The 72,025-nt window shown below is 44.6% G+C and overlaps 1 protein-coding gene across 2 annotated transcripts; it reads left to right on the top strand.

Moving 5' to 3' along the window:
- The first annotated feature begins 11,605 nt into the window (after positions 1-11,605).
- On the top strand, positions 11,606-60,106 carry LOC118779147 (filamin-A-like). 2 transcript variants are annotated; one of them, XM_036531077.1, is made up of 48 exons: positions 11,606-11,830; positions 15,732-16,226; positions 28,333-28,584; positions 28,762-28,859; positions 29,543-29,690; positions 30,137-30,255; positions 31,251-31,328; positions 31,899-32,061; positions 32,247-32,447; positions 33,811-33,948; positions 34,240-34,366; positions 35,024-35,160; positions 35,406-35,602; positions 35,809-35,922; positions 36,026-36,169; positions 37,771-37,894; positions 38,060-38,220; positions 38,560-38,650; positions 39,006-39,175; positions 39,359-39,476; positions 39,703-39,965; positions 40,273-40,591; positions 40,785-40,958; positions 41,123-41,285; positions 41,381-41,541; positions 41,714-41,881; positions 42,090-42,213; positions 43,444-43,600; positions 43,897-44,086; positions 45,076-45,099; positions 46,376-46,623; positions 47,330-47,416; positions 48,388-48,487; positions 48,604-48,744; positions 49,282-49,410; positions 49,719-49,892; positions 50,360-50,521; positions 50,698-50,901; positions 51,069-51,221; positions 52,672-52,794; positions 53,011-53,277; positions 53,399-53,536; positions 53,763-53,878; positions 57,870-58,002; positions 58,417-58,593; positions 58,684-58,902; positions 59,192-59,395; positions 59,835-60,106. In XM_036531077.1, exons 2-48 carry the CDS (start codon positions 15,842-15,844, stop codon positions 60,017-60,019), a joined length of 7,668 nt encoding a protein of 2,555 aa, XP_036386970.1. In that variant the 5' UTR covers positions 11,606-11,830; positions 15,732-15,841; the 3' UTR covers positions 60,020-60,106. The 2 variants fall into 2 exon arrangements, with proteins under 2 accessions (XP_036386970.1, XP_036386971.1); XM_036531078.1 differs by lacking the exons at positions 45,076-45,099; positions 47,330-47,416.
- Positions 60,107-72,025: the final 11,919 nt, after the last annotated feature.

Below are 72,025 nucleotides of genomic sequence, written 5' to 3'. Positions count from 1 at the left end.
ATTCATTTCAACAGCTATAAACATGTTTCTCCTAGACTGAGTGTGTTAGCTGATAGTGTACATACTGTGTGATTAGACTGGCTAGCTACTCCCATGAAACAACACCCTGTGACTAACAGCTGTTAGGACCTTGTCATGCAATATTTTAGGATTGTGGATGCCTGAATTCCTTTGACTTCTGCAAAGAATGTGAGCCCACATTAGATCAACTAGATGAAATTACATTAGAGCCGTATGCTGCAATACACTACCAATTCTCACACTACACTGTCTCTCTCTCTCTCACACACACACACATACTCACACCAGTAATGGTATACAAAACCAAATTGAATAACACAGTCTAATAAATAGAATGATCGTTGAGATTTTAGCCCCACAGTTATAAAACCACAGAGGACAACTGCTTGCATTTAGCATTTTAAAAAATCACATTACTTTAAATTGGCTCTGGTTTATTCATGACATTCCTAATTCGTGTTAGGACCTGAACTGCTACAGTGCACTGACTGTAATGCTAATCCAGTAGGTCTCCAGGTCAGGGATGTGGAGCAGGGCTTGTTTATTTTAGATGCTATCAGCTGCATGGAATTAGATACTGTTTTTCTTGTGGCTTTTGGCTAAAAGAGGAAAGATGTTATCACCGCTGTCATAAATGGTGGCCTCCAAGACAACTTACACCAGACCTCAGTCTCTATTATGTCACTGCCATTTTTTGGCACAGAAAGCACACATCCTCCTTGTTTCTCTGTGGACCGAATGTCACAGTTTACACCTCTCCCCCTCAGTTGTTCTAGGAAATCCTTTATGCTTGCATATGTATGTTCTCTCATGAATGTCAAATGAGTGCGTCTGCTGTGTTGGAGTAAATGTTTAGCAGCAGATAAATGAGACACTTGCTCATGAGCAAAGTGACCCATCCTTTAAGAATGTGTTGCGTTTTTGGCTTTGGTCACATGACAGAACAGACTCCACCTCTGCAAGCTGTTCCAGTACCTGGCCAATCCTCACGTGACTGGGGAAGGCAGATGGGAAGACATAATAATGTTGTTTACAGTACACCGACACTCTATTCTTGCCAGCTCCCAGCCCTCATTTGGGCCTCCCAGGTCATTCCCCAGCAGACAGCTACAGTGCCCCCCATTTGTCAGGAGGCTACAGCACCTGGTAAGATTCACAGTGTACAGCTTTTCTGTATGTTGCCTTAGCCTGAGAGATTTCCAAAGTAAAAAGACCATATCCAATACGTGTATGTAAAGAATATATGACAGCATGCTTTCAACAGTATGGCAAGAAACATTTCCATCCAAGGCTCTTGAATAAATTTGGTTTTTCAATAATGTTGGCTTTGCTGTTTTTTCTAGGTTAAATGAATGAGAGAATAATATCTTTTCACACATAGATCATAACATTAGAGGGAATATTCCAGATTCTAAAATACTGTATGTCCTTCAGATGGAGATCAGGTAAGATAAAGGACTATCTGGACCATCATTGCATTTCTGTACCAGTTTATGTTATGTTCAGTGTGTCAGAGTCTAATGAAGGTTTCCTAGACCCATAAAGGTGGTAAAGTAGTACGCTTCTATCTGTGGGGAGGGGAAGTAGGCCCCTCTCTTCATGTAGCAAAAGGAGTTGGTGCACATCGGTGTGATGAAGATGACTGGCTTTGTCAGGGAGTGTTGGCTACATCAACACTGAGGCAGAGTGAGAGAAAGCTGTAACATTGGAGAGAATCTCTAAAAATAGGAGCCAGGGTGCATGGTAGGTCCTTCAGAAGAGACAGTAATCTTGTGTGTTTTTGGTTCACTTCTTCTTTGTTGTCTTTGCCATGTTTGTGCAATAAACGACAAACTCGCATGGCTATAGTTTTTGCTTCTTTACTCAGAAACTGCTGTCAGTACAACTGCTGTCAGCTGCAAAGCATGGTACCATAAAGTTCTGGTGCCTCCACATTTGCATAGCATTACTGCATTGCCTTATGGGAACTTGAGCCTTTGATAACACACACGACAACACATCTCCCCCTTGGAAAAATAAAACACCCACCAGTAGTGCTAAGTCGTTTTACAACTTTTTTTTAGTCTTTATGCACCTCCAAACAGGTCATCTAAATCTACTAAATCTGCAACAAACAAACTGTTACATATATATATACATCCATGCCATATTTTAAACAGCTACTATGGCAGTAATTTGCTTTCAGCAAATTTTGTTCAATTGTTCAAATTCTGTTCAATAAGTCACCCTCAGCCTGTTCAGTTCTGGTATCCTCAGGCTGTTGTGACATGCTATCTGATGAAGCATCGTGGCTGCAGGTTGGTGCTTGTGGCCTGAGATCCAAATGGTGTAACTTGCTCAGTGCGAATCTGGTAAGAATGTGGGGCCACTTCTTGCTGAACACAGCTATGCGCGGTCCAGTTGCCGGTGACACGGTCTTGAATCCAGACTTGATCTCCAGGCTCCAGTTTCAGTAAGGTTTTTGTCCTCTTGTCGTGTTGTTGTTTCTGCCCTTACTTTTCTTTCTCTTAGGCTATTTTGACTTTGTATGTTCCCTTATGTGTCAACAGCTGTTCATGCATGGGTAGGTTTGTTTGTATACATCGTCCCATCAACATCTGAGCTGGTGACAAGTCATTCTGCAGTGGCATGCTCCTGTAGATCATGAGGCTTCGATGGAAATCCTCTTGTCCATCTTGTGCTTTCTTCAACAGATTCTTAACTACTTTGACTGCACTCTCCACCAGACCATTTGACCTAGGATAGTGTGAGCTTCAGGTTATGTGCTGAAAACCCCATTCTTTTGCAAAGGATGCAAAATCACTGTTTGCAAAATGTTGACCATTGTCTGAGATCAGCTCACATGGAACTCTGTGTCTGGCGAAAACTGTCTTCAGGTAGGTGATCATTGCTCTAGTGCAGCGGTCCCCAACCTTTTTTGCACCACAGACCGGTTTCATATAGACAATATTTTCCCGGACCGACCAGGTGTCCGGGGAGGGTTTTTCGTAACATTTCAGTTTAAGTAGGTCTAACGTGATGATATTATTAAAAAACATGTAGTGCATATTTAATAATATAAAAATATAAAAGTGCATATTTGATGACCATATATTAAAAACATTGCAATCCGAAGTGTGTTCCTTATTTCCAGTCTACTCCGTGAATTTCGTTTTTGTTGCCATCATTGCGGAAAACCCCAGTTCCCAGAGATAGGATGTTGGAAATGGAAGCAACGTTTTCAGTGCTTTTGTGCTTTTCTCAGAATATTCAGATCTTTTTATCATGTCAGCTAGCTAGCTAGTACAATGTTGGCAACACAGCTCAAGCAGACTGTATAGAACTCGCAGCGCGCGCGTTACTCAAGTTCAAAATCTGTAAACTGTTGTGGGCCTGAGAGATATTAGAGTGGTGCAAAAAGGACCAATAGACTGCACCTTAATGTAATTACTGCATGAATAGCCTATACTTGTATATAAATATTATTTTAATATTATTTTATTTTACCAATAAAAAAAAATTAAAAATAAATTTATCCTTTCTGTGCAGCCCGGTAGCGAATGTGCAAAGTCCGTCTCATATCGGAGTGAGTCCATGTGTGAATAGAGCAGGTAATTTGCCGGAGAGTTCACAGCGAGCGAGTGGGCGTGTTGATGACGTTTCTATAATACAACTGGCGCGAAACTGGAAGAATACAAACATCTGCTTCGTACTCTTTCCTGCTTGTCTGTATATTTCTTTCCACTCTTTCATTGATGTGTCGGATACGTCCAAATACATGTTATTATGAGTCCAACGATCGTTAAAGACATAGTTAGCTATAGCTATACTGCCAAAACTTGTCTCTTACGATGATTAATAACGTTGGTTAGCAGTTTATTATCTGGTTAGTAGCTAGCTAAGCTGTAGCTAATAGTGATAGGTATAGTGAGATAGGTGAACTGGTGACACTCCCCCCCCCCCCCCCCCCCCCGGGGTTCGGCAAGCATGTGAACAGCTGGTTAATTGCAATGTTTAACCACAATAGTGTGAAATACAGTTTTACTGCCACTGTTTCTTTTTAAAGTAATAATTCCTTAGGCTATATCTCGATGCAGAGTTGCAGTTAAAAGATACAAACACCATTTTAAAAACTAGCAACCTTACTTAGCAGAAGCATTGCGAAAACGAAGGCTGCTTCTGAAATCGCTCACTTGTTCACTCAGTCTTACAATAAATTAATAATTGTCTGGATATAGTTTTATGTTTGCAAGTTTATTTGAACATTTGTATGAACATCTTTGTGTCTTTGTGTCATCTTTGTGCCAGCTAGCTAGCTAAATGACTAGCTAGTTGCTACTTACATTAACCTGCTAGCTAGATAATACAGCTACCTATCTAGCTATCACTAGCTAACATAAAGAACTACTATAGCACCCAGCTTCATCTGTTCAAATTAGTTGAAACTAACGTTAGCTAGCTAGCTGGCAGTTAAGTCCAACGATCAAGTGTAAAATGTATATATATGCACTATATAGTGAATAGGGAGCGATTTCGGACACAGCCTAAGAACAGCAGAGCAAGCGCTCAACAGTTGAGTAGGCCTATTGAATATTTTAAGATTTTATTGAACATCTTGAATGTTGTTTTCATTTATGACCATGGGCAAAAGTTCCTTGCTTTAAGTGTTCTTTAAGTAATGAATGGAAAGCAAAGTTATATTTGTCTCCTTTTTTTCGCTGATCCGAAAAATGATCCGATCCGTGACTCAGAAACCATGATACGATCCGAACTGTGAGTTTTGTTATCCGCTGCACCCCTAATAATTCATAATAAATTATGTGTACCAGTAGCACCATTTGGATGGCTATGTGTGATATTTTTTATAGGCTACCCAAAAGTAAAATAGCTATGTTCGCCATCTCCTCCTCTGTGCCACATTATGTTCCCATACCACCGAAAGGTAAGACATTGAAACGAAAAACCTGACAATACTTCAACTCTAGAATACTTTTTCGTGAACTAGTCAATACTTTTCACTTGTGAGAATGCAAGTGGCGTCTAACTGGAAAATACCACGAGGAAATCTAAATCTGGACCTTTCTAAACTCACAATGATTTCACGCAACAATGTAACATACTACAAATGTAATCTTTAATGGTCGCATACTGGGTACTACACTGAAAAATAGCATGAAGTATACAGTATATACTTGTGTAGTATGCAGTAGACGGTTTCGAATACAGCCACTGCGATTTCTGCAGCGTACTTTTTGTGTCATGTCCTGTCTCCTGCACGCTCTACTCAGGTGCCGCCCCTCGCCTAAACCAACTGGAATATTTCCAATGTGTGAGAACGCGTCTGTCACGGACAATCTCCTGTTATGTGCTACATGTGAAAGGGCAATTCCAGACATTTGTCCGGAATTCATGTGCGAAAACAGCCTATGTTGCTAGCATCCTCATTCGTTTCTCCTTTCTTGTCAATTGCTGACTCTTTGGCATTGCAGTCAAGCTGCAGGTTTGGTACCCTGTAGACCCAGGTTCGAGGACAGGTGGGGTGACTACTCTCACCGTTCGCTACATATGGTTATGTCATCCATCATGGTCTTGACCCCTGGAATGTGTTCAAAGATTGTGTGGATGGTTTTATGATAGATGTCCGGGGCAGACAGGATTCCATATGGAAGACAGAGGAAGCAGTATCTCCCCTCTGGCATATTGAAAGTGCATAATCTTGAACTGGCATCATCGAGCTTCATCTGCCAAAAAGCGTCAAACTTACTGAACCACTTGGCACCAGCAAACTTAGGCAAGATCTCCTCCTGTGTAAGCAATTTGAAGTGTTCTCTTCTGATGGCTCTATTAAGATCTCTTGGGTCAAAGCATATCCTCGGTGACCCATTCTTCTTCTGCACTATCACCAGAGAACTCCCCCACTCTGTCAGCTCTTCCACTTTCTTGGTTACATTCATTTTCTCCATGCGGGTCAGTTCATCTTTTAGTTTCTCTCTCAGTGTAAACAGAACCTTTCTGCAGGCGTGGACTACAGGTGGTACTGTCTCATCTATTTGTATTTTGTGCACTCCGGGTAAGCATCCTAGTCCTTCAAAAACATCAGTGTACTCTTCCATCAGTGAACTGTGACCTCTCTTTGTCTGTGAAGTCACCACAAAAACTCGTTTCACCAGGTTCAGCCTTTCACATGACTGAAGACCCAGTATTGGTTGCACTTTTACATCAACAATGAGTAGCTGTGTCTTTAGCCTCTGACCCTTGTGCTCAAAGGTCACCCTGCAGCTCCCTTTGACTGGACAGTATATCCTGTCAGTTTTATCTAAGTTTACTCCTTACAGTAAGTTTCTTATACTCGTCAAAGGATAGAAGGTTCACCTGCATGACTGTATTGAACCTGAATGGAATTATTGTTTCATTCACACTCACTGGTAAAATCCACTCAGCCCTTTGAACTCTTCTTGCCTGCACTGAATCCACAAAGAATTCCTTTTGTTGCTCGTCTACTGCATACACCTTTTTCTTTACAGTCCCAGCCTTACAGCATTTTGCATAATGATTTTTCTTCCCACAATTATTGCAGTACTTGCCATATGCAGGACATGGTCTTGGCATGTGTCTGCCTCCACAACTACCACATTTGCTTTCAGAGCTTTTCTCTTTGCTCTGCTTCTGTTTTTTGGAATGCTTTGTGGTGCGTTCCTCCATGTTCACAGTCCACCATTGCACCCTCTCTATGCAACTCCTTGGCTTTAAGATATTTTAGTTTGATAGACAGCAGTAATTAATGACATAGTAATTATAAAATCTAGTATATAATGTCCGGTTCTTGGCACACAGTTGGCTTGATGGGCAGGGCAGCGAGGTAGCAGGACTGGAAATCAGGATGTGACGCTTGGGCTACAGCTCCAGGCAGGAGCCCAGAGCAGGGATAGGAAACAAATAGAAAACAGTGATTAGTGGATGTTAAGTGTGGGAATGGAAACAAAAGGCATAAAGGCAAGGGGGGAACAGAGGGGGGAAGAGGGATGCATGTGCGTAATAAGGAAAAGGCCCGGCAGATAAGTACTATGGCAGCATACCTAGGGGACGAGAGGCAAGGGGCCAGCACAATCATGAGGGTGACCCTAAGGCAGTCAACACCAGACCACAGCTGGATCAGCTGAACACAGAGTAACCAGACCATGGTGTAGTGACAGCAATGACCACTTAATCCATGAGAGACTCTACGATCAATGTCAGCACTGTGCCGTGTTCCTCAACTAAAGGATATGAAATAAAGATACGTTTTTAGCCTAGACTTGAAGGCGGAGAGAGAGTCTGCTCCCCAAACTTCAGTGGGTAGATTTTTCCACAAAAGAGGGGCTCGATACGAAAAGGCTCTACCGCCAATAGTACTTTTACCCACTCTTGGAATAATGAGAAGTCCCGCGCTTTGGGAACGTAGAGTTCGTTTTGGAGTATATGAGTGGAGAAGGTCCTTAAGATAGGGAGGGGCAAGCCCATTTAAAGCTTTAAATGTAAGGAGAAGTATTTTGAAATCAATGTGGTATTTGATAGGTAGCCAATGGACAGAGGCTAATACTGGGGTGATGTGCTCACAGCGCTTTGTTCTGTTTTGAATACGAGCAGCTGCATTTTGAACCAACTGAAGGGGCTTTAGGGAGGCATATGCACATCCTGACAAGAAGGCATTACAGTAGTCTAATTTGGATGTAACAAAAGCATGGATTAGCTTTTCAGCGTCGTGTATTGATAGAATTTTCCTGATTTTAAGGTTTTTCATTGTTTCCCCCTGCTCCACTAGCAGCTAAATATATATTGAACCTCTGCTTGAAACATTTCCAGGTATCAGCAACATTTCCACTGAACTGCATAGGTGTAGGAGGAGTTAACTTATCCATAGCAGGAATTATTGGTACCAGAATCTTATCGCTAGCTTCCGCTAGTTTTCGACATCACCTGCTGCTAGCAACTGTCGGTCGGTCTCTCAACCTTGCGGTAACCGTTCTCTCCAAAGTGTCCTCCCTCACGCCATCTTCTGACATCATGTTATGTTTGTGCAATAAATGACAAACTCGCATGGCTATAGTTTTTGTGTTTTTACTCAGGAACTGCTGTCAGTACAACACACAGCTGCAAAGCATGGTACCATAACTTTCTGGTGCTTCTGCATTTGCGTAGCATTACGTGCCCTACTGCATTGCTTTATGGGAGCGTGAGTCTTTCATAACACACACATAACAACACAGTATTAGCCTGCTCAATGTTATTTTCTAGGTTGTGTACCTGTGAGGGTTAGCCACTGGAGACTCTCTCATATCTTTATGCTGGATTGCAGACCAGAGAGGTTCACGCCCTCCCACCTAGCCAGAATGCACTGCAGCGTGTGACAGGGGCAAGCGTGGGTTAATATCAGTCGATGACACTCTGGCCATTCTTGCCATCAACTCCGTTGGCTGCCCTGCCAAGGTTCCCCGAGTCACAGTGAGGGGACAGAGGACCACCACATAGTTCTTAGATATCAGCTCTATGTCAGCACCTGCCCCACAGTGTGCTCTTCTGCTTTATGTGTCAATACTATGTTTAACTTCTCCACACAAAATCAACTTCATTGTTTTTTGCTCTTTTCTAATGATTTGTGCACCAAAAGCTAAAGCCCAAGCCCAGTATGGGAGCAGCAGAGGTGAGTGATAACAGTGAGTATATCATTCTCAAGCTTTAAATTGGGAGGTCTTGGCTTTCAAATTTCTCAGGGAGGTGGAATTTTAACTGAAATTTCGTATGGCCTCAGTTTCGGGGGCCGTGAAGTCAATTTGGTATGAAGAACAAGGAAGATGTCCAAAAATGCTGCCATCTGTGGATGAAGCTGGAGGGACACGCCCACTCCATGCAACCTCACTGGCACCCAATCAAAAAGTGCATTCTCTCTGTGGTGGAGGTGGAGCTCTCCCATTCTCCGTCAGATCCAAGCACCTTCAAAGCTCCTTATCAATGTTGCTTGCTCGCAGTAAGCAGCAGTGGTGCACCTCTGAAGAATACATTGTAAAAATGCAAAACATCCCATGACTCTTCTGTGACATGCCAGTACTATGGAGTGTGCCGTGCTGCGCTTGTGTCCATCAGCACCCTTTTCTGGCCCAGTGCCCACCTGCGGGGCACTCCAGCAGTGCACTCTGGGATATGGGCTATCATGCCTAGCTGCCTGTGTGGCAAGCACCTCTCTCAGCAGACCTCCGGGTGATGGTGATGAATCAGAGCACAGTGCTTTGCACAGACAGAGAGACCGGGTGTGATAAGCTATGATTAAGAGTTTAGCAACAACCTTACAGCGACAGGAGCAGATGGCCCTCAAATGCTCAGGCTTGCACGCTCCAGTTTTAATCTGAGTAAAGTGAACGAATCTGAGTCAATCTGGGGTTAACTTCCAGAACACTGCTGGGTCCATGGGTTTAAAATCTACCTGGTTACCTAAACTGTACCTCCCAACTGCTGACTCTTAAAGAATGGGCCAGAGAGATCCCCTTGGCTGAATCAGGATGGTGATTGATGATGAATCTAATGACACAAGTCCTTAGCACACAAAAGACCTTTGTCTTGTAAGGCCAGGGCTGAGCTGAGAGAAGTGCACATAATACACAGCGGAATGACAGAGCAATGAAAACATGAATGGCAGTTTGATTTCCAAGAGTTACAGTGCACTGCTCTTTCACATACCCATAGCCGCAGTTGCTCAAAGTGACTGGAAATCTCAAAACTGTATAAATACAGCGTTTCATATGGGTTTGCCCAAAAGATTTAGATCACTTGTATTAATGATTTGTTAGAATTCCAATTTGAAAAAAATAGATAGATAATAGTTAATAATAGTTAAATAGTTAATAAATAGATAATAGGGTAATAGGGTAGACATACAGTGGAGATTAAAAGGTAACTTTGTTTATACACCTTCAAATTACTATTGATTACAGGTGTTTGAATTCTAAAAGCAGGATCTCCTGGGGTGGGGGTGAGTTTGGATTATTTTATCTTTAATGATGTATTGTGTAGTCTGTCATTATCAATCACATCTTCTTTTCCCTGCCACTGCTACACAGGTCTCCATTAGTGTAAAACCTATGAGGAAACTGGACATTTCGAAGCTGACCTTGGCGAACAGTATGAATATATGTAATGATATATGTAGTGGAATATTTTTTAGACTATGATATGTGTCAGGGCAGAGCCACTGGACTTACCAGAGAGGAAGGGTGGAGTATCTCACTGTGTTTCCTCACTCACACATGAGCAGCAAGCACAACCACAATGTCACAGTTAGACACATACACACACACACAAATGTATAAATATATATATATACATTTAATCGATTTATGGTTTGATTGAAAGACACTAAAATCTCAGACTCAGAGTAATAACATAGCCCTGTATCACTGATCCTCCAATCTGCTGTTGTCTTTCTGGATGACTGTCCATGCACTGAAGCAACACACCTCACAGTCAGGCATGCTATACCTTCCATCCAAGTCTCAGCCCTGGACTAAAGCTTGGCAAACTCAGTTGCCAGTTGCTTTCTTTGCTCCTGCACTCAAACATGTCAGTATATAAACTCTCGAATTTACCACACTGTCATAAGATGAGGAAGTCGTTTCACTCTGTTGCTTTACCATATAACTCACTGTAGCACGGTTTCTTTCCAGCCTCCCCTAAATACACAGCTCTTGACCCACTTGCTTACTTTGAGGACACCACTGCGACTTCCCTTCAAGCCCGCTCACACCACTGAAGCCTCAGTCAACAATGTATTCTGCTTTTTCCAGAATGCTTCAAGTGTCTCTGCCTTCACCCCACCTGCAGTGTGCTGTGCTCCTTTTTTCGAAACCATCCCATGAGGAGGTGTGGCTAACCCTATAGGCTATGGACAAGTGCCAAACGAAATCATAAATGCTTCATAGGAACTTGCAAAAAAATGCGAAGTGCCACTCCGTAGCACCCACCTTTGTCTGTCCTGCTGTTTGTAGTTTTACTGGCTCTCTGTAGAGCTGCAGGTAGGGAGGGAAACTAGGACGCAATGTAGAGGGAGCGCATATTTTATATTTCTATCACAGTGCAGCTTTCCTCTGTTGCATTGAAGAAAGTGGAAAGAACATCTTGCTGATGCAAGGTCACTGTGACCCAGTCTTGGTGTGAGTCCCTTTATCTTGCGGGCTCAAACCAAATAATGCTTGACTGAGTTTACAGAGAAAAGACAGATAGTTAAAATGACCGCGGTTTGATGTTCTTCGTCTAAACCAAACGAAGGATGGCAGGAAGGGAGACATGAAGGGTATAATTAAAAGGTCTTAGCTCAGAAACCAGCCGAAATACAAAGGTAAAAAAATCAAAGTCTGTCGACATCCCATAGGGCAAGATTTTGGAGTTGCACAGTTGCACATGCGAGCTGAGAGCAGTGACATCATACCTTTAAAATCCGAAGGCGCGGTCACCGCTATAACGTCAGCCCGTTCAACTAAAACATACTAGCTCAAGAAGAAAAAAATGACCCCCCCCCCCCCCCCCCCCCCCCATTTTTTTTTGATATTTTACCAATTAAGGCTTTTGCCATAGACAGGCAAAGGGGAAGGAGAGAGAAATACGAAGGGGTGTCTCTCTTGTTCTTTCTCGAGTTCAGCGAAGACTCATTTACCCAAGAGAGACGCGTCAGGGAGGGAGGTACAGTGTGATAGTACATTTTTTCTGTCTTTGCTTCACTCGCACCCGAGTGGGAGACAGAAGGAGAGAGACAAGAATAATTTAGATTCAACCGCCAAAACAGAGACACTTCATAAAACAAAAAGTAAGTTTGAAGTCTGCTTTATCGTTTTTCAACATGCTTGTAACATTTTTGAACAGTTCTTCTAAACTTGTAAGACGTGTTAAATCTGTGTCATAGAGGAATACTTGCGATGGGTAACGTTACTTGATTTAATTTTTACTCTTTAGGTGTCAACAAATACAGCTGTGCGCTTTAAACCCAACACCAGTATCAAAATGATTATACTCCATGTATAATGCTTGGATGCTCCAAGGGCACGTTAGAAAGTGAAATTTATGCGGAGTGTGGTTGATACCGATTTTCGAATATGGTTTTGTAACGTTACAGTGTTACTGTTCTCTGCCGGTTTTATGGAAGACGCGTGTGGTGTCATATTAGGCTATAGCTAGCTTTAGTTTTGCATCCGCTCGGGGATTAACGGGTAGGTTGTGGTGTGTTGGAAAAGTATATTCTACATGGTGCGATTTACACGCATGGAAAAAGGTGCACTCTTTGTAAGACGTCATGGGGAGAGTTTTGCTTTGCTAGATGCAGGTAATGAAGTTAGATGCAGGTAACACAGTTGGTGCTTACAACTGTCACTGTTAACGGCATACCCGAAGTAGATATATTATTATATGAAAACACTGAAAAAAATGACTTCGGATAACGATTGCACAGAAAGACGTATGAAAGCTTCTCCATCGTTTTCTAGTAACTTGTGCATTGCATTCATCAGTTTGTGGTCTTCCTATGTGTGATTACATTAATTTTAAGTGTATAAGTTCCGTGTTAAGTGTTTTAACTGTGAGTGTAGTTTGATGGTTTTGTTTCGACTGGAGAAACTATATACAATCATATGACTCTCGACAGGGTTTTAAACGACTCACTTGTGTAATCTAATTAAGGCCTCCTCACCAAATAAGGCAAAGTATTGAAAAGATCAGCTTTGTGCCTGGACGCTGATGAGAGAGATGGTTGCGCCCCCCTACGCTCGCTCTCAAGTCTGCGCCTTTGGCAGAACAGGCCAAATGATGCTATATTAATTTCTTTTGGAAAACAGGTTTATTTGACTCAGACTCTGTTTCGAGTGGTACAAGTCCTCCGGGTGTTAATGTGTACACAGGGGATCATAAAAGCGGAATTCATCAATTGTCTCCTCCGCTATCGCTAACCAACAGAAAATCAATAACCAGAACGACTTTCATGATGTGTAACCAGAGCAACATATGCACTAAATACAGCTGTAATTTGCACAGGCGCAGCGCAAAGGAATGTAGCTGCAATCTAAGCCATTCACTCGAGCTGGAGATGCGTATCTGCTCTTGCGGTTAAACCCGCAGGAGTAAACGACGAGCTGTTTGTTCCTTTCTTGCGAACGAGTCAAGGCGTGGTTAATGCGATAAAAAGTAGCTTCCGCAAGGCATTGCGATTTTAGTAGTCCAGGACAAACAAAAACGATTTGAAAGTAAACCCTTGGCACCGTAATATCGGAACGTTATGCATTCGTATTGTTTTTAATGATACTAATTGTTAGTTATTTTTTCTGTCACTTCACTGTGGTCATCGCACGCACATAATGTCAGTGAGGAATCAGTTAAAATGGGATTAGTCAGGATTAATCCTTGGCACTTTGTATGGGCATGCTTGAACATTAAGGCTGGTTGTAGACATACGACAGTGATTGTGATTAGTAAAAATACAAACATATGCATGCACATACGGTCTTCATGATCCTTTTGACGTACTCTGTTCAACCTCTGATGTTTCAAAGGTTAGTCTAAACTCAAGTCACTGTACAGATGGTTCTTTGGACCACACAAAAAAGAGGTTTAGGGGGCGCCAAATCCCAGAATAAATAGTTTTGTTGGCAGGGTTATTGGAGTTAGCATGTTAGGTGTGGTGGAGTACGTCACAGCCATTTAAGAAGATCAGAGTAGCAGGGATCTGCATGCCAGGACCCATCCAGTCTGTCCTTCTGAATTAATCAACACTTATACTCTTGCATCTTCAGTTTTGTATTTCCCTACAAGTGTTTTTAAAGCACATTTATATATGCCCTGGTCACCATTTCTGAATAAATCACGTAACAAACCTTTCTGTGTGCATTGCTGGGACAGAATAAAGATTAGACGTATCATAACTAGAAGTACTAATTGAACAAAACAGACAGTTGAATTAAGTTAGTGGGTCACTGCCAGCATAGCTATAGAGCAGTGCTCAGTCTGACTGAGTCTGGCACTGCTAAAACATCCCCAGTCCAAGTGCTATATCCCGGGAAAAAAAAAAAAGAAATTACCTGTTAAGGGTAAATCAGGACAGATGTACATGAGTGAGGGTGAACAGGAATAGGGAAGCATTGTGAGGATGCATTTGGGCAGCCCCCTGGCCCCTCCCTCTGTCTCTGGAGGTCAGAGGTGAAATGGCTGCTCATTAGACATCAGCATTCCACAAATTCCCTCAGAATAACAGCAACATAAAAGAGGAAAACCAAAACATTCTTCATGGATCACGTCCCTACCAGAGGTTTATGGCAGAGTTACCTTATTTAGTAAAAGGCTGTACAAAGCTACTTTCTCCAGTCAAATTGTTAGCCATTTTGTGACCCCCCCCCACCCCCACCCCCCCACCATCTTGTTGGTGAAAGGAAAGTCTACAGTAGTAGTACCTCGCCCACAGAGTGACAGCAACTCCCAAAGGGTTGCCTTTGATACCACTGTGAGATAAAGAGACAGATGCAATCTTTCAACCTAGAAGGTCTTCGTTGAAATGTTCTGTTTACATCACAGTGCGTTAAAAGGAGTGCCTCTGGGCATGGCAGCTATGTGGGGATTGTATCCTTTCTACTGGCTACATCTATGTATACATATCCTTTTTGGTTCTGTCAATATATGTTGACCATATGTTAGCAAAGAAATGTTTCTAGACACTTAGCACGATCACACACTTTTTTCATCTTTTTTGTGCTTTCTGTTTTCCATACACCAGAATGGGTGGTTTAGGCATATTCAGCCCAAAAAAGCATTAACCACAGCGTAGCTAAACCCAAATGCTTTTGGCTGGGAGTGGGTTATTATTATCATTTACTGGCTTCGCAAAGAAATATGGAATAGAAGGTGAAAGAGATGTCTGTGTTCTGGGTGTCTTCCCCTTCTCCCTGTGTTCTAGCTAGTAAAAACTGTGGACAGGGCTACGCACTGATATAAAACCTGATGATTTGGGAATCCTGCCATGTGCTTTGGCCGTCAGCGTGTATCCAAATGAATAGCTCTATGTTAGTTTGATCTAGCTAAGCTGGTACATGTCAAGGCAAACACAATGCCTTTGCATTCAATTTGATTTTGCTGAACATTCTCAGACATGCACACATATTTGTACAAGCTGTAATATTCAAGATTTATCTAGTTTGGAAACCCATATTTAATAGAGAACAGGTCCTCATTTACACTCTGTTTTTGCAAGGAGGCTTTTTAATTGGCTGATTGGTTTATTTGGTAGGTCCAATAATTGGTTTAGAATAGATGGTTTGTATTGACCCTGATGAAACATTGGAGTAGGTGTGGAGGTGCTATTTGGGCTTGGAATTTAATTTATTGTGTGTGTACAAATGAAGCCTATTGGACAGGTCTGCCTGCTTTTCATAAGACTAGCTTGTGTGTTTTCTTAATGTTATATTAGGTCATTATAAACCTTTCATTGTAGGCTCAAATGTTGTCACCAGTTTAATCAGAAATATTTTCAAATTTGTTTAAACAAAAACACAGCCAATCTTAGAGTCTTCCCTTCAGTTCCAGACAAATTCAAATCGAAGCCACTAATTGTGCTTGAATTCGTTATTGAAGCAGTCTTCACCTTACAGAAATTGAGTTCAAATCAGTTTTTTTCTTAGTATAATATTATTACACACTAACAACCTTTGTTTTTCTTTTTTTTTCACAATCAGAAGAAAACGCTACAACCAGGAAGAAGCCGCTGTGAGAAATTGTAAAATTCTAGTGACCCCACCCAAAAAGCTAGACAGCGAACGAGTGAGAGAGAGCAGAGTCAATAAAAATGAGCAGTCCACACCCACGCCTCCACCAGTCGAGCGCTGCCGCGAGTGTTCCAGTTTCCAACGCTGCTCTCGCCCCGGACAAGGACGCAGACATGCCCGCTACGGAGAAGGATCTAGCGGAGGACGCACCGTGGAAGAAGATTCAGCAAAACACCTTCACACGTTGGTGCAACGAACACCTGAAATGTGTCAACAAGCGCATTGCCAATTTGCAAACCGACCTCAGCGACGGGCTGCGTCTGATCGGACTGCTGGAAGTGCTCAGCCAGAAGAAGATGTTCCGCAAGTACAACCAGCGCCCCACGTTCCGTCAGATGCAGCTGGAAAACGTCTCAGTGGCGCTTGAGTTCCTGGACAAAGAGAATATCAAACTAGTGTCCATAGGTTAGTTTTCTTTGTCTTCGTAATCATTGTTTTCACTGACGTTGTGATTGGTAAAGCTCTGTAGCCTGTGATCTAAGATCAATTGCATTAACAAAGAAAATAATCCTACTTAATTTTAAATCCATTTCCGTTCCACAATAATGTAGTTACCCTGGACTCTCTTTCAAACGATTTAAAATTTGGGGAGAGGGTGTACGTGTAAAAGCGAACGCAGTTTGAAAGAATATGAGTTGTTAGACTTCTTACATGTCTCAGCAGATGCCTAAAAGGAGTTACCCTGTGGGCAACCAACAATCTAACCGGGGGGGGGGGGGGGTGAATTTGTAATTTACGGTTGCGTACAAAATCAGTCAGTACTTTTGTACAAAGCCAAAATTAATTCATATTACAACTTATGTCGAGCTGCAGTAACTTTTTTGGTTTATTAAGATGAGGATGGAAAAGTCCATCGGATTGCTTTATGGGACTAAAGCTAAAGTTTACAGCGAGAAATACTTAATCCAAAGTTAACGAGTGATGTTTTTTGTGTTTTGGAGGTAGAAGCGTCGTATCGCCATGTCTCTATGTAGCGGATTCCGAGCCCAGTGTTTCGTAAAGTGGACAGAGCAGCCGCTATTTTGATCAGTTTAAGCTCCGTGCTGTGAAGTTAGGGGTAACAATAGTTTGGAAAGAAAAGGCCTAGATTTTTTGTGTATTCGGTGTCGAGTGTGTTCGGGGATGCGGGGTAGACAGCCTATGAGCGAGGGGAGAACGGCGGTGGGTGGGGAAATGGCTCAAATCTGTCAATGGAACATACGGCGAGCCAACGAAGTAAAACCTTTTTCTGCCTGACTTTGCCAATGTTTAACCATTGCCGTAAAAAATACCGAGTCCGAGATATCTTTCTTTCTTAGCCGTTTATTTGTATTACGTAAAACACACACCCAAAAGTCTGAAAACAAGAGTTTGCAATTTGTATTGTAGCCTACTCTATATATAGAAGGAATAGCCCCCTAACGGTGAACAGTTTTGTCAATTTTTATTTGGCGAAGTGCTGGGACCCTGTAACCCCCCTGTAGCCGAGCATTGCATTTAGGCGCATTGCCAAAGCGACGTGAAGTACATGAACTTAAAATTTCTCTTTCCATATGCGAAAAGGCCGAGCTGGCTTAAACGATTTCCAAAGCTCTAGGAGAAGCAGAAACCGCAGAACCTGGGGAGGGATTTCATGAAATATGAGCGCAATGACAACAAACCGTGACTAAAAAGCCTAATACAACACAGTCCTGTTTTCAGCGAGGACGGGCCTATTAATTTTATGACGAGAAGTGATTTCGAGTCTCACTACCAGAAAAACACAGCTTGTAGGCATAAGAAATCACAAAGACTTCAGGTCTCTTTTTGTGATTGAGAAGTTCTTAAGTGATACTATACAGACAATGTTGTACAGGAAGATGGGAGGGAATGTGTTTGGTAAGCACATTGACCTGAAGGCATGTGTAATTCATATTCATCACATCACTGACAATCTAAGTTTGAAGCCAAGGTGTTATGCAATCAGACAACTACTGTGGCTGTCTGAGAGTTGTGTGTATGTGCATATGTGTTTCTGTGCATGTAAGGTGGGACATCTCTTAAGTTTAATATGTTTTTATTGTACATGCCCAGTAGCCAAGGGGAGGACTACACTGCACCACCCCTTGGCCAGAATAACAGAATATATATCAAAGAGTGATACCAAGTAAATGTAAAAGATCTTGATAAGAAAAGTTTAAGATGTCACAGCCTTAGGTTAAACAATGCAAACAGTGGAGGACTAGCCTTAAATGAAACAGCACTCAAGGCAGTGGCTCTTTGCTTATGCAGGTACTTTATAGGATCTTTAATGGAAATCATGATTTGGTGGGTCAGATCCGACCCCTGGTGCCTTGTGGGTTATATGTGAGAGACAAGGGGCTGGTAAGGTTGAGGTGCTATTCTGAAGACTCCAATAGTGAACTGAGGGCTGTGGCAGAGACTAAACATTTTGTTGACCTTCAGGGTGCTCTCATTTTAAACATTGACCTAACCCCACCTGTTCATTGTCATACAGAGAGTTATGACAGGTGGGGCTTAGCTTCTTTTTGGAGCTCAGAATTAAGTTGGTGGAGTGGAGGGAGTGTGGGGTGTGACACGCTCATGCTGGAGCCCTGTCCTACTGCAGCCCTGGGGTGAGCCTTGTCAGAGCATGCTCAGCAGTGCGTAGCAGGCCAGGGCTAGCCTCCCCCTCCTCTGCACCACACCCTTCCCTCTTCACTGGCTGTCCGGTGTCAGCGCACAAACACAGCCACTTCCTGTATCAGGCATGACTCGCCTGCCTGGCTCACAAGCAGCCCTCCCTCCCCCCCACCCACTGAAATGCAGCATGAGGGGCATTACAGGTCCCATGCTGGGCAGAGTCTAATATTGTTGATTATGTATGGTTTTTCGCTTGTGTTGTATTGTACCTCATTTGTAATTCACTTTGGATAAAAGCATCCGCCAGATGAATAAATGTAATGTAATGCACCCCCACGGTATGCCGTTCTCTGCCATGTACGTGCTTGAGGATTGGGGGGCTAAAGGTAACATGGTCAGGGCAAGAGGCTACATGCTCATGAAACCTTGGGAGTGTGGTCCAAAGAGCAGTGTCCAGCACCCAGAAGGGCTGTCTCTTGATTCTGTTGTTGATATGAGTTATGAATTCACCTGTGAGTGAGTGGCATCACATGCCAGGTTGATGGTTGTGTTGACCCCAGAATGCTTTGCTTGAGAATATAAGCCAGACCCCTGTGCCACACTGGACAGTTGCATTGCAACTTAATGCTGTATGGGCTCTGTGTTAACTGCCCATTTTAGATCTTGGAAAGAGGTCTGCAGTGTGACCTCTTTTGGATGCCTGAAGTGTTGGAAGGAACACAGGTCCGAGCAGCCATATTTTGTTAGGGGAGTGTATGTTGGCCTCCATTTTGAGTTCTGTCACAGACAATATTGTTTGTGAATGTGAAATTGCAACGTTTCTGGGTGCCTTGACCTAAACTGTGGCAGCTTTGCTAATCACCGGTGTGAGACTGGCAGACTTCTCACTAATCTCTTTCCTGCCAGCCTGTGGCATGTTTGTGCTTTGCCCCATCCTTCTGGTGCTGAAAGTTGACGTGTGAGAGGGGACAGCGGGATTGTGTTTTGGGCTTTTGGGTTGGAAGGCTCATCGGTCTTTGTGCACCTCTGGTTCAGGCCCTTACCTTCTTTGTCCCCTTCACCTCACACTCAGGTTAGCTGCTTAGGATCTCTGTAATCATTTCTGGACACCAGCACTGACAGAGCAGGGTGCTTTTCAGTCCACCCACCTGTCTGTCTGCATTTAGTATCAAGTAAGCTCCTGTCTTCAGTGAAGAAACCACTTCCTTTTCCCTGCTTGTCATCCAGTCTTTATTTAAGCTTTTTATTCATCCCACCCCTCGATAGATAGATGGCTAGCGCATTATAAGTTACCTCATTGGACCTGGCTGTGAGGGTAACACTTGGTTGTGGAGGTTTTGAATATCAGGTTTTGAAGGTTTTGAATATTTCTGTGTCGTGACTTGTTGGTAATTGTCTGTGTTGCAACTCGTCAGTGATCATGACTGTGTTACGACTTGTTCGTAATCATGTCCATGTTGTAGCAGGTTCTGGAGGGCATGTGGCTGATCACTGTATCAGCTCATGATTTCACATTGGTCAAATCAATTATTCCACAAAGAACTATAAAGGAGTTGTCCCAGAGGGCTGTACAGAGATCTGTATTGCATAGAGTCAGAGTGGGTTGCAGTGGCTGTGACATGCATGGGAGTGGATGATTAGGGTGAGAGGATTACGTGAAGCGCAGTAGAGCAGGCCCTCAGTGCTGGTCGCGCATTGAGCTGCCTTGTGTACATATGGAGTAGAGCAGGCCCCTCCCCTGCAGCTGTGTGCTGTGGAGGTAGAGCTTGTGGTTGCTGGGTATTTGAGGGATTTTATCAACTTATCAATATTATTAGCACAAATGAAGCCTCCAGTTTATAATACTGTCTTAGAGTTTGTAGAGTAAAAATGGGAAGCCTTTTGCTGCTACCTCCATAGGGCAGAGGTCTACTCTGTCAGAAAGCTCTCAAATGTGACTGCATTTTGTTTTCAGCTTCTCCATGGTGACGACTAATACTGAGGAGGAACTCAAAGTGGAGGGCAATGTCCTTCATGTCTGTTCACATTACTGCCTTTTTATCAGCTCCTACCATAGATGAGCCGACAGCCATGTAACTTGGCGCTCACCTTGCCTTCACCTGCGGTCCTGCAGGTTTCATCCCTCACTGTTTAGATGCCATGTGATTGTCCTCTCTGTTCCCACATCAGAAACATGCATCTCAGTCAGTTTCAGGGCAGATGTGGATACTCTGGCAATTTCTACACTTCCAGGGTAGGAACAGACAAGCAAAAGGTCTGATGTCATGTCAAGTGGGTGATTGCGCAGAGGGAGAAGAGGTCATCACTGACTGCAATAGAGTGCATCTTTGTGCTTAAGCCTGCTGTGGAGGACATGCATACTGCCAGCTTCTCAATCCCGAAGCTTTACAACAATTAGACAGAAATATGGCTGCCACAGCAAAAGAAATTGCAGCTCTGTGGGAGTGTGTATTTTTCTAACAGCATGCCTGCAGATGTCCCTGTGCATGTACTGTGCTTACTCTACCAGCTGCCTGCTTGTTCCTGTCACACCTGTGATTTAATGACATTTGCTGTCCTTTGACTTGATCTCTGCCAGGCAATGCTAGCAGCGTTGGTTACAGTGTCAGGCAGCCTCATGCCTCTCGCTGGAGTGTCTGGGATATCCCCGCTGAGGGCAGGTGGGGAGGAAGGGCTGTTCCTTTGCACTCAGAAATCTGGGAGGTGGGGTCAAGGGCAGGGGACAGTCTGAATGAACGACACCATGTGAGGACATCTGCTGGGACAGGCTTATTAGAACACTTTTGTGCTCTTTACCTGCTGGGGAGGGGATTTACACCTAGGTATAGTTGAAAATACATGCTGTTCTGAGGAATGTCCATAGGTGTTCTATGTGGCTTTGCTGCTGTTTGTATTAGAATGTAAGGAAGTTTAGACCCGAATCTTGTCTCTGTCTCTCACTCTGTAGCTCTAACATGAACTGCAGCTGAAATAGAACATATAATATATTAATATAATGACAATAATATACTCATGTAATATATTAATTAGGTAATACACTTAAGTCCATCTCATTCTCTAATCAATATACTTTTTAGAACAGTATTTCAGAAGAAAAAAGGCTGCAATGCCACCTCACTTTAACTGTCATTTGCAAAAGTTACAGCTTCCTGAATTTTGGGAAGTAAACTAAAGGTACCTTGAGCTCAGTCATGTAGCTTACGTTCAAGGGACAGGAACCCCAGAACTAAGAAAGCAATGCTAGAGGTGTGCCTCCTTACGAATTTCCAGCTTTGCGCTTGTTATGTGTGTGCTGATGAACTGTGGTGGAGTGATCTACATTCAACAGAGTTACAGAAGCTGAGACACTGCTGTTGTACCCTTGGGCAAGGCACTCAACCCACAATTGCCTCAGTAAGTATCCAGCTGTATAAATGGATAACATTGTAACCTGTGTACAATGTTACAAGTTGCTCTACATGGGAGTGTTTGCTAAATGACAGTAATGAAAAATGTAATGTAATGATCCTTTCATGCAGATGTGTCCTCCATGCTGCCATTCAGAATCCATCAGAGATTCTATTGGGTTTGATTCGTGCCTTAGTGGTTGGATTAGCCTTGGTGGCTGTTTTTTTTTTTTTTTCTTTAAATAATGATAGTGTCGCAGCTGTGCCAGCCATCTTGAGTCTGGCATTTTGGTGCTCTTTCTCTTTCTGAGAAGAGCAGCCTAACTGAAATCATGTGGTTGAAGCTCATGGCACGCAATGACTTCTATATTTCCTGTTGTGGTAACAATTTTTTTTTTTTTTTTTTGAAATCCATATCATGAAGTGTGCCTGTCTCATCCAGAAGGCTTTGATACTCACACCCGGAATGGACCAGTGGGCATGGAGGTGCAGCTGAGTGCTTACACCTGTCTCTTCTGAGGACCATCATGCTCAATGTTGTCATTACGCCCACCCTGTGGAGAAGAAGAGCTAGTTTCTCATTTGCAGTGGTTTTGAACACATTTGGGCTGAGAGACGGGTTCAGACTACACTCATTGAGAGGGGGGAGGGGGGGGTGGGACAAAGACAAAGGAGACAAAGAGTTATCAATACATGGAATAGGTTGCCAGGTCATGTAGTTGAGGCAGAGACCCTTGCTGTGTTCAAGGCCAGACTTGATGCAGTATTGGATACTCTGTCATTGCAATGACGAGCTTAGTTGGGCCGAATGGCCTGTTGTCATAATATGTTATGTTCTGTCTCCCACATCAGATCAAATTAAAAGGTTTTTTTTCTTGTTTAAAGAATTATGACAACATGATGTATAACGTAGGGTACAGATGTATAATATATTGGTGTGTTGTATTATGTGTGCTCTGTTGCATTATGGATGTGTAATATATTGGACTCAGTAAGTGGAATGGGAGTGATGTTCGCACCCTGAATGTACAGATTCAGAGTGTTTTTTGAGATTTTTTTGCACAGGAAGGCGTATCCTCCAACCTCCTGTCAGAAAGGGAGCTGGCTGTGCAGAATAGGTAAATTTGACTGAAACATGCCAGGCTGAGGCGTGGATGAATCCAGGCCAGCTGACACACTGTTCTCCATCTCTGCAGGCAGAAACCCGTGTGGAAATCCTTTTGTGTCAGCTGCAATGGATTGAAGTCATGTGGAATTTATCCAAGAGCCCCACAAAGAACAGCTCTGAGTAATTAGAGTAATTCTACATCCTATAGAACTGAAGGGCACAACTGCAGTAAGGCTACATCCTATGTAACCAAAGAAGCCAATGACACTAATGCTACACTACATAACTGAAGGAGCCAATGGCAGGAATGCTATATCCATGTAACTGAAGTGGCCAGCTACAGTAATGCTATGCCCGACATTGCTGAAGAAGCTGAAAGAGCCCTCTATTATGTAGTCCTGCAGCAGACTTTGTGGTATCTTTTTCCTTTCTTTGACTTGTAGAGAGGGTCTCTTGCCTTCTGGTGAATGGTGATGCTCCACTGCTGCCAGTATGGGGCTTTGAAAAATTCACACACAGCAGATTTTCCTTGAGTCGTTTTCTCTCCGCCCTCCTCGCCCCCCCCCCCCCCCCCCCCCCCCCCCCCCGCTGTAATCAGAAACCTCAGAGCGGAGAAGTGGGGAGCCAGCCAGAATCTGGCGTGCTTCTGCCCTTTTAAGGCTAAAAAAGCAGGGGGAATGTTTCCAGCCAGTGTGGAGCGGGAGGGAGGGAGGGAGGGCGGGAGAGGCAGGAGCCTTTGGAATGGAGGAGAGGAAGTTTGGAACATTGCGCTTGCCCATGTGTTTAAGGCTGTGTATTCAGAAAGTTCTCCTGTGTCTCAGCCTCTGTAACTCTGTCGCACAGTGTTTCTCACAGCATGATGTCCCAATGCCGAAAGCAATTTGGAAAGGAGCTTTCTGCAAAAGAGGGGACTGGTCAGTGGTTTGGGAATATTCCAGCTCTTGTTTAGCTCTTCATCTGTTGGAACAATATTATAGAATTTTTTCCTTAATTTCAATTAAGTGCTGGTTGGCATATCCAAACACTGGGCGCTGTATTGCTTTTGTAAGAATGGTAGCAGGACACAGCACGCACGCAGGTGCAGGTATTTGAAGGGCTGCATTACTACAGACTTCCCATAGCCTGCCTGACTGGACCAACGCGCAATGTTAGCATTACATTAACGTAATGTAAGGGGACTGGCACTTTGGTGTGAAGGGAAGTCCTCATCTGGAGGATAAACAGGCTCAGTGGGGATAGAGTGGGGGGCTTTATACCCCCAGGCCGTGGACTCTTGAACCATTGAGTGACTTTTTTTTTTTGGGGGGGGCGGGGGGGTGGGGGGGTGAGCCCAGACATGGGTCCGTGATTAGCTGTAACAGGAATGTGAGCAATTTCCTCTGAGTCCCTCACTTGGAGATATAAGGAATGGGACCACTGAGCCGGGTGGACCATTCCGGATTCTGGTTCCCCTAAAGTGTGTTTTATGATCTTTCCCTGTTCTTGCGTCTGTGGGAATGGGGGGTGAGAAATGAGGTTTTTAGGTAATTGGGGAATAACCACACACTGGTGTATGGCACTGGTCACGTACATTTGCCATGGTCCCCCAGCTTCCAGCATGAAGGGATGGAAATGACACGAATATGATTTCCAAAGGTAACCCAGAAGCTGACACAGTGTAGGCAGTCATTCACAGCCACAACAATCAGGGTGTGAAATGATACATGATGATTAGTCACGAAATAGTAAGTTGCTTTGGATAAAGCATCTGCCAAATGAACAAATGTAATGTAATATAATGAAATAGTCCTGTGTGGGAATAGTTGTTTGGGAGTAGTCATGTCCACGCTTAGTTGCATTTGAGAATAGTGGTGTCTGGGGTTAATCACGTTTGCATGTTTTGTGACACTGCATATTGTCACCTTTGTGACTGACGTGCCATATAGCTCTGTGCCAATGCCACTGCAGTGGAAAAGTTCCACATGGGCTCACTGAGTGGATTGCAGCTGCCTAATCAATGCAGGACAAATGCTGAACGTCAGGCTTTGGTGACCAGCAGGGATTAGAAATACCATTACTCCTGCAGAAGGGTGCAGTGAATGAATTGCTTGCAATTCCACAGACAGGAAATTTGATCTGCTGCATGAACAACCATGTCAGTCAGGTATTTTGAGGGTGAGAGGCATCACAGCAGATAGCAGACAGCTTGACCCTTTTTTGTGGGTTTGTCCCAGGAATGAATCAGAGGGTTTTCAGTAGTGTGTCAGGAATTGCTCAGCCTGTTTGTGGAAGAGGGGATAAGTCAGCAGTTATGTGCAGCTCATCCTGCACCCCTAACCCCCCCCAGCCCCCCTTGCTGTTGGGACTCATGTTTGCGGAATTTGTCTTTAAGCTGTGGTTAAGCGAGTTGAACTGTTTATTTCCAAAAAAGGACTGACTCTGTTCCTCTGCGTTAGGCTGCATGCTTGGTGTCCAGGCAGAACGCTGTTGGATTCCTCAGGCGTTTCCTGTTTCATGCTGTTTCATTGTTGTCACCAGCTGCCCCAGGGGTTTCCGAAGAATCCATATTTTGAAAAGTTAGAGAAGGCGCTCAGTCTTTGCTGACTCTGTGTCAATTTTAATGGGAGTTGAGCAACAGGAGTAGCCATGATAAAATGGAGTAGTCTTTCCTGGCACAAACCCTAATTGCTTTCTGATAGAGCTTTGGTGATTTGAAGCTCCAGCCATGGCTGTAGTGGATTTGCAGTGTGCCCCAGGGCAAGGGCCACAACCCATGGATGTAGCAGGACAAGCTGCTGGCTATGATATGGGAGGAGCATTCCTCAGGCAAGACCCAGCCTGAGGTGCTGTTCACTCCTCACTGCCACTCCAGAGGGAGACCTAGAGAATGCAGTGGCCAGTCAGCCTCTACCATGCTCTTACCCCACTGGCTCTCCGATTTCTGCCTGTGTGTGTGTTTCTAGCCTTGGTTTTGTGGTCATACATAGCCAGCTAAATGACACACAGGCTCAACACCCCCTGCATCTGTCTACTTCCCTAAAAGTCTGACTCATACAAAAGCCATGGAGACCACATCACAGAGCCGGGCTCCAACATGACGGGATTAGGGTGTGGTCTGCCGAGCAGGACTCCGCACGTGTTTTGTTCTCTTGGTTTTTATGCCCCACCCCACTGTCTTGATTCAAGTCCTTTTATGGATCTCCATATCACGCACATCTGCTCCACTGTAGTCAGCATGGAGGTAAGTCTGGAGGGAAACGCAAGTGAGCCAAGTCCTCCTCTGCTGTGTATGCTCCTGTTATGGAGCTGCCCAAGTGGCCTAGGCTTTGCCTCCCAAACCAAACCCAACAGTCATCTTTGGTTCAGATCACAGAGGAGAATGTGTTCCCATTCTGTGCATGCATTTCCCTCAGGGCAGAAGGTATTGTTCAAGTCCTTGCTGACATAATTTCCAAACACTTACACTTACATACGCTTGGGCAGCTTGTGTCATAGTTTGTGAGTTTTTACCAAACAAGTTGTTGTGCCTTCAGGCTAGCACAGGAGGTGTCTGTTAGCTCCTTGTTTAAGCCACATGTCTCACAGGTGAAAGGCAGGGCCGGGGGAAGACAATCCAGCGCTCTGGGCAAAATAGGAATATGCTGCCCCCTACATTCAAATTTTTAAGAGAAAAAATACCAATTTATCACATACTGACCCCTATTTTTGACTTAAGGCAGGTGTAATGAATTAATACCATTGACTCACCATTTAAGAGGACCTTTCTTGCTTTGGCTGCTGCGAACTCTTCAATTATGTTGGAGTAATCCAATTTGCGACAGATTTGGTGCTCAATTGAAATTTCAGCCAGTCCATTCAAACAATCTTGTGACATTGTTGATCGCAGATAGTTCTTTGAGACGTGAAAAACTCCTCTCTCCCGCAGTTACTGGCACAGTTAACAGTAAATGCAGGACAGCGCAAAGATTTGGGTACAAATCCAAAACATTTTCCCAGTAGATGTACCTAAGCATGTCAGTGGGTGAATCACACACATTGCTGGGATAGCTCTTCACAGCTGTTTTTACAGCTCAGGTCATCTAAGGTAAGATCATCATCAGGTAAGACTGATTAAAGCTGCGTCAACCAGGGGGAGAAACTTTTCGCTTGTAGTTCTCTTCTGGTAGTATTGCTGGGCCATCTGTACTTTCCTGGGCAAACATTGCCCTTTTTTTTCGCCGCCTTTGCTCAGGAAACGCTCTCATTGTGATGACCGTTACCACTGCTCAGGGTATGAAAATGTTCATAAAATTGTATTGCTCTGTTCTTGGCAAAGCCATCATTTATTCAATGATCGTGCTCTTAATTTTTGCAAAGCTCGTCATGGTGCGGCGCCCCCTACCGGTCCAGCGCCTTGTGCAATTACCAAGCCCTGGTGAAGGGTAGTAATGGCACTACCCTAATGAAATAATGAAGTGAACACCCCCATTGACTTGAATGCAAGAGGGATAATTTCCTGTGCTGAAGTCAGCAGCTGTCCAAGTTTGCTGCTGCATCCTGTTTATTTCAGCCCAGGTGGCAGCGGGCTGCTTAATGAAATGAGCTCCCTACTTATTACATAATTAGCACTTGGTATGGCTAGCTAGCAGTCTAGCAATTGCATCTGACCATGTGAAACATAAACATGAATAAATGTGTTTGTTGGTTAGTAACACTCAGTAAGGTTTTTGATTACTGTTGGTTTTTGATTACCCCCCCCAGCACACACACACACACACACACACACACTGCAACTCAACTGACAATTCCCTTTCTTTGATTTTTTTTTTTTTTTTTTGATAGGACCCCCAGCCCTAACCCTGCCCTTATCTCCCCTCTGTGACCAATCAGCATATGTGTTTGACAGGGCAGGGAAACTGAGCTGTCATAATGAGCCGCATTCTGTGTCCTGGAGCAGATCTGGGCACCCTGCTGGGGCCGGATAGGCGTGTGGTGGCAAGTGGTAGCAGAGATGTGCAGATATCCAGTGCAGGGAATGTGAGGGAGTCGGAACATTCCTGTTCTGCCTGACAGTCTTTGACAGTATCTGAGGAGGCTGCCATTTCAGGGTCTTCGAGTCACCCCTCGTGAAGGTTTGTTATGCTCTCCCTCAAATGGCCACTAAGCATTGGCACTGTTCCACTGGTGTTTGAAAGTAATTATAATATTGAAAATAATAACTCGGTGTGCTGCATGTTGCATTTTGGTGATTGTTTTCCAGACTTTCATGTTGATTTCTTTGTCTCTCAGGATAAGGGCCTCTGTAGAACGAAAAATGTTTTCAGATGAGCATAGAAACAGCAGCCCCCTCCTCTGGGAAGTCCGGATGGCATGTTGATTGGCAGGGCAATGTATGTTAGTAATGTTAGCGGGCCTGGTTCATTGGAAACTCCCCTCCCTCTCCTTTTCCCTGGCTCAGACTCCAAGGCTATCGTGGATGGGAACCTGAAGCTGATCCTGGGCCTGATATGGACGCTGATCCTGCACTACTCCATTTCCATGCCCATGTGGGACGAAGAGGAGGACGCCGACGTGGGCAAGCAAAAGACACCCAAGCAGAGGCTGCTGGGATGGATCCAGAACAAGCTGCCCGAGTTGCCTATCACCAACTTCAACCGCGACTGGCAGTCTGGCAAGGCCCTGGGAGCGTTGGTTGACAGCTGTGCTCCAGGTGAGAGGGCGTGGCAGGGTTCACAAAGCTCCAGGTGAGCAGGGAAGGCAGGGTTCAGGAGGCTCCTGTTGAGAGGGTGTGGCACGGGGCATAGAGAACAGCAGGATGAGGAGCAGGATCCGTATGCTTGTTGGTGCATGTAAAGAGTTGTGCCTCTCCTCATTCCACCTCCCCCAGGACTGTGTCCCGACTGGGACTCGTGGGACCAGACCAAGCCTGTGGACAATGCCCGTGAAGCCATGCAGCAGGCTGATGATTGGCTGGGAATCCCCCAGGTAACATCACGCCCACTGAGAGGGGCCTGAGCTGCTCTGATAACCTTACTCTACTAATTCTGTAATGGGGGGGATGCTCACAGAAGGGGCTTATCCTCTGTTTAGACAACAAACAGGGGCAGGCTGAGATGGTCAGCTGCCTTTCAGAGTAGTCAGTGGGAGAGCATGCAGGGGATTATGTGATTCGTGATGCCCCGGAATACGCAGAATTGAGATGTCGTGGCTGCTGCCAGCTGCCAGCTTGCCCAGCTCCAAGTAACAGAAGGCACAGGAAGTGGCCCTGCCGTAAGTGTCTGGCAGTGATGACAGGGTGATTGCAGGCTGGCAGTTGAATCTTGTGGTCGGTGATGTTTCCGGCCACAGGCATGAGTTCTGCCTTACTTTGACAGAGCTGTGCATGTGCATTTGTCTTTATGTGCGTGTGTGTCTATGTGTGCGTGTGTCAGTCCATGTCTTTGTGTGTCTGTGTCTTTGTGTATCTCCACCTGTGGTTGTATTGAGTTAATGTGTGCTCTGCAGGCATTGTTCAGCAGATTGTGGTAAGCATTTACAGCCATGAAAAGTGAAATGTAAAGCAGATGGTGGTGGTAGCAGGAAAGAACCATAGAGGCGATGTGAGAGAAGAATTTGATCACCTGGGCCATGTCGTCTTGTCTTCTGCCTCCACCTGATGCCCCATCCAGGTCATCACCCCAGAGGAGATAGTGGACCCCAATGTGGACGAGCACTCCGTGATGACCTATCTCTCCCAGTTCCCCAAAGCCAAGCTCAAGCCAGGCGCACCCCTGCGACCCAAACTCAACCCCAAAAAAGCCCGTGCCTATGGGCCAGGTAACCACTTCAGTGCCCACACTGACATCGGACTGTAGGGCTCTTGCATGCAGTATATGACTGTGCTGTGGTACTTTATGTAACAGTGTTGATTTGGGTAAGTACCTAGCATGGTACAGCCTACATGGTGTTCTGTGTGTGTGTGTGTGTGTGTGTGTGTGTAGCTGAGCCTCCCGTGACAGTATTTCTTGTGTATTGCTATCAGTTATCATTGCACTTGTCCTTGAATTTTTCCTCTTTTGTAGTACTTCTGTGATCAGTGTGGCATTTGCTGCTATAGCATTGTGTGACACATAGACACATGTTCAGATGTGGTCAGACATTTTCTGTATGTGGCCTTGTATCCACTCAGGTACCTTTGCTTTGAATACCTTTATGCTCTAAATAAGCGTACCTGCCAGGTGACTTAATACAGTAATGACTGCGGCTCGGTACTCTGTCCACAGGTGTCGAGCCCACAGGGAATGTGGTGATGAAGAAGGCCGTTTTCACTGTGGAGACCATCAGCGCTGGCATGGGGGAGGTACTGGTATATGTGGAAGATCCTGCCGGACACCGGGAGGAGGTGAGGGAGGGAGATCCTTGTATCTGTTGTAGGGAGAGTGGTGAAGGACACCAGCTGTATCTGTTGGGCGGGGGGGGAAGATAAGGCCAGCTATGTCTGTGAGTGCGGAGTGGAGGAGGCCAGCCATATCTGTTGTGGGGGTATCTTTCAATTGCTTGTTTTATTTACTGAGAGTTTAAAGTCAATGTGAAGTTCTAATTAGAAGTTACCATAAAACGTCCAATAAATGCAGAGGTGTTTATTTGCTTTTATTACTTAACTTTACCAGCGTTTATTGGAGACTCGGTGATAAGAGACCTGCGTTTATTTCACCTAAAGCCCTCAGGCTTCTGCAAGTTATTGGTGACCAGGAAAATTCACCATGTTTTTTTGCCCCCAAGTAGCCTACTTAAACATTATACAGTGTTCTTTGGTAGCAACTCAAACAGGAATCACTAATAAAGTAAGTTAAACATTGTCATTGCATGATGATGGGAGAGCACAGTCTGTAAGAATAGCAGCATCACTGTGAATTTAGGCTACCATGATCTGAAAGACAGCTTCTTTTGTTCATTTATGTTTAATCTAATTTGTGAACAGATGAACACACATAAGGAAAATTGAATTCACTAAAACAGCCTCATTTAGCCTAATGTAAAAAATTATTTGTGTTATTTCATTTTTTAGCCACTAAAAACAAATAGGACTACTGTAAGCATTTTAACCCACTGCTTTCATTTTATAGTCACGAAAAATAAATATAAGTTTCCCCGGCGTTTATTTGAGGCAGGTGTTTATTTCACTGAAGGGGTCGCGCATAATGGCGATTATAAGAGACCTGCGTTTATTGGAGACTCAGCTATTATTGGATGTTTTACAGTAAATGGATTTTGCCATTTTCAAAGGACTTCCCTCAGCAAGAGGATGATGATGATGATGATGATGATAATGATTATGACAATGACAACATCACAATCCACACATGTAACCCCATTGTCTCTGTGTGTGTCCCTCAGGCTAAAGTGACCCCCAACAATGACAAAAACAGAACCTACTCCGTGTTCTACATTCCCAAAGTCACAGGAATGCACAAGGTAAAAATGACTGGAGATATGAGGACCCCTGATACAGAGAAACTAAATGATACCTGCAGAAGTGTCTGTTAGCATACAGGTACTGGAGAGAGGGGGACTTGCAAGCTACTTCACTTCACATCTCCATCAGATTTAATCCAGGAGGATGTTCTTGATGGGATGCACCACATTTTTGCATACATGTCACATTTTCAACAACAACAGGCTGAGAGCAGCACATGTGGTATAGATTTCGTAACTTCATGCTTTGTCTTGGACTAAGGGTTTTCTTTCGATAGCCCCTTCAGGAGCTATTACAGTGGGGTATATGTATGCAATATGTGACCCAACAGTTCAGTCAATAGCAGTGGGATACTGTAGCATGTGTACAACATGTGATCCAACAGTCCAGCCAATAGCAGTGGTGTTCTGTAGTATGTGGATGAGGTGTGGCCCAACAGTTCAGCCAATAGCAGACAGCCTCATACAAATTCATGGCAGCTGGGATAAAGCTAGGGCAAAACTCAGGCAGATCATGCTGGTGCACTCGGAAGTGAACAGAGATGACCTTTTACCCCTCGTGTCTCCCAGGTGACCGTGCTGTTTGCTGGCCTTCACATCTCAAAGAGCCCCTTCGAAGTGGATGTGGGCATGGCGCAGGGAGACTCTAGCAAGGTGACTGCTCAGGGCCCGGGGCTGGAGCCTGTGGGCAACATCGCTAACAAGAGCACCTACTTTGATGTGTACACTGCAGGTATGGCCCGTGTACTCCTGCATCAGTGCTGCATTTCAGGGTTCCCAGGCTATACCACCTCTGAACCAGAGAATACATTCATTGATTCCGTGATCTGGTGTCTGGAGTGGAGGGAATGCCAGACAGTGTGGTTCATATGCCCCAGTGTTGCCGTAGGAGCTCACTCTCCTCCCCCTCCTCTCCAGGGGCTGGGGTGGGTGAGGTGGAGGTGGTGATCGCCGACCCCAGCGGGAGGAAGGATATGGTGGAGTGTCACATCGAGGACAAGGGCAGCAGCAGCTATCGCTGCACGTACAAGCCAGTGCAGGAGGGGCCACACACCATCTACATCACCTTCGCTGGGGGCCAGATCTCCAAGAGCCCCTTCAACATCACCGTGGGAGAGGGTAAGGGCAGCACCGTAGGGGAGGAAGGGTTTAGGGTAAGGGCAGCCTCCTAGGGGAGGAGGGGCGTAGGCTAAGGGCATCAGCCTGGGGAGGAGGGGCTTAGGGTAAGGGCAGCATCGTGGCTGGGGGAGCTTAGGGTAAAGGCAGCACCACAGAGGAGCAGGGGCTTAGGGTAAGGGTAGCACCATAGGGGAGAGGAGGGGCTTAGGCTAAGGGCAGCAGCCTGGGGAGGAGGGGCTTAGGGTAAGGGTAGCTCCCTAGGGGAGGAGGGGCTTAGGGTAAAGGCAGCACCATAGGGGAGGAGGGGCTTAGGGTAAGGGTAGCACCATAGGGGGGAGGAGGGGCTTAGGGTAAAGGCAGCACGGTGGGGGAGGAGGGGCTTAGGGTAAGGGTAGCACCATAGGGGAGAGGAGGGGCTTAGGCTACGGGCAGCAGCCTGGGGAGGAGGGGCTTAGGGTAAGGGTAGCACCGTAGGGGAGGAGGGGCTTAGGGTACCTTTCAAGAGTCAAGAAAGGCAGCCCATCACTTGCAGTCTCTGAAAACACCTCCGTAACCAAGAGGCCCAATCATAGCGCTACCACTGACAACAGTTGTAAACATTTTTGAGGTTTGTTTCCATACTGATCTAGTTTTGTCTGTCAACATGCTCATATAATTTTTCTTTTCAAAATCTTAAATGATGTTCCCTTCTTTCATCTTGATAGCCTCTTCAGCTGATATCTCTTCCTGTCTCTTTGGATCTCCTTCTTGACCTCTGATGAGATTTCCTGTTTCCTTGGATCGCTGTTGGGTACTTGACATGTTACCTTTGTGTATGAGTGTGTGAGTGTGAGAGTGTGTGTGTGTATCTACTGCATGCAGAACTGTTTCACAAAGGAGTTGATTTGTAATAGTAACAGTGGAGTGGATACATCTGTAGGAGATTCCAGTTCTTGGAAAAAATGTCTGCTCTCTACATAATGTTATTCAAAAGGCTTCAGAATAACTACCTGTTTCCTTTGGGGAAGCATGGTTTTTCCATGCCTTAGCCTGTGGTTTTAAATGGAGTGTGACTGTGACTTCCTGGTTCATTGCTGTAACAGATAAGTCTTTGGGGCATGTCTGCCTCGCCTTATCTCTGCCTCATTCCGCTTCCTGTCCTCTGGAGTAAGGAGAAGGGGCAAGGAGCAGTGGGAGGGCCATTGAGAGGGGAAAGCGTCCCAGCACTGACCGCTGTTCCACATTAGCACTGTGTGTTGTATTAATTCTGTCTTGCATTAGCTCTCACACTCCCATATAATGTGTATATATATCTGCTGCTGATAGGCGTTAGTCATTAAAATATGCTCTCTCTTTCTCTCTCTCCCCTCCCCTTGCAACACAGCTTGCAACCCCAGTCTCTGTAGAGCAATGGGCCGCGGTCTCCAGCCAAAAGGTCTGCGCATCAAAGAAACAGCTGAGTTCAAGGTGTACACCAAAGGAGCTGGCACTGGAGACCTTAAAGTCACCATCAAAGGACCAAGTGAGTCTCACCACCCACACTATTCCTCACTGTTTTTGGGTACACAGGGTTTACACATTCTTCCCCCACTGTTTCTGGGTAAATAGGCTTTACACACTCTCCTGCCACAGGCTGACATATTCTGTGAGCTTTTAGTCTTGAGTATGAAAGAACTGAGGACAAATTCAGACAAAAATTGCCCCTTGCTGTTGGCTCGTGCATAGTTTATTTCCATAAACACAATCTTCTTCATCACAGAGGTAATCATTGCAGTGTTCTCTCTGCTAAATGCTTGTCTCCCTGTCTTATCAGAGGGCCTGGAGGAGCCGTGCAAAAGGAAGGACTTGGGTGATGGTGTGTACAGCTTTGAGTACTACCCTACCACGCCCGGAAACTACATCATCACCATCACATGGGGCGGACAGCAGATTCCCCGCAGGTCAGAGCAGGCTCCACAGTGTGGGTGGGGTGGGGGGGGGTCTGTAATGAGCAACTTCCTTTGGGTGGAGCAGTCTGTTCTAACTGAAGGTTTTAGTTCATTTGCAGGACTTGAAACTCAACATGTCATTCTCAGTTCTCAGTTGTGTATAGAGTGGTTTTAGCCTTTGAGTTTTTTTCCCCCCGTTTGTCCAGGAAATGCAATCTTCTGTTCACTTTGTAATGAAATGGTGCCTCTGATAAATGTTCCCCCTAGAAAAACATATGAAATCAGTCCCTTTGTAATGAGAAAGTAGATAGTAGGATACTTTTTGTGTTTAGGAAAAGTTGAACCTGGTCTGTCCGTGTCTGCAGAGCATTCTTCTCTAAAACATATATAGTTGTGTGTAATTGCGCCTCACCTGAGTGATCTTTTGCACCCATTGCGGCCACATCCGTTTTCTGGGGATCCTCATGACATTTGTGAAGATTCCCTCCATATTTGAGTCATGTTTTTCCAACCAGTGGCTCAGTGACACCTGCAACAGTAGGAACTGTTGGCTGGCTGTCAAAACCTGTGTTGTAACAAAGAGAAGCTTCGAAGTGAAGCTTCACTCACTTCTCTGGCTCACCCCCCTCTTTTTCTCTCTCTCTTTCTCTCTCTCTCCCTCCACCTTAGTCCCTTTGAGGTGAAGGTGGGGACGGAGGCGGGGCCCCAGAAAGTGCGGGCTTGGGGTCCGGGTCTGGAAAGCGGGGTTGTGGGGAAGTCCGCAGACTTTGTGGTGGAGGCCGTAGGGGACAATGTTGGCACACTGGGTAAGGTCTTGGTCATTTTCTTTTGTCCACTTTGAAACTTCCAGTTTTTCTCTGATACTTGTCATTAATTTAAGATTAAGATCCCTTATCCCCTAATTGTTCTGCCCTCAATATAATCCCTATCCTGTAACCTGTCTACCCTCAGTAAAGCCCCTCACTCCAACCCAATGCCTCTGCCCTCAGTATATTCCCTAACCCAATCCCTCTGCCATTAATATAACCCCTAACACCTCTATTGCCACTAGGTTTCTCTGTGGAAGGCCCCTCTCAGGCCAAGATCGAGTGCGATGACAAGGGTGACGGGTCATGTGACGTGCGGTACTGGCCAATGGAGGCTGGGGAGTATGCAGTCCATGTTCTCTGCAACAATGAGGACATTCAGCATAGTCCCTTCATGGCCGAGATCAAGCCGTCGCCCGGTAGAGACTTCTACCCAGACAAGGTAGGCACCATTTCATCCTCATGCTAGAGGCACAAGCTGGAAATAGCAGTGGTGATGACGGTAAGGCTGGAGACCCGGCATGACGTAGTAAAGCAGGTGGTGGATTACATTTACATTACATTTATTAATTTGGCTGGCACTTTTATCCAAAGCAACTTACAAGTGAGGTGGTGCTGGTGCTGGATGAACTCCTGTCTGTGCCTCAGGTGAAGGCATATGGGCCAGGCCTGGAGAGCAGTGGGCTGGCCGTCGGCAGGCCGGCGGAGTTCACCGTGGATGCCAAGCTCGGAGGCAAAGCCCCTCTGAAGATCCAGGCCCAGGTAAATGTTGGAGGAAATGAGGAGTGGGGGGGATTGTGAGTGGGAATCAGCCTCTGAGCCCTGCTGCTGTGGGTTACAGTGCTCTTCACCCTTCTGTCCTCAGGATGGAGAAGGGAATCCGGTGGAAGTGCAGGTGAAGGACAATGGGAATGGGACTTACAGCTGTACCTATACACCCCGCAAGCCCCTCAAGCACACTGCCATGATCTCCTGGGGTGGAGTCAACATACCCAACAGCCCTTTCAGGGTCAGTACCTGTGCCGCCGTGTCCTCTGTGTCCGTTATAGTTCATTTTGGGCACTATTAATTCTGTTCATTAAACTGACTAAAACTGTATAGCAGCAACATTGTATTTCCGTGATGGAGACATGATAGTAACTAGACACTTTAAACACTTTAAAAACAACTATAACTAAACCTGCTTACATTTTCTCACAAAAATATAAGATGAAAATTTCAGCAATGGACTCACATCTTACCTGTTTAGTTCAATCATACACTTGCAAAACATAACCATTTTTAATGCTCTTCCCTAATGCTGTTCCTCCCAACTCAGCCAGTTAAGTCATGCTGGCTAAAAACAGCTAGAGTGCATGTTGTACTCCCTGCTGCTCATGTTTATAGTGGTGGTTTACATCAATTTTTACAAAATATGCAAGCTCATCTAAATTGATACGGTTACGCAGGAGGTATGGAAAGTACATCATTATGACAGTACAATAAGTAATTGCAAAGAGAATGCGCAACTGTATTGAGTGAGGAGAGAAAAGTGTTTATTAAGTTAGCAGACTATCCTAGTTACACCTCTCCTCACTTGTTTAACTTCCTTGCATACAGTCTAGCTTGCTGTAGCTTAATGTATTCATTTTGGAGGCCAATTCACCAGCTACTGTAGAGATTAGGTATAATATAGTATATTAGTAAACATACTTATCTTCCACAAAATGTAAACTATATATTCTTTTGTCATTAAGGCAAAAAAGGCAACATAATATTAAGTAGTGAGTAATTGCCCGCAAGAAACAATCAATTCAACTATGTATACTTGCTAAGCATCTAAATTAGTATACTAATTGATACGGTTTTCCTGCAATAATTAGTTCATTTAAAGTTGACTCAGTCATTCCATACATTAGACCTAGTTAAGTACTAGCACACCAGATTCAATCTGAAAACTAATTGGTAAGGCTTATAATATTTTAAATAGGATTGCTGGTGGTAGAATGGTGGCAAAATACAGCAGATAGGCTGGTGGGAGTCCCTGACCCTTAGGATAGGATAGTGTAGTCTAGAATATAGTAAATTAATAATAAGACTGATGAAATGACTGAAACATGACTAGCATGTAAGACTAACTTGTACTTTAGTAAAAAGGCTAAGATGAAAGCTAAATAAAAAAGCCAAAACTAACACTGGTTCAGGGGCAGTACTGGTACTGGCCTGTCTTCTGTGTCTGTTATGGCCTGTTCTGGGTCAGTATCATAGTGAGGGGCTTATCAGACACAGGGGGCACCATAGTCACCAATTTTCAAAACGTAATGACATGCGTTACAAGCTGATCAAAACACAGAAGCCCTGAAACCACAGAGACATGAACATTCTCAGACAGCTTGGCGAAAACATTGCATAAATGTGATGGTTTATTAGAACTAATGAACACCTTGTTATTTCTCAGTGATATTTGACTAGTATTTTTACTTGCTTTCAAAGTGATAAAACAGGCTAGTTGGTGGATTGATACTGGCTCTGGTAGTTGTCTGAATCTAATTGGGTGATTAGGATTAGGGACCATTAGGATTAGGGAACTGGGTGGCCTGCTTGAATCGAATGTCCCTCTCCTTTGTGCAGATGAATGTTGGAGCAGGATGTCACCCCAACAAGGTGAAAGTGTCTGGACCTGGAGTGGCCAAGACGGGCCTGAAAGCCTTTGAGCCAACATACTTCACTGTGGACTGTGCTGAAGCAGGCCAAGGTTTGTGACCAGCACTTACTGTGTTCTTTAATGCTGGAATGAACCACAGTGATCTGCTCGGTGTGCTTCCTGTGAATGAATGAGTGGTCATCCTCTCAGTGCATTTGCCTCCTGTGAATGAAAGAGTGATCATTCGCTCTGTGCATCTGCTTCCTGTGTTGACAGGAGACATCAGCATTGGGATCAAGTGTGCCCCGGGTGTGGTTGGCCCTGCAGAGGCTGACATCGATTTCGACATCATCCGAAATGACAACGACACCTTTACTGTGAAATACACCCCTCCTGGTGCTGGCAGCTACACCATCATGGTGCTGTTTGCTGATCAGGTAGGGAGAGCTGGCACATCTCATTGTGAACCTCTCTTTAAAGGCCATGTATCAATCAGTCCAAATACTGAACTCGATTCATAGCTGGGGAGATGGGCATCTCGTCTGTAGAACCCCCAGTGGTTGTTAAAACCCATGAGCTGCACTTCTGTCAAAGGTTTCGAGTTTGAGATGAGCACTACATAAATGCATTGTTACTTATGACTTTCGTTATTACTTGAGCTCCAGACTCAAAAATGAAAATCGATCCTGAGTACCAGATCTAACAAAATTCTCAAAACATGAAGTGGTGGTTCAGCCAGTTGGGTTATTGCACTGAAGGTGGGGCCTCTCTTCCAGGCCATTCCAATGACACCCATCAGGATCAAGGTGGATCCTTCTCACGATGCCAGCAAGGTCAAAGCTGAAGGGCCAGGCCTCAGCAGGAATGGTAGGGAAGTCATTAGAAATGACTGGTCATCAGTGAGAACCTGTTGTCCAGTGGGAAATAGCAGTCATGAGTGAATTACTGTTATCCAGCAGGAAATGAGCAGTCACTGGTCAGCACTGATTTCATGGAACAAATTAACTGATCATTCCCTAGAGCTAGAACTTCTTTAAATGTATGTATATTTCTAGTTCTGAAGGGAAATCTACAAGACAATACATTGACAATACAATGTGGTTATTACCTACTTGAATAGAATGGGCACAATTGTACTATACTATTTGATTTCCCTTCCTGCGTATCCCCCTGCTAACCTGATTGCTGCTCTGCCTGGGACTCTGCCCCCTCTCTCTCTAAGGTGTTGAATTAAACAAGCCTACCCACTTCACTGTGAACACCAAGGGAGCTGGCAAAGCCAAGCTGGATGCCCAGTTCACCAGCCCCAACAAGGGAGATGCAGTCTCTGACTTTGACATCATTAATAACCATGACAACACCTACACCGTCAAGTACACACCTGTGCAGCAGGTAAGCAATGTCACCACTCTTGTGAAATACCAGTGTGGCAAGTGGGGTTCCTACACTGTGAATAGATACCTATGCAGTAGGTAACATAATGAATTCAGTCCACATGAGTAGAATAATTAGAGGAGAGTCACATAGCCTCTTTGAATCTGGTGTTTTAGTCACATCTCTGTCTCCTCCAATCAGGGCAACATGGCCGTGAATGTGACGTACGGTGGGGATTCTATTCCCAGAAGCCCCTTCTCAGTGGCTGTAGCCCCCTCTCTGGATCTCAGCAAGATAAAGCTGTCTGGCCTGGGAGACAGTGAGTTTTTGAAGTTCTGCACCTTGCTCACTCCATCTCATCTGCCTAAACAATTTTGTGTTTTATATATTGTTTTGTTGTGTATTTGATGTACGTCTGTTGTATGTGTTTTGCACTAATTCTTAACTGCTGTGACTAATGGTCATTTTTTTGACTTCCATGGGTCCTGTGCTAATCACTCAAAACAGTGTGATTTTTGCTGACCTGCTGTGGTCCCGTCTTGCAGAGATGACCGTGGGTAAAGACCAGGAAATCACAGTCAAGTCGAAAGGGGCCGGAGGACAGGGAAAAGTGGCTGCCAAGGTAACAAGCCCTGCAGGCAAAGCTGTGCCCTGTAAGGTGGAGCCAGGCCTGAGCCCTGAGACCAGTCAGGTGCGCTTCATCCCACGGGACAAAGGCCCCCATGAGGTAGAGCTCACCTATGATGGTGCCCCCATCCCAGGGAGCCCTTTCACTGTAGAGGCGGTGGCCCCTGCAGACCCCTCCAAGGTGAGAGCACAGCCTGTGGCACAGCACAATGGTTCTAGTCGGGTGATGGTGGCGCGTGTGGTTATTTTGTACTGATTTTGTGTTGATTTCATATGGACACACTGAAACCCATTCATTCTGAGAGTCCTATGTCTCTTTTAAAGCATAGCAGGGTGAGGGATGTATTGAAGAAAGACTGATTGGAAGATGGCAGAAAAAATAGAGACTTCAGCAGAGGAATGCTACACGTGGTTCTTTTTGATGCTGTGGTGCTTTCTGAAGGGGCGTGCCTGACGCATCCATTACCCCTTGCACCCCACCCCCGCAGGTCCGCTGCTCAGGGCCCGGTCTGGAGAGGGCCAAAGTGGGCGAGACAGGGCAGTTTGTGGTGGATTGCACCAATGCAGGCCCTGCCGAGCTCACCATCGAAATCATCTCTGGCAATGGCACGGAGGCGGAGGTGCACATCCAGGACAATGGAGATGGCACCTACACCATCACCTACATCCCCCTCTACCCGGGGGCCTACACACTCACCATCCGCTACGGGGGCCAGGATGTACCAAACTTCCCTGCCAGGCTCAACGTGGAGCCTGCCGTTGACTCCAGCGGTGTCAAGGTGTTTGGGCCTGGAGTAGAGGGCAAAGGTACTGAGCCTTTATAGGATTTTCAAAAGTCATGTTAGCTTCTCCTTTTAACTTCCGCTCTGCCTGTGACCCGTTTATCCTCATGTGTTTGTATTCATTTTCATTTGCGTATGTCTGGCAGCTCCTAGGTTTAATGTCCAATCTGTGCATCTCACGTATTCGCTTGTGTTTGTGCACTCCTGCACTCCTGCAGGGGTCTTCCGTGAGGCCACTACCGACTTCACAGTCGATGCACGCGCTCTGACCAAGACTGGTGGCAACCACATCAAGACCTGCATCAACAACCCCTCTGGCAGCTGCACAGATGCCCTCATCCGGGACCTTGGGGACGGCACCTACCAAGTGGAGTACACGCCTTACGAAGAGGGTGAGGGTCCTGTGCTGTGTGTGCATGCAGTTGCAAGCACGCTTTCGATAGCAGGGAAGGTGAAATCATTTCATTCTCTCTCTCTCTCTCTCTCTCTCTCTCTCTCTCTCTCTCTCTCTCTCTCTCTCTCTCTCTCTCTCTCTCTCTCTCCCCTCTCCTTCCAGGTGTGCATAGTGTGGAGGTGACCTATGACGGCACCCCGGTGCCAAACAGCCCCTTCCGCGTGCCGGTGACAGAGGGCTGCGATCCCACCCGTGTCAGGGTGCACGGCCCTGGCCTGCAGTCCGGTGTGACCAACAAGCCCAACAAGTTCACAGTGGAGACGCGGTGAGGGCCACCGGCAAGGGTGGTGGACAGACACAGATCACAGCTCCATGGCGGTGCAGAGCATATGTTGAAGCCTCACTCTATCTCTCTCTCAGTGGAGCAGGCACAGGGGGACTTGGCCTGGCGGTGGAGGGCCCCTCTGAGGCGAAGATGTCCTGTACCGACAACAAGGATGGCAGCTGCAGCGTGGAGTATGTGCCCTACGAACCAGGAACCTACAACCTTAACATTACCTATGGAGGCCAGCCCATCACTGGTGAGTCCCCCTCTAGCATCTGTCTGCAACCAGCCAAGTGTGGCCAGTGATCTTCTTGTGTTTCAGAAGTTCTTTCAGAGAGGAGGTTTCCTCTGCCATGTGTTGAGTGCACTCGCCTTACAGTACATTGTCTACCTTGAGGTCTCTCTCTCTCTCTCTCTGCCCCCTCCAGGTAGTCCTTTCTCTGTGCCTGTCCATGACACAGTCGACGCCTCTAAGGTGAAGTGCCAGGGACAGGGTCTGGGCACCAACGTCAGGGCTAACATCCCTCAGGCTTTCACTGTGGATGCCAGCAAGGCTGGAGTGGCCCCTCTGCAAGTCAGAGTGCAGGGACCCAAAGGTGAGAGCTAGGCAGGTAACAATCACAGCATCCTCTTTGGGAGAACACTATACAAAGATCTGTGAGGATAATTGTATCCTTCTTGGAGAACCCTATATACAAAGACCTGCAGGGATCTACATTCCAGTGAGCCTATGAGCTCAGATGTCTTCTACCCACTGTGGCTGTCCTATTGCTAAACCTTGTTTTACATACATCACACTGCCAGGAGTGGTAGAGCCAGTGGAGGTGGTGGACAATGGAGACCAGACTCACACGGTGAGCTATGTCCCCACCAGAGAGGGTCCCTACTCCATTAATGTCCTGTACGCTGATGAAGAGATTCCACACAGGTGAGGCTGACGGAAATGCCAGCTTGTAACATTCCCCCCATTAGTAAAAGATCAGCTTTGTTTTTATCTTGTATGATAGTAGTTTACATTTACATTTATTCATTCATTCATTCATTATCCAAAGCAGCTTACATAGGTTACAGTTCTTTACAATATTATCCATTTATACAGCTGGATATTTACTGAGGCAACTGTGGGTTAAGTACCTTGCCCACGGGTACAGCAGCAGTGTCCCAGCGGGGAACGAACCGGCAACCTTTCAGTTACGAGTCCAAGTTTCAACTGATGCAATAGTCTTCAAAGAGTTCTGTCATCAAAACTGCATTGCAACAGATGGGTGGAATTGAGAGCTATGTTAAATAAGGTTGTAATGAGTGACTGAATTCATGGCTCAGGGCAAACTTTGGTTTTTAGGTGTTGGTTTGTTGCATAAATCAGTACATTGGAAAAAAATTAGAATCAAAGCATTAAAAAATATATTGTTTCTTGAGGGAATTGACTTGATTTAGTCAATCACACTAATTACAGGATGCATTGTCACCTACAGATGTGCAATCTTGCCTTCCTCTCAGGGAGCACTACCCAGTTTGAACCCACCACCCACTTTAGTTATTTGCAGCACTGCATATAACCAAAGCATTCATATACAGCCTCAAAACTGCAGAGTAAAGGGGGGGGATTTTAATATGTGCAATTAACATAAAGTGGTGTAAATGATTGGGATCAAATATATGCATGAGGCAATAAGCCTAGATGTACCAAATACCAGAAGGGTATTGCGTATCAGTGCTTTAATAGGAATATGTTCTGTTACACTCTGGAGTGATTGGCACCGCACCAGTGAAGTCTCCTTCATGGGATATGATGGTTTTGGTGCAGTGCAGTGTTGTGTGTTGAAATGGAGGGTGATAATACAGAGAGACTAGACAATTTTGCTTCTTTCCTAATCCACTGTTTATATTCCTATTTTTTCTTTGAAAGATCTTATTACAAAACAAGTTTGTTAACCACATATTGGTAGCTAAAGAAGCACAGTTTTTTTTTTTTTTTTTTTTGCTCTGCCTGGCTCAGCTGACCACTCTGCATAATCACTGACTCTAAGCCAACTTTAAATCACCCTTGGTTCAGTGTGAAAGCCAGCTTCAGTAGTCTAGATAGATGCCGATCTCCTCTGGCACATTGTGAAAGCCAGCTTCAGTAGTCCAGATGCCAATCTCTTCTCCTTGTTAGTCCTTACAAGGTAAAAGTGCTGCCCACTCATGATGCCAGCAAAGTGCGAGCGAGCGGCCCCGGGCTGAACACCACAGGAGTGCCTGCGAGCCTGCCCGTAGAGTTCACCATCGATGCCAAGGATGCCGGGGAGGGCCTGCTTGCAGTGCAGATCACGGTGAGGGGTGTAGTGTCCACAAGCATGAGTTCACTTATTCATAAAGACCTGTGTCCCCGTCAGTGTTCCTTTGAAATTTGAACAAAGGAGTGTTTGGTGCTAAAAACTGTGTTCTAGTACATCTCAATAATTATTCCATTACACTAAATCCAAATACAGGGAAGGTCCCAAGAATTGCAAGGCTTCCTCAAAGATTGCCTTGATTCTGACCTTTGTAACTGGCTGTATCATTGCTATGGCCGAGATGTCTGGCACTTGTGTGTGATTGTGTGACCCCTTGTGGTCATGATGTACAGGATCCAGAGGGGAAACCAAAGAAGGCCAACATCCGGGACAACCAGGACGGCACCTACCTGGTCTCTTACGTTCCAGACATGACTGGCCGCTACACTATCCTGATCAAGTACGGTGGAGATGAGATTCCTTACTCTCCATACCGAATAAGAGCACTGCCGACTGGGGATGCCAGCAAGTGCACTGTAACAGGTATAAGCCTCTCACTCGTGATGACCTTTCCAGTCAAGTGTCTCCCATTAGGGAGGGCTGTACTGGTCCTGTGTCATTTGTTGAGCTCATCTTCATCCATTGTTGATATTGTTTCCTTGGTTCCTTTCTACCATTACGTAATACTGGTAACCCAGAGAGTCCACTCATTGAAGAAAAACAGTTGCACTCTCAGAATGTCCAAAAGTGGTGCATGATTTGGAATGTTGTCAAAGCTCACCTTCAAGTGTGGTCAACTGGTGTTTTCTTCTTGGTGGATCTACACCAAGAGGCATGAGTGTCAGTATGTATGAGGAGGACAAGAACAGAACTGAGCCTGAATAAGCCTAAAGTATTAATTTTCATAACATTAATTAATGCATGCAACCATAGATATCTATGATACACCACGTAGAACAAGACCTCAGCAAAGTGATTCCCCCCCACAAATGTTTTGTTTATACAAACTTTTCTTTTAAAGAGCAGCGAGCTATACTTACAATGAAACAAATGTTGGTCATTATCAAAATGGTGGCTGTTATTGCTGAACAAGGTGACATTTTGAGAATGCCTTTTGCTATACATGGTCAGTGCTAGAGAGTCAGTGCTTTGAACTTTGAGCAGCTTATTGAATCTTGAACAGCTTATTGATCAATACATCATAGCTAATCAGACAGGAAGCTTGGATCATCATTGAGCATTTTCTACCTGTGCTTCTGGTCCTCTGCAGATGGTTGAGTAGCCTGAGCACAGTATGTTAGATATGTTCAATACAGCCCCGTGTTGACTTGGTGGGGAATCCTCCCCCCAGCTTTCACAAACACACACACAGAGACACAGCCCCTGTTCTGCCCTGCTGCTCACTCCAGTCACATTCTTTTTTTTTAGTTTTATCATTCTTTTTGGAGCACATTTTGTCTTTTTGGTTGTTGCTGTGATTTATTTTTATTTCAGTCTCACTTTTTCGCTCTCTGCTTCTCACCTTTTCTCAGTCTCAATTGGAGGTCATGGGTTAGGTAAGCGCTTTGAGAAACTCGTCTACCCTTTGTTTGGTCCTTTTATTTTGCATGAAGATTAGCATGAGCCAGTGTAGTAGAGCTGTCTGATTTGCACTTCCTTTGACCACTTCTGCTTCCTGTTCATGCTACTTTCTTGATTCTAAAGTTGTGAAGTAGGGAGGTAGCATTTCTTTTTTCATAAATACCGCTGGGTGTGACCTGAAACCATAAGGTGTTCCAAACTAATTAACAGTCAAACAACTGCAGGTGTACTGTTCTACAACACATTTGTTTTAACTTATCTCCTACAGAAGTGTATTTTACCAAAATTTAGGATGGACTAACATTTAATGGTTCAGTTTTACAAGATAAAACCATATAAGACATATAAGATATTCCCTTATCACTTTAATTAGTTGACTTCATTGGTTGGAAATAAGATTAACTTATTTTAACAATAATATTGGATGGTTTCAGAGGTTCCTTGACTTAAGTACATCATATATTTTGAACAGTCATTTTAAGGAAAGACACTCTCTCTCTGTTTCTTGATCTCTCTCAATCTCAATCTCTCTCTCTCTCTCTCTCTCTCTCTCTCTCTCTCTCTCTCTCTCTCTCTCTCTCTCTCTCTCTCTCTGAACCCCTTGCTGCATGCTGTACCCTTGTCAGGGCTTTTGCCATGGTGATTAATGACTAACCACAGCCCTGCCCTTGTTTGCTGTCATGGCTGGTCTTAGCCTTTTTACATGGTTTTGGGGAAAACTATTACCATTTATGGCGAATAGGTTTGTTTCAGGCGTAGAAGTAGTAATGACCATTAATATTCATTAATATAAATAACTATTTCCAGTGTTCAGAAAACTGGAGCAACGACAGAATGGAGAAGGTGTATGTTGGCAGCCATTTTCATTAACTGGCTCCCCGTATGTAACCTGATCCCTTGTAAGATCAATCTCAACATTCCTTGCTGTTTTTATTTTATACTCCATGGAAAGACTCCTGATAGCACTGTAAAATAATGCAAATGCAAGTACAACGGCGTGATTAGGGAGTATGTGTTGTCTCCTAATCAGTCAGGAAAGAGGAAATGCTGCCGCATGCCTTTTCATGTTGCCCCAGGCCCTCTTCCCTTAGTTTCTCCAGTTTTGTGTTCATTTTTGCAACTCTGCCTTGAAAATGTGGATGGTTACAGGGTGGCACCAACAGGCAGTGGCTAGTAAATATGCGTAACTAATAAAATGGATGCACAGATTTGTGGAGTTGTCTGAATTTCCCCTACTGTGGTGAACCCCAGGTGCTGGAGTGGGGCCCACCATACAGATCGGCGAGCAGACAGTGATCACAGTGGATGCAAAGGCAGCCGGTAAGGGCAAGGTCACCTGCAGCGTGTGCACCCCGGACGGAGGGGAGGTGGACGTGGACGTGGTGGAAAATGAGGACGGCACCTTTGACATCTTCTACACAGCCCCGCAGCCTGGGAAGTATGTCATCTGTGTGCGCTTCGGTGGAGAGCACATCCCTAACAGTCCATTCCAGGTCACCGTAAGTACACCTACCTGTTCTTTGGCCTCACCGTTGCCCCGGTGTAATTCACTGACTGTGTTGAACTAGCATTGGCCAGGATAAGGACTAATTCTCAACTCTTTGGTAAATTAAGATGAATTCTATCACTTTCTCATCTACCAGCATGCTGGGTTTTTTTTTGTTCGATTACTGACCAATTGGCTGATAATGCTTTGAGGTCATGAAGCGTCTATTACAAAATCAAATGTGATCCATTTAGTCATTGATATAATTGTGTATGATTGTTCCATAAGCCAGTATCTACAGTCTTTTGGAATTTGCAACAAGCTTTTATTTATTTTTTAATTTTATTTTGACCCAATGGTAAGAGAGAGGGCAAAACATTTCTGAAAGTCTGATATCTCTATAACCACTTTAAGAAATGTTTTGATAAATGATCTTAATGTATCAGCCTAGATTAGTCAAAAGTATCACATCTGTATACATATGTTTACATTTTACAGCCTTACTTTTCACATTTGTCAGGTTTGACTGCTGTGGGTTAACATTATACCTCTCATGCCATTGTCCTCAGTCTAAATGCAGAATGCCCTGACTTTCTCTGGGCTTCACAATGAATTGAAACCTCAGTGCGGAATTAGTGATGTCAGTGAATGAAAGGGGGACAAAGTGCATTTCTCTCTGATCCTCACCATTCCTGCCCCTCCCCCCCCCCCCCCCTCAGGCCATGGAAGGAGCCCCTACTGAGCAGCTTCTGCAGCAGACCCAGGTTCCTCAGTATGCCTATGCGCCCAGTGTAGGCCAGCCATGGGTACATTCAGCACCTCACACTCACTCTCTGCATTCATCCCCACTATCTTTTGTCTCCTAGCAAACATCCTGCCCTGTTAAGCCTTCATATCATGGAGTGCAATGTCATTCTTCCCTCAGCAGATTTAAGACACATTTCGCTGGAGGGCATAAAAAGGTTATTTTACCTACCCTGTCTGTCTAAACATGGCTCTCATGCCCTGGAGTGTCTGGTTTTTTTTCAAATTGAGAAAAAAACATTTGGAAAACTTGAACAAAACAAAACTCTGTTGAAGGTGCTTAACAAAAAAGTCTTTGCACTCTGAATTCTTTCTTTGGAGGGTCTCATCCAATCTCATCTCCTACAGGTCTTTGCTTTGTCAGGGGTGTCACTGGGTCTTTCAGTGTTGGTCTCTCCACCAGTCATTTTGTCTTGCCTCTGTCCCACCCTCATCCATAGCCAATTGGTGACTGACTGGTGGTCATCTCCACATCTAGCCGCTTGTGTGTTGTGATGTCATTTTCTCTCGCAGTGTCAGTGTTGGCGAATCCATGATCATCTTTTTGTAGTCACCTAATTGTGTTTGTATGTAAGCTAATCATGTCACACCCCTTTTCTTTCCAGCCATCCTTTCTGCAAGTCTTTGTCATTGTGTGAGTCATGTGACATTGATGGTCTTTCCTGTTTTGTCCAAGGTGACAACACCTCCTTTCATTGAAAGCTGGAAAGCTGTGGAATTCCAAGCTGGACCTTTATCCTTCCCTGGGTAGTAGGGAAGGTTACCCCAACACACATATTTAATGCTTATGTGTTTGACACCATGTAGCAAATATGAAATATGTAAATCTTTAAAGCAACTTTAAAGCCAAACTGTTCTGCCACACACACAGGTGCACAATTGCACTTAAATGCAATTTCCTGCCAGCTTGGCTCACCCCAGCTTATTTGATCAACAGGTGAGCTTGGTTGTGACCTTTATCCCTTCCTTGCAGGCGACTGACAGGCAGATGGGCATGAACGGGCTGGACGTGGCTGGGCTGCGACCTTTCGACCTGGTCATCCCATTCACTATCAAGAAAGGCGAGATCACAGGTAAATGCCTGCAGAAAAGTGATCAGGATGTTTATGCTTACGAAGGTGCAGATGGGTACTGCTTAATGTTGCAGGCAGGCTAAATGGCTAAAAAGACTGTCCTGTTGCCCCCCTAGGCGACGTTCGAATGCCCTCCGGAAAAGTGGCAAAGCCAGACATCACTGACAACAAAGATGGCACTGTGACAGTGAAGTATGCTCCAACTGAGGCGGGGCTGCACGAGATGGACATTAAGTACGATGGCATCCACATTCCAGGTAAGCGTCTAGCAGGGTGCTATGGGAATATTCCTTTCAGCATCCTGAACAACAATGTAATACATGTTGTAGGAAAGCTGCAAAGGAAGAGCAACAGGCTCTTTAATGATTCGCTTTCAGCTTCTTTGCAATGTTACATAAGGGGTATTTTAGAGTGAAGACAGATCAGGTTTGTTTTAGGGGTTGGTATACACTCAACTTTTAAAGCAATGTAAACTCTATTGAGTAAAAATTTGAAATTCTGAGTCTGAAGATTGTGTGTTCTTTTCATAGTGCCAGATGTCCACATTACAAGCCGTGAGAAATAATGAGAAAGATGAATACATGCAAGAAGAAAAGGGTGGAATTAAAAACATTCATTAAGTGTACAGCCAAATTTATGGACGATAAACATGTCAAAGTGTGTTTCTTTGAAGGGGGTTTACTTTTTTTTAACTGTATTGCACTTTGCTAACTCTTTGTGTACTAAGTGGCCCTTGTTGACTGTGTCTGCAGGAATCCTGTACTAAGTGCCACTTGTTAACCTTGCCTATACAGGGAGCCCCCTGCAGTTTTATGTGGACTATGTAAACAGTGGCCATGTGACTGCTTATGGTCCTGGGTTGATCCATGGAATGGTCAACAAGCCAGCGGTCTTCACGGTCAACACCAAAGATGCGGGAGAAGGTAGCTTTACAGAGCTGTAGCATTCCTGACAGTTGACTTGCTGTCACATGCAGTGCACCCATAATCACAGCCTCCTCCATAAGCATTATTCTGTGTTTGGCTTTTCGCTGTATGTACATGAAGCCTGAAAGACTAGTGTAGTCATTAAATGGCAACTGTTTGACAGTGTTAATTCTGAGTGAAATATTGTCACACTTTGATACATTGTTAATTCCATTATGAGGGGAAGACACATGATGTGCAGATAGGATGGGGAATGTATGTTTTCCTCTGTAAGGATGTGGATTCCATCCCTCTGGTTGCTCTAGGTGGTCTGTCCCTGGCGATTGAGGGGCCCTCCAAGGCTGACATCAGCTGTACAGATAACCAAGATGGCACCTGCACCGTGTCCTACCTTCCTGTCCTGCCTGGCGATTACAACATCCTGGTCAAATACAACGAGAAGCACATCCCCGGCAGCCCATTTGTGGCCAAGATCACAGGTCTGCACAACCAGCAGCAGCAGCAGCAGCAGCTCCATCTGCTCTCTCAGTACTCAGCCTCACCCAGGCACAGGTGTAGCCACACCTCTGGTGTAGACTTCTCTCGTGTGAGCTAATGCATGTCAAATTACGGTCTGTGATTTACATTCCACCTCAGCTGCCTTGATCACCTTGAAATTGCCTCTTCAAAACTACTTTGTTCAACCTGAGTGGAATCCCAAGTCTCTGCTTGCTTGTGTCTTAGTTTCTCTTCATAAGTTGTGTTTGATACCTGGGACCAGCATTGTTACCCCCCCATGCGCTTATTCAAGAACTCTCATGTCCCTCATTTTTTTCTCCTGCTGCTGCCTTCGCTAAACCACTAAGGTACATAGATAAGTGACGCCAGAGTTCCCCACTACCCTGTCATAGTGTTGCCAAGAAGCAGACACTGTACTTTGAACATAACAGTTCTGTCCTGTCTCCAGGTGATGATTCAATGAGAATGTCACACCTGAAGGTGGGCTCTGCGGCAGACATTCCCCTGGACATCGGAGAGCTGGACCTAAGTCAGCTGACAGCCTCTCTGACCACGCCCTCTGGTCGAGAAGAGCCCTGCCTCCTCAAGATGCTGCGCAATGGGCATGTGGGTGAGTGAGGGGAGTGGCAATGCCCCATGGTACAAGGCATCTACCGTCTCCTGGAAACACCTCAGAACTGATCTCTGATGCTGTTGAAAAGTGGTCTGTTAAATCCACATGAGAAAATGGGAGTTCTCAGAGTCGAGCTGGTGTCCTGGTCAGCGTCTCCTCTCCTTTTTTTCTAGGTATCTCCTTTGTGCCCAAGGAGATTGGCGAGCACCTGGTGAACATCAAGAAGAATGGCCGCCACATCCCCAGCAGTCCCATTGCCGTCATGATCAACCAGTCCGAGATTGGTGACGCCAGCCGCGTCCGTGTGTCCGGACAGGGCCTGACTGAGGCGCGCACATTTGAGCCGGCCACATTTGTCATCGACACCAGAGAAGCAGGTGGGAGAGGAGAGCATATGTTGGGGGGGGGGGGGGTTGGGTAGGCCTCGTGTGGAAGTCTATAAGCTGCTTCACAAGTACAGACTGTCCAAAGCTAAGTGAATCTGAGAAGTAAGGGCATGTCCTGAAGAAGAAAGCAGTATTTGATCTTGACCCTGTTTCTCTAGGCTATGGGGGGCTCAGTCTGTCCATCGAGGGCCCCAGTAAAGTGGACATCAACACAGAGGATCAGGAGGACGGCACATGCAAGGTCACTTACTGTCCCACTGAGCCCGGAAACTATATCATCAACATCAAGTTTGCAGACCAACATGTGCCAGGTACCCAGTGCATTGTCATTCCACTGTCTGCTGTCTGGGTTAAGAGCTCATCCACTGTCTACTGTCTGGACTAAGAACTGTAATTAAAGGGTTAAGTGAGATTAAAAGGTCGAACAGTATATGTGTTCAGTTTCTGCCCCCTGGAAAATATGGGCAGCAAGAATATGTCTGATGTGCGGGAAGGCATTCTCATGGGTTAAAGAACTCCGGCCCCATGCCGGAAATCCGGAGTGCAGAGATTTTAGATCAGGCAATATATTATTACTAGTGTATACGGGCTCTGCTATTGCCAGACCGGAATGCAATTTTATTAAAAACAATCACTGACGTGGTGTTTTTCGGATGAGTTTTAACCAATGGTAGCCTGTTTAGAAGATCACTGTTTACAAGAGCACTGTTCTTATCCAATCGGCATCTAGTTTCAACTTTCTGTGAGGCGGTGCCAGGAAGTATTTGCAGGGACTGTATCAGTTCATTACTACACAATAGGCTAGCATGCATATAAATAGATGGAGCAAGGAAGCGAAACTTGTGAAGGTTGGCGCAGACACAAGCACAATAGAACAGGGGGTGAAAAATAAATGGCGATAGGCTTAGTTAGATAAAAACGGTAATGACGGATAAACTGTCGACGTATTTTGTCACAAATTAAATGAGCCCGGGAGCTGCTTTGCACTGTGTGTTCAAAAAAATACAGTATGGGACAAGCGGCAAAAGGTATTGTCTCATGATACAGATCCCTCACACAAAGCAGCTGTTTAGGCTCTTCGTTATCCGTCAACGTTGCTGCGAGCTGTGGCCACTGTAGCTGCTGCCGCTTCATCCATCCGAGGTCACGTGTGTACTCATAATGTCCGCATTTATAGCGGAACTTGACCTGTCTTTCAGGATAGTGCCAGCGCCAGTTGACCTGTGCAAAACATCACAGGACAGAACTGCACTCTCCAAACTTAGTGTGTCAAATACACAGGCCAGCTACATATCCACTCACGACACGCCTGTCACATTGGGTGATGTTTAGTGCACAAGCTGTCAAAACATGTTTTCACAGAACGTTGACAAGTCCACAAACTGCAACATGGACAGAATTTTCAATGTATTGCTCCGCTTCTATGATAATGACTTGGACAAAGTTGTAACACAGCATCTTGCTACTTGACCAACTTTTAAAGTTGCACTTTTCATTTTTAATAGCATTGAAGAAAAAAAGGAAGCACTTTGAATTTGAGCACCGTAATACAATTGTTTTTTTTTTTAATAATTTTGAATTAAAGCTGTTGTGGTAACGCTAAATGTATGTGCGTCCCATTTTGTGTCCCCCCCAAAAAAAAAATATTTCAGGCTCAGAAAAATTTGTTGCTTTAAGCCCTGCATTCTCTCACTGTTTGATTTGCATATAAGCTTCAGGATGCATTGGTAAGCAGTTACCACACCCCGTTCTCCATCACAGGAAGTGCTTTCACGGTTAAGGTGACTGGGGAGGGCAGGATGAAGGAGAGCATCACCAGGCGTCGGCGTGCTGCTTCTGTGGCTAATGTAGGCAGCCAGTGTGACCTCAGCCTCAAGATCCCAGGTACTGAGCTATAGTAGGGTTAAGCTCCTAATGGCTGTAAAGATGGTACTGATCTATAGTAGAGAGAAATTCCTACTGGCATTAATTGGGTACTTTGCTATAGTAGAGTGAAAGTCCTATTGCTGTTAAGAGCCCCTTGTCCCATATGAGGAATCAGTTAAGTGTTATTTTAGTACTAAAGCAGGCCCTCCCTCTCTGTGCTCTCTTCTCACCCAGAGATCAGCATCGCGGACATGACGGCCCAGGTGACAAGCCCCTCAGGCAAAATCCACAAAGCTGAGATCATGGAGGGAGAGAACAACACCTACTGCATCCGCTTCGTTCCAACAGAGATGGGAGTCCACACCGTCAGTGTGAAGTATCAGGGCCTGCACGTCCCAGGGAGCCCCTTCCAGTTCACTGTGGGGCCCCTGGGAGAGGGTGGGGCTCACAAAGTCAGGGCAGGGGGGCCTGGACTGGAAAGGGCTGAGGCTGGTGTACCAGGTACAGTGATACACACACACAGAGGTGTGTGTTTGTGTTTGTGTGCGTGTGTGTGTGGATAATGGGAATGCTGGAGATGCCAATGCGGGGTCTGACCTGTTCTGCTTCCTCTCATAACCAGCTGAGTTCAGTATCTGGACCAGGGAGGCAGGGGCTGGAGGCCTGTCCATCGCAGTGGAAGGACCTAGCAAGGCTGAAATCTCCTTTGAGGACCGTAAGGATGGATCTAGTGGGGTGTCCTACATTGTCCAGGAGCCAGGTAAGAAGAGGCCATCTGACTAACACCACAGACACTATAATATGTCCTCACAGGAAGAAACAGGGAGAATCCAGTTGGAATGGAAATAGTTGTAGTCTGAGCAATGTGTCCACTAGAATCCCAGCATATCCAACTTTGTTCCACTAGAATCCAGATAACTTTGTCCTGTGGAGCCTTTGAAAGATGACTCAGTTACAGAAACTGATGACTCCACCGTGCTTCACAGGTGATTACGAGGTGTCCATCAGGTTCAACGAGGAGCACATTCCAGACAGCCCATTCATCGTTCCCGTGGCTTCACCCTCAGATGACGCCCGCCGCCTAACTGTTGCCAGTCTTCAGGTGAGGCACTGGGAAAGACAGACACCTGTCCACCCCAAGATGAGCCTAGCAGCACCCACAACCCAGCAGCTGCAGCAGGGCCTGGGGTTGGGGTGGGGGTGAGGGGTGGGGCAGGGCTGTGGTAACACCAGAAGGGACTAGTCCAATGAAGGGGCAGAAAGCAGCAGTGATGAAATTCAGAAGAAGGGCTTTTACCAGGTGTTGTCAGGTCATTGCTCTCCAAAGAGCTGCTAAAACAGGCACAACACGGCTAGAAACATGGAGTTTGATTTTTACTTACCAATGGTAGTCAAAGATCGTATCCACCTGTGTCTTTACTTGTAGCATGTTGCATCTCCAGGTGCAGAATTTGGTGCCAGAGCAAATGCAAAGTAAATACTTGAAGGTTAAGAGTATAGAGTCAGGGGACCGAGTAAATGGATGTAGAAGAAGAGTTAGAGATTAAGTTCATGGGGTGTGGAGACAGAATAAATGAATCTGTAAGGAAAGATTTAGAGGTTAAGAGTATGGGGTCTGGGGACAGAGTAAATGGATGTAGAGGAAGAGTTAGAGATTAAGGCCACCGGGTCTGAGAACAGAGTAGTATGGTCTGCTGCTGCTGTGTTGCTGGGTGGTACTGGAAGCTCTGGGGCACTGAAGGACTGTGTGTGTTTCTCGTGCCTCATTCTAAAGGCTCCCAACAGTCCAGTCACCCCTTGAGACTCACAGCCATGACAGATGGGAGCTAAAGGGTTAAAGGTGGTGACAGAGGCTACTTTTCCATCTGCGTACTGTCCGACCAAACTCATGTTTCTGTTTAAGAAAGTGAGACACACACACATGTGCGCGCACACACGCGCACACACGCGCACACACGCGCACACACGCACACACACACACGTCCAATCTACCCTCACTGTGAGTCTCTTCCTCCAGAGTATCCTTTGGTGTTAATGTAGGTTCATCTTTCTCATGTTTCCTCTGAAAGCCTCCCTCTTTAACCCTGTTAGCTGCCCTAAGGTAACTCTTCCTGACTCTTATTGTCACTGCATATCGTTCAACATTGCCTGACATTTTGTTTTCAGGCTTCTTTGGTACTTAAGTCTTCATGCCTCAAAGGGGCGGTGTTGTGTAATGTATTACCATTCCATATACGTTGATTTCAGGAGGGTGTAGTAATGATCACTCTTAAGATGCTATGCCTCTGTAGTTTTCAATTCAATTCAATTCAATTTTATTTGTATAGTGTTTTTTACAACACAAGTTGTCACAAAGCAGCTTTACATTGTTCCTAGGCCTGAGACCCCCTGAGAGCAAGCCTAAGGCAACAGTGGCCAGGAAAAACTCCCTAATTAACAGGAAGAAACCTTGAGCAGAACCCGGCTCAGAGGGGGAGGCCGTCTGCTTCTGGCCGACCCTGGGCAGATAGAATGATAGATGAGATGTAGCCTGATAAAGTAGATACACACCATAGTAGACACTGCAGATGAAGACCATATTTGGAAAGAATTAAATGTATTCAAACATTCTTTCCCAATCAACAGTGAACAGTGATGTCTGTAATGACTTGAATATGTTAAGGGATGGTTAGTTCCTACAAGAAAATGAAGACTAAAATGCTATGAAGGAAGGTAACGTTCTCGCCTTTAGAATTACTATGTAAGTGCATGGAAGGCGGCATACCATACTGTAGTACACATCCTAAGGCACCTCCTGAGAACAAGAAGTGTTCTTTGCATTTCCTCATCTGCAGACCTCACCGTCCAAGGATAAGAGAGATTGTACATGGATCGGTAGCTTCAACCATACCCTAGCTGCCATTCCAAAATAAGTCTAAACCAATCCCAGTGAGTGGATAAACCATTCATCATTGAGGCACAGTTGTTCTGCTCTTTGTAGAATGTCATGCACCTTGGATGACTCACAAAGCCCATTATGCACTGAAGAGAGAGGCACTGAAAATGCAACAGATTATTTTGCCTCCTGTATTCCCACAGAAGCACAGATTCATTCCCATGGATCCAGTCATTTATTTCCTCTTAAGCAAACAGCCAGGCTTTAAAAAGATGTCTCTCTCCATTGGTAGGATGGTCTGCAGACCTATGAATGTGGATGCAATGGTGGTGACCATCATGCCACAACTCCTACAAGCTTGTAGGGAAGAGGCTGAAAGCTGAGGGCAGTGCCCAAGCTCCTCAGACACTTACAGGAGTAAACAAATCATGGAAACAATGAATGAAAAAACACTTGTATTTTGAAGTAACTAAATTATAGTTAAAAGGAGTCTGTAGATGTGTTTCTTATTAATGTCAATACTAATTGCCAACACTTTAATAGACTTTAATGTGTGAGTTTCTAAAGCACCATGAGATTTATAAAATGATTTAATATGTCAATGGTAACAATTTTGAAAATCATGGTAACACATGGTGAACAGTAAACAGAGAAACAGTGGTTGAAGTTGAAGCTCACTTAGGATAGACAGACACCTAACAAGATAGTTGCTAAAATCCACAAAACAGGCTCAAAAATGACCACAGAACTGGCTTTACCATGACCTAATCTCAACAAAAACAGTGCATCATGAGCTTCTGACAGCCGATATTTATGGTAGGGCTGCTGTTCGGAAATCAGTTGTAACCAAGGTCAGTGCACATCAGTGCATAACCTGGTGTAATAGGCACCAAAACCTAGAAGAAATATCATAGTCTGATGAGTTCTCCTGTTCCATTTTTCCTCCATCTGGTTGGGTTTATGGTTAGAGAACGTCAAAGGAAGCCTGCAATCCACATAGCCTGTTTTCAACTGATAAACATGGCAGGAGAGTTGACAGTGTGTGGGCAGCCATTTTGTGGGAGTCATTGGGTCAGATTTTTACTCTGCATGGCATTTCGTTGAAGAAATACAAAATCATTTTATGTGACCAGGTGCAACCTCTGGTGCAAACATTGTTTCCTCATGATGTTCTCATATTCCAAGATGATACCACCACCCCCATACACCCTGCTAAATGGCTTTAAGAGTGCTTTCATGAAACCTTCAAAAGCCTCCCCAATCACCAGATCAAAATGTCATTGAACTTTTATAGGGCATTCTGGAATGAAGAATACAGAGCAAATATCCACCTCCTTTGTCTTTCAAAGAACTAGAGGCTTCCCTTTTTGAGTATCCAAATGGAAACAGTATAAACCTTGTATTACGGGATTCCAAGAATAAAGGAAGCTGTCCTGAAGGCAAAGGGCAGCTCGCTGCTTAAAGTTAATGAGTATTTATATCATTTCATGTCATGTAGGTATGCACCAAGGTCACCAACATCACACCTGAACTTTCAATCCAGACAGGCAGGACAGCCATGTGCCACGGCCAATGTGTGTTGTCGGTATAACCAATGGTCAGTATAAGCATCTCATTCTTCCTGCACCCTGAGCTGTCATGAAGACATCTGGATGTTGCTGTAGCCAGCTAGGCTCCCTTACAGCAAGAGAGCAAGCAGGTCCAGGATAAAGGTACCTGGGCTGGCTGTGCAGGTTCCAGCGGGGTGCTGAGTAACTAGCACTGGGCAGAGTGTCCTCCCCGGCCTCAAAGATATGGCCACACACAAACTGGAGCAATATTCCATTCACTGAGGAGTTTCTTCATTTTGGCATGCCAGTTGGTGGAGAGTGTAGTGTAGGTGCAAGCAGAGATACCACCCATGCTCTTGTGTTGATTGTAGAGATAATATCTGGACCCACAAATTGATCGCTATGGGTGACAAAGCAACACACACCTTAATGCATGGCTACAGGTCCCAGTCATCTGTCAGACTTTCCAGGCGCCAATCAAAGTGTGTGATGCACTGGCAATTGTGTTAAGCCAACATGAACCCAGCAGAGCACCTATGGGACACTGTGGGTCAGTGTGTGTGTCTAGCATAATGTGTATTTTGGGGTGTTAAGCTGTCCTTCCCTGCAGGAGTCTGGGCACGTAGTGAAGTGTGTATGTTGGGGTGTTAAGATGTTCTTCCCTGCAGGAGTCTGGGTTGAAGGTGAACCAGCCTGCCTCTTTTGCTGTGAGCCTGAACGGTGCCAAGGGCGTCATCGACGCTAAAGTGCACAGCCCCTCAGGAGCACTGGAGGAATGCTGCGTTACAGAGATCGATGAAGGTAACCAAGGAGGATTAGAACAGCAGAGGCAAACATTGTCCAGCAGATGGAAACATTTTTCATTTTGTTATTCATTCATGTAACCCTTCCAGGAGAAGAGAACAGAATTTGTACATTTTATGTGGTTTTGAGTGAAAAGTACAATCTCTTATCACTCAGATATGCCTCTTTATGTGACCAAAAGGAAGTTTATTCTTAGTTTATAGGAGTGTGTACAACGGGAGTGTTACAGTGAGCAATATTCATCTCAGAGTTCCAGAAAAGGACACAAGTCATTCTGGGATCAGTGCTTATGGCTTTTTGTGCCCCCAGATAAGCACTGTTCTCAGAATGACTTATTTACTTATGGCCTTCTTTTCCCCCAGATAAGTAAGTCCTTCTGGGATCAGTGCTTATGGCCTTTTGTCCCCTCAGATAAGTATGCGGTGCGCTTCATCCCACGGGAGAATGGCCTGTATCTGATCGATGTGAAGTTCAATGGGTCCCACATCCCTGGCAGCCCCTTCAAGATCCGCGTCGGGGAGACCAGCCAGGCTGGAGATCCGGGCATGGTGTCTGCTTACGGGGCTGGGCTAGAGGGAGGCACCACAGGTAATGTGCTGATTTTCTGTTTCCTCCTCCTGCATTGCTGTGCACACGGCTGGCAAGATTGTGAATCCCAGCAATGTTTCTTGTCCCCAGGATCCCCGTGTGAGTTTGTGGTGAACACCAGCTCGGCTGGTCCCGGGGCTCTGGCTGTCACCATCGATGGCCCCTCCAAGGTGAAGATGGACTGTCAGGAGTGTCCCGAGGGCTACAAGGTCATGTACACCCCCATGGCTCCTGGGAACTACCTCATCTCCATCAAGTATGGCGGGCCCTACCATATCGTTGGTAGCCCATTCAAGGCTAAGATCACTGGTAAGTCTTATTCGTGACTCCAATGAAGTTCAGATCTCTTCAACATCTTTAGACCTCCAAGCCAACAGCAACTTACACCTAGTGCTTGAATGGTTTTTTACTGAAGCGTATTAGAAGTGTGCGCAGTTAAGTATGTTTTGAATATAACTAATCGTCATATCATAATGGATGTGGTGATGAGTAGTATTATTGGATGGAAAGGTCATGATGGAAACAGTGATGTGGACAGTTTTATTGGAGAGAAGGATCTTCACTATTTGTGATGTCACCCCTGTCTGTCTTCCCTCAGGGTCAAGATTAGTGAATAGTCACAGCATGCATGAGACCTCCTCTGTGCTGGTGGATCCAATATCCCGCAGAATCTCTACCAGCCAGCAGGGGGCACCAGGATGGGCCACCTCTGATGCCAGCCGTGTTGTTGCCAAGGGGCTCGGCCTCAACAAAGCATTTGTGGGACAGAAGAACAGCTTCAGTGTGGACTGCAGCAAAGCAGGTATTGTGCAGAGGGGTCTGTTGAGGGGAATTCTCTAATGCTGTGATAGACACGGGAAGGGTCCTTTCAAACTGCTGATGTGATAAACTTCAACAAGCTGTCTGAGTTTCTACACTTCCTTCTGTAACGTGCTCTAGACAAGGGTGTCTGGTAAATGACAAATGAAATGCAATGGCATGCCCTTATGGTTAAGAGAAATGTTGAAATGCAGTTTTAAAGGGCTGGTTTAATGTCATTGTGTTTTGTGGTATGAGCTGTGGAATCAAGGCTACTGTAATACATTGTCGGTGCAGTTAAACCACTGCTGAGAGGCTGTACTGTCTTTTGCAACAGTCAGCTTCACCTGTCCATGGCTACAAAGTGCTTTAGGACCCAGCAGGTGCTACAGGGTTTTGTCCTCTTTCAGGGTAGTCATTGATGCGACTCTTTTGTGCTTCAGGGCGGAACATGCTGTTGGTTGGAGTGGATGGGCCCAAAGTGCCCTGTGAGGAGATTTTAGTCAAGCACCTGGGCAACCGACTGTATAACGTGTCCTACCAGCTGAAGGAGAAGGGTGAATACATCCTGGTGGTCAAGTGGGGTGACGAGCATATCCCTGGGAGCCCCTACCACATCTCTGTGTAGCCCCTCCTCCACTCCTTACATGACCCTTCCCTCCCCTCCCCCTACAACACTGATTCTCAATCCTGCTCCTGGGGACCCCCTGCTCCGCACGTTTTCCATCTTTCCCTGCTCTACCTACCTGACTGAACTCATCAGTGGCACTTTTGATTAGCTGAGCTCACCTAATTTAATCAAGAGCATGCACACTAATTTCAATCAGGTGTGTTTGAAGCAAGGGTAGATAGAGGATATGCAGGACAGTGGGCCTCCAGGAGTGGGATTGAGAAACACTGCCCTACAACATCTGCAGCCCTTCCCCCCTCCCTAAACACACCCACCCTCCCCGTGTCACTCTCCCTCTTCCTACGTGTCTGTGCCCCAGTGATAAATGCATAAACACTGAACACCCCCACCCCCTTTCACTTCCCATTTTGAGAGCAAAGAAGCACCTTTTTACTGTAAACCTGCAATCATGACCTGCCTTTCTCTTGTGCTGCAGACATTTCACATTCATTTATTTAGGGTTCATGGTGAAAGTAGTGTGTTTAGATTTCTGGATGATGGTTTAGACCAGTGCATTTTAGTGATAGACTCCCCATCAGTTGTTTAGTTGCTGCTAGTTTTGCCTGAGCTTAGAAAACACTGCTGTTAAGAGCTTGATTGTTAATGGGACGTGACTGCTTATGGCAGGGGATAGAGATGGCACACTTATACAGCAGCACAGATTTTTCTGTCAAGAAAACGGAATATAGAGAGTATTAACCTGCATACATTGCAGCATATTTAAAGTTAATTTCACACAGCTAAACTAACACTGGTGCCAAAGGTTTCTGGGTTTGACTTATCAATAGGATGTCTGTTGTCTCTTGCTGATTTACCTAACAGTACAATTGAGTGTATCATTTGAGATCTTTGGATCAGATTACTTTAATAATAGGTAAACATTTCATTGTTATGGTTTCATGGCTACAATGCCAAGCAGGTCTTGCTAAATCAGCAGTAACCGAATTAAGGGAAATAAAGGCTTGAATTTGATAGGAAGCAGAAATGGAGTGGGACCTGTGTAGAATGATGCTAAAATGCAAACAAAATGGTGGAACAGAGTATAAATTGGGTTTTTTCATTCACTGTTACCGGTAGACCAATAAAGCTATTCAGACATTTACTCTACAGCAGTCTTATAAATTCACCCTTAGCACCACCTCCCCACCCCATGGTTGGTCATTATGTAATCAGTGTTTCAGAAGAAAGATAAATGGATTTCATTTATTATGGAAAAAAGAAGAAAGGCTTTTAAACAATGTTTGTTGGACTGTTGCATTACATTTTGATACACAATAAAGTCATCTGAAATATTTTTACTGTTCATTTCAACATTTTTTTGTTTTCTTTTGTACCTTGTGGAGCTCAGATCAGTTACTACTACTCTTACACAGGCATGCCAACATTCACACAACTGGATTGCTGCCCAGTCAACCAATGGGAAGCCAGCTTTTTTTACAAGTTACTCTTTACGTTATTTGGTGAAAAAAGGGCAGAAAACATACGAGACAGTAAATTCATCATATTCAGTGCTCATTACAATGGTGTTCCTGTATAGGAATCAGTAAATAGTTTAATCAACATATGTGTGAAGACTATTATCAATCTCACTGTTGTCTGTTTTGCTTTAACAAGGTGAGGTTTTAGAGATTTCAAAAAAACTGTAGACCTTTTTATAAATTTTTACATCTACCAAGTGGTGGTTCTACTGTCCTAAAAGTAACCCCGTTGGGATGCCCAGACAGCCAAACATTTGTAGTGCTCTTGGTTTCATCATCTTCAAACAGGCTGCTCCCAGATGCCTTCACCAACACTTGAGGTACCCACCCTCTGAAGAATCAACCCACAAGGACACCTGCCAAAATCATCCCTGTGCACCAACACTCTGGTAAACCAGGGTACAATTCCAACAACCTCACTAGCTGCACTAACATTGTCATTACAGGAATTTACCTTTATCTTAAATTTGATTCAGATTTGAAATGGAATTTCATTGATGTCAATACATTTGATAATAATTAAAAACAATTCAATAATAAAACTTGTTTGCCTTTATAATTGTTTATGTTATGGCAATATGTGTCATTGCAATTCTAGAATAAACAGGTTTTACTACAAATACACTTTTGTTAGTGAGAATTTTGCTGAAAGTTTGATACTGCTGGCCTGTGCTGTGTTAAAGACAGATGAGATCTGATTCTGTCTTACCAAACAGACAGAAGGTGTTTACGTTCTTGCTTTGATGCAACCCTAGGTTGGAATCACTGACTTGGCTTGACGAGTGCAGTCCATTGATGCACTCTTTACTGTTTACACTGGCTGTTTTTTTACACTGCAGCTCTACAGCAGAGTGGGTGCTCATGAGAGGATAGCTGCTACTTTGCTGATGTTATCCAAGTAGCTTTCAGGCACCTGATGAATTGCAGCATGCCTGGGAGTAGTGAGATGAGGGCAACCTGGTCAGCCCATCCATTCCTATCCCTAGTGAAAAGAAGCCAATTTTTACCACCGCTGTGGCTTCAGCTGAAGACATAGATGATGACACATCTGGGATCAAACCTGAGCCACAGAGCTCATTAGACCCCATACAAACATTGACTTTCAATGGCCAGCAAATATAGCAGGGGGCATCGCAGGCAGTGCTCATCAAATTGGGTAGGATTCAGTCAGAAATAGTTCTGAAACCTATCTCTCTCTGCCCTTGGCTCACTGATAAGGTGATGAAACTCACTGAGGGCATTTCTCAGTAAAAGGATGTCATATATCCACACTCTTCTGACTCTTCAGGTAGCAAAGGCAACAGAATGTCTGTATGTTTGTGTTTCCCTCTATTTTTTCCTTGCCCAAGTTTAGCTGGCTAGCACTTTATGAATTACCATAGCTAGCAAACTAAGAAACAGTCAAGACCCATGAAATTAGCATATAAATGCATATAAATGCCCATCTCCAGAGTCATTACATTACATCATTTAGCAGACACTCTTATCCAGAGTGACTTCCAAATAAGTGCATCATCTGCATATGAATGACATGACAGGCCATGTGCTGTTATGACCCCTCCAAGTGTTGTGGTGTAGCAAGAGAATAGGAGTGGTCCCAGTGGTCCCTAATCCCTGTGGAAAGCCTGTCTTCAGGAACTGGGGCAAGGAGGTGGAGCCCTGCCAGGAGACCTGGTAGGAGCGACTTTTGAGGTAGGAGGAGAACCATTCCAGGGACGTTCCAGTGATTCCCATGGCTGACAGTTCAGACAGGAGGATCAGGTGGTTGAGTGTCAAAGGCAGCTGATAGATCTAGGGAGATAAGGACAGAAGAGAGAGTGGCAGCTTTTGCAGCTTGAAGTGCGTTAGTTACAGCAATTAGGGCAGTTTCCGTGGAGTGATTAGCTTTGAAACCAGATAGTTAGGGTCAAGTTAGTTAATGGTGAGAAAGTCGGAGATTTGGTTAAACACAGCACATTCCATAGCTTTAGAGAGGTGTGGGAGTACGGGCCTATAGTTGTTGGCAAAAGAGGGGTTCAAAGTTGGTTTTTTTAATTAGTGGGTGGAGCCTTGCCTACTTAAGGGACTCCGGGACAATGCCAGAGGTTAGTGAAGAGTTAATTACGTAAGAGAGGTATGGAAGGACTTGTGCATCCTGTACTTACTGTATGCACTTTTGTACGTCGCTTTGGATAAAAGCGTCTGCTAAATAAATAAATGTAAATATGCAAATGTTTTGCTACATTGCTGTGGAAACCAGAAGCTCTCAAAAACCCCTGGTGCAGGGTGGAGTATGCAGACTACAGCGGTGATGTTTGCTGTGCATTAGGCATTATTTGTCTGCTGTTTGTCCACGTATGGCAAGCCATTTTAACATTTAATCCTCCTCTCCTGATATCAACAACAAGCTTTTTAAGTGCACCATGTCAACAACTGATTGCACCTCATTTCCTGTTGATTGCATGATTTCTCAGTTTGAAAGCAACACCATTTACTGTGTTTATGATATTATTTCATGTAAAAGCAAGACTCACGTTTCACATGTGACACAACAGTTTTTGTCAAATACATGCAAACTAGCTTGGTGTCAAACAGGTAGGTTACATAGCTTGTAAGCTGACACATTTGACACAAGGTTGCATGTGGAGACACAAGCAAATGAGATGACAAGAAGAGATGCATGCAGTGTACGTTGTGATATATGCAAATGATATTGCAAGGAAACATGATAGAAATGGTTCCACCTTATTTGCATGAATCACCATCTACTTCCAGTCTCAAAGATCATGTGGAGATGTTGAGCCTCTGAAACCTGTGACAAAATTTCACTTCTCTCTGTATGGCTATGCACTTTCTACTAACAGCCCTGTATCATCTTGGCGTACATTTCAAGCTGTGTTTTTTTTCTCTTCAGTTTTGTAGCTTCATCTTTTCTTTTGCCATCAAGACACTGTATGCTGCCACCTATTGGTCAGAAAGTTGTACTTTTCTTATTCGCATGTGTGACTTCTCTTTCTTAGTCCTGACTGACTGGCCCATTCCCATGCCACACCACGCATGTGCAACTTGGGTTGGCACAGATAAACTAGCCCGAGTTACTGCGCCTCTGTTTGGTCCTCCCTCCCCTGCTCCGGAAGTGTTACTGCGTTGCGACCAAGGTTATAATAGTTTTACATTTTCAAATTCGTTTTTATTTTGATATGTTTGTATTCAGTCTGAATTTCCATTTAGTTTTAGTTAGTTTCACCAGTGTTTTCATTAGTTTCAGTTTAGTTTTTACTTCATGGACTCATTTCTAGTTTGTTTTAGTTTATTATAGTTTCAGTTTTAGTTTTAGTAATTTTAGTTAAAGAGAAAAAATTGTCTAAGATTAGTGCAGCGTGAAAAATAATCTGCTTATCATTGAAGATATCAACATTTCAAGACTAAACTTAACTAACATATGCGATACATTTGTTTCAGACTACACAGAATTTTGGGAGTGTGACCAGTGAGGGCTCCTGCCAAATCTTTGGGGGGGAGGGGGCAATTGTTGCGATGATGGCTAAGCGGTGACCCGTTCAATGGGCAAATTAACAGCTAGTGTGGTGACTCCACCACTCCCCGCCTCTACCGGTCAGGCCGGAGGATCCTTTCCGTTCTTGTGCCTTCAATATGCTGTATCAAATACAGAAATAACAATCTCCAAAATTAATACAAACTCTACCTCAAAGTCTGATGTAAGTAGGTTTATTGTATATGGATCAGAAATCACATACAGTAAACCGGGCTGGTCCACGTGGAGCAAAGCAGTCACACCCTCTCTTGAGACCCAGGTCTGAAATGGCACCCCAAATCCTCCTCCTTTTATACATTTTTCTAACCCTTCCCATCGCTGAGCTCACCTGCTGGCTACCACTCTCGGGGTCCACCCTCTTTATCTCTTTTTCGATTTAATCACATATTTACACAATTATTTATTTATTTATTTTGAATCATTCTTAATTTTTTAAATATATTTTTTAAAATAGATGGCGTCCTCTCAAATTTTATGTTGGCAGTCACCCAGGCCTCTGGGGTCCCTTACACCTGTCCTGCAATAACCTTAAGCATGCATAGTGAACTTAATACACCCTTTTTGGCAGTGTGCTCATGCTAATACACAGTGTTGCTAGGATAACATAATTTTTTCTACCACACTAGCTACCTTGACATTGTCACATTGAATTGAGCAGGGGTAGCAGAACAAAACGTTACCTACTTCGCAGCCTGCTAGCCATGTTTTCCGCTCATACCAGCTCTGCGAAAATCCCCAGTTATACGATTACCCCCCCCCTTTGTAGATACTTCCTTGATGTTTAAATTTGGTCTGGGTGGTCCTAATTCTTTAGTTGCCAATTTATCCTGCTTACTACGACGACTGAACGGTATTTTTTTAATGCCACGATCGAGTTGCTCTGACTTGAGGTAACATAAGCCATGTTGACCTTGAATGTGACAAGATCATTGGCTGCCCCAGCCGCTTTGATAGACATGAGAGTCTATCAAAGCGATCTGTGCGATTTTCAACCAGACTGAAATCGCCCGAAAGGGGCAGTACTCCACGGAACACGACTTGACACTGATTGGACTATGATATTCAGAGGAAGAGGCAACTGTCTAGAACAGTCACAGCTAGCGTAGCACTGTGGTAGGATGTGTGATGTGAAAAATTCCCTCCCTTTACTCCTTTGGTGGTGCGTCGCCTGATCGCCCTAAGGAACAAATCGCCCCTGAGTGTGACACCCGCCGCCTTGAAAGGATACGACCTCCGCCGTCATGAAACGATAACGACAATTATTTTTTGTCTTTTCTTATTTTATTTTTATTAGTTTTTTAGCAATCATTATTAGTTTCGTTTAGTTTTAGTTTCTTCGGGTAAATTATTTTATTTTAGTTTATGAAAATGTCAAAAAACCATTACTTTTCGTCTTAGTTTTAGTTTTACTATACGATAATAACCCTGGTTGCGACACCTTCAAACAAACAAACAAACATCGAAGGCGGAGAGAGACAGTGACGACTAACAAGACGGAACATTACAACACTAAAAAAACACCACAAACATGATAACACACATTTATACGTGTTTGGGGTGTGTTTGTGATGCTAGCTAGTGTGTAAGACTGCTGGGTAATGAATACGGATTGGAGATGTTTGTGTGTATGTAACTGGGTAGCCTGCTGCTTGCTCCTGGTGTGCACCCCTGAAGCTAACGCACTATTTTAGTGAAATGGGTGCAGTAGTGGAGTGTATGCAAAATGTATAAGAACAGAGCACAAACCACCAAGCACCGTATTCCTATTTGGTATGGGCTGGTGTGGGGATATGAGTGCCTTTCGCAGCCTGGGACAGAGCCCTCTGTCACATTACCTCCCTCCTCTTCTGTATTGCCGAGGGTCGGCAATCTGGAAAGGTAATAGGCTATAATGTTGTGCCGTCCCACCTTGGGCCGAACGACAAATCTGTAGGGCTGCAGTGCCAGGTACCACCGAGTCACCCGTGCATTGTGATCTTTCATGGTCTGGATCCACGTCAGTGCATGGTGGTCGGTGTCCAGGTCAAACTCCCTCCCCAGCAGCTTGGCAGCAGCTTCCGACTGAGGTACATAACGGGTTGTTCATCTCCCGGCTTCCCCTGTGCCAGTACCGCCCCAATGCCCACAGCTGAGGCATCTACCTGCACCAGGAACCGCTGCCCAAAGTCAGGACTCTGGAGTACTGGGGAGGCGCACAAAGTGTCAGGCCTGCTTCCTGGATTTGTCGCAGGACCCTGCCGAGGTGCTGGAGAGTTTTTTTTTTTTTTGTATAGTGCTTTTTACAACACAAGTTGTCACAAAGCAGCTTTACATTGTTACCAGGCCTGAGACCCCCTGAGACCAAGCCTAAGGCAACAGTGGCAAGGAAAAACTCCCTAATTAACAGGAAGAAACCTTGAGCAGAACCCGGCTCAAAGGGGGAGTCCATCTGCTTCTGGCCGGCACTGGGCAGATAGAATTACAGAGAATACTTAAAAGTTGTACAATGTACTTCATGACATTTAAGATCAATAGACAGTAGTAATTAGCAACAGAGTAACTATAAAATGTAATCCTAGAATGTCCAGTTCTTGGGACGCAGTTGGCTTGATAGGCAGGGCAGCAAGGTAGCAGGACCATGGGGGTCCGGAAGGCGGGGTACTCCCGAGACTTCTCCTCCAGTGGCACCTGCCAGTACCCCTTGCAGAGGTCCAGGGTGGTGATGTATCTGGATTTGCCAATCCTCTCCAGAAGGTTATCAATACAGGGCATTGGGTGACTTTCACTGTATCAAGCTACATTACCTTTTGTGAGCAAATGATTATTCCCAGAAAGACAATTACACTGTACCCAAATAATAAGCCCTGGGTCAATATATCCCTCAAGAATACCCTCAATCAGAAAAAGCTAGCTTTCCTCCAGGGTGACATTCACCAACAAAGAGATGCTCAAAAGTTAGTGAAAAAGGAAATAAAGCTGGCCAAAATGCGATTTAAAGACAAGGTAGAGGATGAATTTAATAATGGCAATTCTCGCTGCGCCTGGAAGGGAATCAAAGCTATGGTGGGAATTCAGAATAAGAAAAAAGGGGTGTTTAACCCTGATAAGTCTGACTCCATCCTGGCAGAGGAGTTAAACCAGTTTTACCTGAGATTTGATGCGTATGATTTTAGTGATGAATTGGCCAAATTTAGAGTTGTTTCAGAGGGTAGTCGGATTCAGATTGATGAAATGGACATCTGGAGAACTCTGTAACAGACAAATGTTAGGAAAAGTCATGGGCCTGACTGCATCAGCGGCAGACTCCTTAAAAACTGTGCCTTGTTTTTGTGTGGCATTTTCACATTTATTTTACAGCTCTTCTATTTATCACAGATTAAAGTCCCCATGTTATGGAAAGAATTCATGGTTGTTCCAGTGGCCAAGATCCCATCACCAAAGGTGCTGAATGATGATCGTCCTGTGGCACTTACCTCATTAGTTATGAAAGGTTTTGAACAAATCGTGAAAAGGAGTTTACTGGCCATGACACAGAGTGTAATTGACCCACTCCAATTCGCGTATCAAGCAAGGAAGGGGGTAGAGGATGCCACAGCAACATAGCTGGATTTTGTTGTCGGGCACCTGGAGGACAAGAAGAGGCATGCACGCTTATGCTTTGTTGATTTTTCATCAGCTTTTGACTGCATGCAGCCCCATATTCTAGCTTGCAGGCTTTCTGAAATACCGGCCATTGACTCTAGCACTATATGTTGGCTGGTCGACTTCCTGACAATGAGGTTACAGAGAACTTGTGTTAATGACACTTTGTCTGAGGCCCTGATGTGCTCTACAGGATCGCCCCAGGGGTGCGTTTTGTCACCTTTATTATTTGTGCTCTACACCAATGACTGTCGGAGTATGTATGAGTCAAGGTTAATAATCAAGTTTGCCGATGACTCGGTGATTGTCAGTCTCCTGCAGGACCATGAAGTGAGCCATGGTCCAGTCTTAGAGACATTGAGTTGCAAATGTGAATCGTTACACCATTTGATGAAATTGTCTAAGACAAAAGAGATGCTTATTGACTTCCGCCGAAACCTTCCTGCCACGGCACCAACTTTTATCAATGGCGTAGCTGTGGAGACAGTAAGCTAATACAGGTACTTGGGCACCATCCTGGATGACAAAATGACTTTCGATGCCAACACTGACTCCATATGTAAAAAGGCCAATCAGAGACTGTTTTTCTTGAGGAAGTTTAGGGGTTTTAATGTTGACAGATCACTCTTGAAAATGTTTTATTCATCTTTTAACTTTTTGCAAAAGTCAATTTTAACTTTTGCAATGATCTGTTGGTTCAGCAACCTCAGCATGGTTAACAAAAATAGGCTGGGGAAGATTGTTAAACTTTGCCAAAAGACCATTGGCACTAACTTGAATAATCTAGGCCATGTTTATCAAGTTAGAGCCACTCAGAGGGCAAAGGCCATTCTGGCAGACACTCAACACCCTCTTCATGCAGAATTTTGTCTCCTGCCATCAGGGAGGAGGTACACTTTCCCTAGGAGGGCCAAATCAAACAGACATCTGAGATCATTTGTTCCATCAGCTGTTGGGTTTTTAAACAAGCTGTAGGTCTACTTGCTATTGCACACACATTTTAACAATGGACTAATGGACTCTTGTGTGTCTAGTGTTTTATATCTCATTGCATTTTTAATATGATGACAATCTACTGTATGTTATATGTATTTATGCTCTTTATTTATTCATATTTTATTTATTTTATGATGTGTGTTGGTTGTGTTGACTACTGTTTGCAAACCAAATTGCCCCTCAGGGACAATACAGACTATCCAATCCAATCCAACAAAGCACTTTGAGCACATCACCCCAGTATTAGCCTCTGTCCTTTGGCTACCTATTAAATACCACATTGATTTCAAAATACTTCTCCTTACATTTAAAGCTTTAAATGGGCTTGCCCTCCCTATCTTAAGGACCTTCTTCACCCATATTCTCCTAAATGAAATGCACGTTCCCAAAGCACAGGACTTCTCATTGTTCCAAGAGTGGGTAAAAGTACTATAGGTGGTAGAGCCTTTTCGTATCGAGCCCTTCTTTTGTGGAACAATTTACCCACCGAGTTTCGGGGAGCAGACTCTCTCTCTGCCTTTAAGTCTAGGCTTAAAACTTACCTCTATTTCAAATCTTTTAGTTGAGGGACACGGCACAGTGCTGGCATTGATCGTAGAGTCTCTGGTGGACGAAGTGGTCATTGTTGTTACTACATCATGGCCTGGTTACTCTGTGTTCAGCTGATCCGGCTGTGGTCTGGTGTTGACTGCCTTAGGGTCGTGCTGGCCCCTTGCCTCTCGTCCCCTAGGTGTGCTGCCATCTGCCAGGATTTTTCCTTATTACACACGAGGGATGAAACCGTTTTACCGCGGTAAAATTCCCGATGGTTAGTATTACCATTTCAAATCTTAATTATCATTAAAACTGCAGTTGATTACCGCGCTTTGAAAAACTCACGTTAAATACTGTGACAGGATGAAATGGTTGCCGGTTTCACAGTAAACCGCAATGGTTAGTATTACCGTTTCAAATTTCATTAAATCATTGCCGTTCTTTGAAAAACTCACGTTAAATACTGTTTTCTTATCTGCAATATACACAACGTATTGTTAGTTACTTCACATGGCCACATGGTGCCACCTTTAATGTTAATGCACATTTGATATGATTTTCATGTTTACATATGCTTGTATTGGCTATGTTATTATTTTAATGTTTATGCAAACAAAAAGTGCATAGTGCTGCTAATTTTATTTGTGGTTTTCAATATAAAACTTGGTGAAATGATTTCAGTTTGTGTATCAGTACTTGTTGAACATTTTCAGCATATTTTAACAATACCGTGATAATACTGATAACCGCCATAATTTTGGTCACTATAATCGTGATATTAAATTTTCATACCATTTCATCTCTATATCACACCTGCATCTCTCTTCCCCCTTCTGCTCCCCCTTGCCTTTATGCCTTTATGTTTTCATTCCTGCAATTAACATCCACTAATCACTGTTTTCTATTTGTGTTTCCTGTCCCTGCTCTGGGCTCTTGCCTGGAGCTGTAGCTCAAGCGCCACATCCCGATTTCCAGTTCATCTACTTCACAGCCCTGTCTATCGAGCCAACTGTGTGCCAAGAATCAGACATTCTAGGATTACGTTTTATAATTACTCTGTTGTTAATTACTACAGTTTATCTAATTCAAATGTCTTAAGTACATTATACAACTTTTAAGTTTTCTCTGTAATTCTGTCTGCCCAGTGCCGGCTTTAAGCAGATGGAGCCCATCTGAGCCAGGTTCTGCTCAAGGTTTCTTCCTGTTAATTAGGGAGTTTTTCCTTGCAACTGTTGCCTTAGGCTTGCTCTCAGGGGGTCTCAGGCCTGTATGTAAAGCTGCTTTGTGACAACTTGTGTTGTAAAAAGCACTATACAAATAAAATTGAATTGAAGATAGAAAAACAGTGTTTAAAGTATGTTCAACTTAAAAATCTTAAAAATAAAACATTCCTCCAAAGAGATGTAGTGAATGGTATTTAATTTACAAAGTAGAGTCAATTAAGGATGAGCCCTTCACTCAGGTAAAGACTGAGGCCCTGTTCACACCTGGCATTAACATGCGTCTTGGGTGATCCGATCACAAGCACACAGCTCTAAGTACGTCAGTTCACACCTGGCATTAGAATGCGTCTCCACATGCGTCTCGAGTGACCACTTGTGATCGGATCTCACTTCCCGCTCTATATGCAAATAAACACATACACGTTCATGTACCAAATGACCAATCATGACGAAGAGATGGATTATATGCTAGGAAGCCGGTACTGGGTTTTGTCCTCTAAAGTTAAAATCATATTTTTAAAGAGGATTTATGATTTAATCATTTGTTAATTTTTGCCATGGCTATTTTTTTGTCAAC

This window comes from Megalops cyprinoides, chromosome 6 (genome assembly GCF_013368585.1).
Source record: "Megalops cyprinoides isolate fMegCyp1 chromosome 6, fMegCyp1.pri, whole genome shotgun sequence".
Taxonomy (NCBI): domain Eukaryota; kingdom Metazoa; phylum Chordata; class Actinopteri; order Elopiformes; family Megalopidae; genus Megalops; species Megalops cyprinoides.
Note: the sequence above shows the minus strand (reverse complement) of the source record. Positions and strands in the feature narration are given on the sequence as shown.

Coding starts and splice junctions, on each gene's coding strand:
- LOC118779147 (XM_036531077.1), top strand. CDS start 15,842: ATGAGCAGTCCACACCCACGCCTCCACCAGTCGAGCGCTGCCGCGAGT. Junction 40,959..41,122: donor GTACACGCCTTACGAAGAGG/GTGAGGGTCCTG, acceptor CTCTCCTTCCAG/GTGTGCATAGTGTGGAGGTG. Junction 48,745..49,281: donor CGATGGCATCCACATTCCAG/GTAAGCGTCTAG, acceptor TTGCCTATACAG/GGAGCCCCCTGCAGTTTTAT.